At 41.0% G+C, this 71,478-nt stretch overlaps 4 protein-coding genes across 16 annotated transcripts in view; 1 reads left to right on the top strand and 3 right to left on the bottom strand.

The window, feature by feature from the left end:
- The window catches only part of letm1 (leucine zipper-EF-hand containing transmembrane protein 1), a 44,575-nt gene extending 37,803 nt beyond the window's left edge, over window positions 1–6,772 (bottom strand). For 3 of the 6 annotated variants that reach the window (XM_031280294.2, XM_031280295.2, XM_031280293.2), the window contains exon 1: window positions 6,398–6,771. In XM_031280294.2, coding sequence (XP_031136154.1) covers window positions 6,398–6,482 — 85 coding nt within the window. In that variant the 5' untranslated portion in view covers window positions 6,483–6,771. Of the gene's footprint in view, window positions 1–6,397 lie in introns of all 6 variants that reach the window. The other 3 variants (XM_031280292.2, XM_031280291.2, XM_031280297.2) reach the window with 2 other exon arrangements.
- A 2,474-nt stretch (window positions 6,773–9,246) lies between these two features.
- Window positions 9,247–31,056, top strand: nsd2 (nuclear receptor binding SET domain protein 2). Its single transcript, XM_031280422.2, has 22 exons — window positions 9,247–9,427; window positions 10,929–11,563; window positions 12,087–12,255; window positions 12,370–12,536; window positions 13,061–13,495; window positions 13,742–13,961; window positions 14,742–14,851; window positions 15,085–15,193; window positions 15,326–15,441; window positions 16,791–16,880; window positions 17,107–17,233; window positions 17,934–18,134; window positions 18,600–18,779; window positions 21,416–21,572; window positions 21,720–21,922; window positions 22,064–22,167; window positions 22,292–22,561; window positions 24,808–24,924; window positions 25,308–25,449; window positions 25,584–25,690; window positions 28,007–28,202; window positions 29,823–31,056. The coding sequence occupies exons 2-22, from the start codon at window positions 10,958–10,960 to the stop codon at window positions 30,143–30,145; spliced, it is 4,149 nt and encodes a 1,382-aa protein (XP_031136282.1). The 5' UTR covers window positions 9,247–9,427; window positions 10,929–10,957; the 3' UTR covers window positions 30,146–31,056.
- Window positions 31,057–38,009: 6,953 nt separating this feature from the next.
- On the bottom strand, window positions 38,010–54,457 carry jade1 (jade family PHD finger 1). Of its 6 annotated transcripts, none has more exons than XM_031280436.2 (12): window positions 54,272–54,457; window positions 51,713–51,795; window positions 51,201–51,335; window positions 50,563–50,630; window positions 49,555–49,712; window positions 49,003–49,187; window positions 46,935–47,146; window positions 44,646–44,813; window positions 43,788–43,904; window positions 42,590–43,192; window positions 41,150–41,267; window positions 38,010–39,920 (listed from the first exon to the last, which is right to left on the bottom strand). In XM_031280436.2, exons 2-12 carry the CDS (start codon window positions 51,759–51,761, stop codon window positions 38,866–38,868), a joined length of 2,868 nt encoding a protein of 955 aa, XP_031136296.1. In that variant the 5' UTR covers window positions 51,762–51,795; window positions 54,272–54,457; the 3' UTR covers window positions 38,010–38,865. The 6 variants fall into 6 exon arrangements, with proteins under 6 accessions (XP_031136296.1, XP_031136298.1, XP_031136297.1 ...); XM_031280438.2 differs by lacking the exon at window positions 54,272–54,457 and adding an exon at window positions 53,624–54,174; XM_031280437.2 differs by lacking the exon at window positions 54,272–54,457 and adding an exon at window positions 52,710–53,542.
- A 1,833-nt stretch (window positions 54,458–56,290) lies between these two features.
- Window positions 56,291–70,830, bottom strand: asmt2 (acetylserotonin O-methyltransferase 2). 3 transcript variants are annotated; one of them, XM_035994380.1, is made up of 10 exons: window positions 70,606–70,830; window positions 70,504–70,572; window positions 70,314–70,397; window positions 67,377–67,551; window positions 64,122–64,251; window positions 62,267–62,335; window positions 61,420–61,538; window positions 60,685–60,822; window positions 60,190–60,312; window positions 56,291–58,555 (listed from the first exon to the last, which is right to left on the bottom strand). In XM_035994380.1, exons 1-10 carry the CDS (start codon window positions 70,690–70,692, stop codon window positions 58,344–58,346), a joined length of 1,206 nt encoding a protein of 401 aa, XP_035850273.1. In that variant the 5' UTR covers window positions 70,693–70,830; the 3' UTR covers window positions 56,291–58,343. The 3 variants fall into 3 exon arrangements, with proteins under 3 accessions (XP_035850273.1, XP_031136311.1, XP_031136312.1); XM_031280451.2 differs by having other exon boundaries at window positions 70,314–70,403; window positions 70,505–70,830; XM_031280452.2 differs by having other exon boundaries at window positions 70,314–70,400; window positions 70,505–70,830.
- Between the last annotated feature and the right edge of the window lie 648 nt (window positions 70,831–71,478).

The following is a 71,478-nucleotide window of genomic DNA, read 5'->3' as shown; positions in this document are numbered from 1 at the left end:
AGTACTTTTACCTTTCAGACTTTAAGTAAGATTTGTTAATAATTTTAAATAAGGTTCTGAATGCAGGACTTTCATGTGTAGTTGAGGATTTGCACAGGGCAGTATTGGTACTTTTACATAAATAAAAAAAATCAAGGTAGCATGCAAATGTTAGACATAAAGTAGCCTACACATGATCAGCGCTGGCTGTGCCCTATGGGGAGAGCAGCTGGAGACAACTAGGAGAAGGGCTACCCTTGGCGTGGCTCACTGCTCGAAATTGCCACCGAGCGCTGCGCTCAAAGTTCAAATTATTTCCATTGTTACCTCGTTGACGCTGACCTTTCAAAGTGCAACCAAAGTAATAAGTAGCCAGAAGCGATGATGACGTATGCAATACCTGTATATGGTATTAAGTGTCTATGTGCACTATGCTCTGTGCCCCGAATGCAGGAAATGAAGTCTTTGACGCTCAAAATAACCCTGGGGGAGGACACCCAGACCTCCGCACTATGATATGCCCCCCCTCCCCCAAAGGCAGATTCTGGCCCATATGTATAGGCCAATATATTTATATACCCACTACAATACATTAGACTACACCACTGATTCCACTGATCTGTCTTGGAGGCCAGGATATTCATTCATACCCTCAGTGAGGCCCACAGTGGGGCTCCTAAACCACAGAGGTGCTATCAGTGTGGTGTGCATGCAGAGAGAAGGCGGAGTGGGGAGACCCTTCCAACCAATCACATCAGAGCACATGGGCTAACCACACCCATTCCTCTGGCTCTCACATGGCCGGCTGGAGTGAATCCAGCAAGGCCTGGCTGAACATGACAGGCAGTGGCCGGTAGCCAGGAGGATACAGAGTTTACTGGAACAGTGTCACCTTTGTGGCTGAGCGAGCAGCCGCCTACTGTAGCACAGAACGAAAACCCTGGAAATACACTAGATTACCTAACCCTATACCAATTGCCTGGGCTGTATAAGCAGTGCAACCTTAGACCTTTGTTTTGTTTTTTTGTTTGTTTTTTACAGTTTTGGTTTCACATTCACATCTTTTTCAGTCAAACATACAGTCATGTGAAAAAAAATTAGGACACCCATGCTAAAGTTGACTAAAAAGAGGAATTAAAAAAAAATCATCTTTTGGAAATTGATCTTAATGCCTTAATTAAAAAAAATGAGGAAAAATCCAATCTTTAAGGACACCAATTTTCTTTGTGAATGAATAATGTATCGTAAATAAATAAATGTTCTTCCTTAAAATACAGGGGGCATAAGTGAGTACACCCCTATGTTAAATTCCCATAGAGGCAGGCAGATTTTTATTTTTAAAGGCCAGTTATTTCATGGATCCAGGATACTATGCATCCTGATAAAGTTCCCTTGGCCTTTGGAATTAAAATAGCCCCACATCATCACATACCCTTCACCATACCTAGAGATTGGCATGGGGTACTTTCCATAAAATCATCTCTCAATGCAAATCAAACCAGCTATTAAGCTAACTGAAATAAAACCATACCAATCTCTAGGTATGGTGAACATTTATTTATTTACGATACATTATTCATTCACAAAGAAAATTGGTGTCCTTAAAGATTGGATTTTTCCTCATTTTTTTTTAATTAAGGCATTAAGATCAATTTCCTAAAGATGATTTTTTTATTCCTCTTTTTAGTCAACTTTAGCATGGTGTCCTAATTTGTTCACATGACTGTATGTCACATTAGGTACAGTAGATCATTTTGTAATTAAGGTTGCATAACCATTTGGAATCACAATACTTACGAAACATTCTTTACACATAGACACTAGGGCTGAACGATGTGAGGAAAATATCTAATTGCGATTATTTTGACTGATATTGCGATTGCGATATGATTCACGATATTGGAGGGAATGATCACTTTCATATCATTATTCTCATTTCGGTTGAAGAATATTCAAATTTAAAAATTGAAATCATTGTTGTACTGTGTGATTTTTGCAAGGATCTGTACTAACATGGTTCACTTCACTTTTTTTTTTATACAATTCAATTCTCCATTTCTCAGGCAATATGGTCATTTCTTCCTGTGTAGCCACAAAATTGCATAATAGAGACTCATGACTCCCGCTCAAAACCCCATTAAAGTAAAGTACAACTCAAAATGATTCCAGCAAGCACGTTTCTCTAATAACCACATTTATATGTCCCAACCCTCCTAACTTCTTCTTTCTCATTCTCTGCACAACTTGGATGTTGATGAATAAATACTTCCACAGAAACATCTGTATCTTTGTTGACTTCTTACGCATTACTGTTGCATTTGCAAAGTAATCTATAGTATTGATTTGCCATGTTGGTGTTGGGTAGGTCTTTTGATTATTACTATGGTTTTAGTCTTGATCCCCTTTGGATCTGGTCTTGCCTTGAACTAAACTAGATCTGGCTTTGGAAGGTCATGACTATGCCCTGCCTGCTTGATTTTTACCTGCAACAGCTGACTCCTGTGTGACCCGCAGCCTGCAGCACTCTGACTGATGCGTATGGACTGTACAGGACTGTTGGTAGGGCGACATAATCGGTTTATCAACCAGATAACTCCCATCACAGATGTTTCTTAACATTAGATCTAGAACACCAAACAATACGATTGTGTGCGCTAAATTAGGGCTGGGCATTGTATCTACTGTATATTGATATATGGGACTAGATATCGTCTTACATTTTAGATATCGTATTATGGCACAAGTGTTGTCAATGTCTTGTCTGGTTTTAAAGGCTACATTACAGTAAAGTGATGTAATTTTCTGACCTTACCAGACTTACTAGCGGTTTTATTATTTGCCTTTACCCACCTAGTCATTATGCCCACATTACTGATGATTATTCATCTAAAATCTCATTGTAAAAATATTTTGTGAAAGCAAGTCAACCCTACAATATTGTCCACAATATCGACATCAAGTATTTGGTGAAGAACATTGTGATATTTGATTTTCTCCATATCGGCCAGCCCTATGCTAAATACATGGCCATTGTAAGAATATTTAACTTGCTTTTTCTATTTGTATTTATTTATTTGTCAGGGACAAAGCAAAAAACATTGTAACAGGTTACAATACCATGATACAGATGCGTTGCATTTAGGATTTCTAGCCAAAGCTAGTATGCGACCCCTGTCCCTGGTTGGGCTTTTCTGCGTAAAAATAACATTTCATTATCAAAAATACTTTAATTAAAAGGACAAATCCGGCGCAAAATTAACCTAGGGGTTAATAACACACGTGTACTGAGTCGACCGTTCTCTGGGATATGTTTTCATGCTAATCCACTGTGACCAGTTTTAGCGCAAACCGCTAATTAGCTTTTAACGCTATGTGTCATGGCACAGGTTTTAAAAAGATAGTTTATAAAGACAGTACCGTTCATGTGTACATGCAGGCGCCATCTTGGGAAAACAGTCATGACCAGTCGAACGACGAACGCCATGCTTGAGCTATGTTACTGGTTAATGGTTACACGGCGTTCGGCGTTCGACTGGTCATGACTGTTTTCCCAAGATGGCACCCGCATGTATACATAAAACAGTACTGTCTTTATAAACTATCTTTTTAATAAACTGTCTGTACACTCACAAAGTTCTCAATCCCTCCGTTTACATGTTGAAGTGTGGTGCTATTTTGAGCCTTGTTAGTGGTATAGAAATAGAGATTTCTTTTTACTTTCGCGTGCCCCGACGACTAGCGTTATAAGCTAATTAGCGGTTTGCGCTAAAACTGGTCACATTGGATTAGCATGAAAACATATCCCAGAGAATAGTCGACTCGGTACATGTGTTATTAACCCCTAGGTTCATTTTGCACCGGATTTGTCCTTTAAATTGAGCACATTCTCATACATGTGACATCATATAACAATACAATATTTACATCATATTTTCTTTATATATTTCTTTAGCTCCACAGTGGCTGGCCACTTGAAAACAAACCATAGCTTGGAACCAACAGTGACATGGACTCAAAATAAGCGTGTTTACTGGACAGTATGTTGGTACGCTAACATCCAGACTGTGCTTGACTTTGATATGCCTGACTTTCTGAGTACGTGGCTTTAGTGGCTCTCAAATGTCAAGCACCCCCTTTCACAGTAGCCATATGACGTTTCTGGGTCGTTTCCCCGTGGACAACACTCAGTCACACTGATTGTTAGTGCGGAGACAACTGAAACTCACATTTTCAGGCTTCTCAGTGTGTGAACTGAGTTTGAATGAGAGTGGTCTCACCACATAAAATGAGTAAACGCTCTAAATAACTAAAGAAAATACCAGCTCCATATTGTTGCAATGCCTCCTCACAACCATTATTAGGACACTTATACCAGTGCATGAATATCCTCTCTTTATCGCAACTGAAACGTTATTGTTTCTCCAGTAGTTTATTGACGCTGTGTTAGATAATGTTATAAACTTTACTACTTCTGACCTTGCGACATTTGATTGATGACTGTTACAAATCCACTTTGCTAAGACTGCATACTGGTCAATGTTCAGGAGTCAGCGCAGGACCTAAAAGCCCATTGGTCAACGTAACTCTCGACTCAAGGCCTCAATGCATGCTGATCACTTACTCATAAGGGATAATGAATAACATCTCGACCAGAATAGTAGCAGTGTTTTTCCCCGCCATACTATGGGCACGTAACAGCACTCGTGTTGTCAACACAGACATGGAAACAGATTGGGGGAAAAAAAGGTCAGTGTGTCTCAGGTGGAGTTATAACAGGCATTGACCTTTCCTTGTGGAAGCGCCACAATTTGTCTGATAGTCTGGGCCTAAAGCCAATAGCACAGTCTGGCCAGTGCAGACAGACAAATTCCCTTTATGACCCTCTCATTTATTTATAAGCACCGCTTTAATGCACCAACTAAGAGACATAGAGACAAAAACTATATCCTTAAGTAGCATTGTCCTCTAATATGTTCAACTCACTGACAGCTGTGATACACCTATATATGTTGTATTTGACAACAAAAAAAACATGCAACAAGACATATGACCTTAATATCTATGCCCGGTTATCAAACACTGCTTATCAAAAACATGTGGTCATATTGACTTACATTGCAAAGATTAGAATACTCATTCGGATAATGAATAATTGTTTTAACGCCAGCTATTTGCTGGTTACAGCTTCACAAATTGAAAGTGCTGGCTCTGTATCATATCATAAAATGAATACTTTATGGGGGTGTTTTTTGGGCTGTTGGGCAGACAAAGCAAACATTTATGAAATATTTTGAGCTCTGTTAACTGAATAACACTACAAAAGGTGGAACAAAGTTGCCTTTGTAGTGTGACTTAGAGATTAATGTTGTTGTCCCTTACCCTGACATAAATAATTGCATATAACGGTATACGTGCAGTTTAGTATCCCAAATTCCCCATACAATGTCCTTAATTAATTATGAACCTGCTAAACCACCTGTGCTACCCTAACCCTATCACTAACCTGTCTCAAATAAGACCCTCATCATTTGGGACACTCAGTTTTTGGAATATAATTTGGGACACTAAACTGCACGTATACCGCATATAACATCATTCAAAAGGTGGGACATACATACATACATAACATTAACCAAAAGTAAAATGTTAGTAACCAGTCACAGTTTGGGAAAACACACACATCACAGTGCTCTGCATTTGCAACATTCAACATTCCTGTGGCTCAACAGTTCACTTCCTGGCCCAAACATAAACAGTAAACAGTAAACAGACCACCAAGATAAACTGTGATTCATGGTCGCAAAACAAGGCATTTGGGTTCAAAATGAGCACAATATATAGCCAAGACATAATATACTATATATTATATGTCGAATGAGGCTATATTATATAGCCTCATTCGTTTTTGATAGGGCTATTATCTTATGTGGATGCTGAATAAACAGACGAGGACCTGCCTGCCATACACAGCGAGCATCCTCACAGTCTGCAGTGAGAGAAAGGGGGCGCTCGCCAGTAACAGACGCCAGCTTGTCCTCAGATAACCTGAGTCCCAAATCATGTTTGGCTCCTTATTGAATTATCATCAGAAAAGGTGCGGAGTATCGAGCAGTGACACCAACACTAGCTAGCTAAACCTTACATGCAATACAACCTTTCTACAAAGTATTAACTGGTTCGTAGCTTATAATAATAAATGATAGACGGTTTTAAGTGCCATGCTTAGTTATCCTGTCACCTTGAGTCATCCACCATCTTCCTAAAAAACCCCAAACAGGGCCACCCCAGCAGCACCACCTGCCTCTGTGAATACATGACTCCCCTTGATGCTAAGTTAACTGTTAGCTTTGTTTCGTCCCCATAGACATAATAAACAGTGAGTTAACTAGGCAGTAACAAACGAACATAGAACCCTTACCTTTACCTTTCCTGAATTCGTTCTTTAACGACCTGGATGTTTTCACTAAAGGTGCCCGAGACCTCGTAAATAGGATTAACGCCATGCGGAAGCTTTCTGTTTAAATTAGCTAGCTAACGTTAACGGTTACCTTTAACAGTTAAGTAAGTTACAAGATAGGCAGCCGGTATGCTAGCCACTGTTTGTTCAAGATGTCAAAACGAAATGAACCGCTAACGTGGTACATAGAAACAGCAACAACAAAAAAGCCTTTTAACAAGCTACGACGCATGTATAATTGTACATCGGAAAATTTAGATCCATGTCATGCCCTTCCCTTCTACGTAGATGACAACTGACCGAACCAGGCTCCCAAGTGACGTCAAACTGGTGTTGTGTTTGTTTTTAAGCAGCTTGTGATATATGATGAGGAAAGACTTCCGGTATATTTATAAAATAAAAGCCCGTGTAGCCGAGTTATTACAGTTGGAGTCTGTAGGGCGTTGCGGGTGATTGTTTGAGGTCAAGACAACATGACCTTTCAATCTTTAAAAAGTTATTTCAATCCAGTTCATGAATTGATTAGTACAGTTGAAATTGTGTTGAGACCTAATGCAAAATCGATTCACGGTATTGACATATTTTTTGATGCTGGGAATTTTCAGAAGAATTAGTTGGGAAACTGTTAATGGATAACCTGACAGGAATGTCTTTTTTGCCTAATCCAGTGTGATTAAATACCTGACAAATTAAGGTGCTTTGTTGATGCAAAAAACAACAACACATAAACATCCAACATTGCTACAAAAACAAATATATATAATATTGACTAATAATGCAAAAATGATATAGCCTATTCAATACTTATTTTGATAATGGATGATGTCTGTCTGGGGCAATGCTTGAATAGACTTAAAAATGGTAAAGTATGAGCAAAATAAACTAAATCAATCATTGTGAACACAAGATGAGGTTTTTGTCTTGTTGCATTTCCGCACGCTGTCTTCAGTAGTGGTGTCAAAGATAGCATATTTGTATGCTCCCCAAACCAGCAGGATACTGGGAGTGAGGAAAGTGAAAGAGCTGCATTTGCCCCTTACTCATTACTGCCTGAGGAAGGTCCTGTAGCCCAACTTCACAAATAACTGTGGTTGCACAAGGCAGCTTCCAACTGTGAATGTGCAGTTGTGGGATATGAGCAAAAATCATTGCTTGAAACTTCCATGGATAAATAGAGGAAATAAAAGTAAAACATAGGTCACCAATGCCTGCCACACAATGACCAATAACTGCAATTTTTTTTTTTGCTGTTCTTCCTAATTGTGACTTCCAGTTTGGAAACAATTATTTGCAATTCCCAGCATACCAGCGTTGTGTTAAAGTCTGCTTCGCTTTTTTTTAACCTGAACCCAACCCGGCCTAACCCCAATAGTTGTCCTTAGGTTTGTTGAACCTCAACCTAAACGTAGCCCTAATCACAACCGTTATCTCTGCAAAGCCTAGCCATTAGCTTATCAAAACCCTCACCCAAACGCCATTACATCTAAAGAGAAACACTGTTCAACGTTGAAACAGACTTCAACACAAGACCAGTTCTTATGACTACATGTCAAGAATTACACCATGTATTCATTGAAGCGACAAACATATTGGTTTTCAAATTGTCTTGTGTAAATTACTATTTATCTTTAAATATAGAAAGTAATTATATGTCCCCACGCTCATTACTCATCAACTGTCCTTCAGTGCAGTAATATTGCATCAAGGATGTTGGCTAATAAATGTTGTTTTATTTTGAAAGGCAAACGTTTGCAGGAAGTGGGTTGTATTATTTCAGTAAGTATCACGCCCCATAGCATCCTCTGTTGGTACTGCAGCTTACATTTGCTGTACAGTATTTTATGTGTTGCAAGGAAGCATCTGGGCCTGTGCTCTGCCATAACCTTTACTCTGAGGCAAAGGTTCCAGTTTTTAGTTTCATATTTTTTCTGTGATCACCTGTGAGCAATTAGATTTGAAATCAACAATTAGAATTGCATATTTGTTTGCTTGTCAGGGAACAAGAGGAGTTTATTTTTGGCCATTATGTGTCTTATATGCATATACTCTAAAGATTATAGGCTATACATTGGCTTTACTTTGGATCAATGCTGATATGGAAATGTAGGCTAGTATTAGGCCTTTGATATAATTAGGGCCAGATCACCATAAATTCAGAGGACTGCAAGCGACACCCTACAGCATTATATACCAGACCACAATATTATCAATATTATATTATTTAGCTGTAAAACTTAGGATATGTTAACATAAGCCTAACACGAAACAGTTTGGACTGACTTCAGACAGACTTACAGACTGTTATGACTTCTTAATGTAGGCTACTGTAGCAGTTGTGTCATATTTTGTATCAATCCAACCCTCTCCCCTTCGAAAATCAGCCTACCTTAATAAAATACATCCATGCTACCAACCTTTTATTATTATTTTATTTTGACGTGGGCACACTGGCATCATGTTTTTTTTTTTTTTTTTTTTTTTTTACTTTTTATCTTTAACTGTAATGGTGATGTGGTTTAGGGGAAGCTGATTTTTCCGAAATACAAAATATGCATTTAAACGTTAAAGATATATCTTTAGTGACATAAGTTACAGTACATACAGTAGTCACAAAATATGCATTTAAACCGAAACGTTTAATGACATATGTTAGTCACAGCTCGTTTATATTATTTTTGTAAGAAACAAATAAACATATATACAGCGAATGTAAGCACTAACGATTGAAAAATAATTTAGAAAAGTCGTTAAATGATGTCAAAACAGACGGGAGACACCGGGGTCAGCTACTTCCTACGGTTGGGTTTTTTGAAAGGACCGGTTGGAGCCTCGCTCTGCTCCCGACCAATCGGAAGTGAGTATTTTTCGCGCTGGTTGGCCGAAGAGTTTGAGTTTCCCGCAAGCTTTTGATTCGACTTGAATGAAATCCTTCGCTTTACAGGATGAATGCGGACATTTTCCCCCTTTAACGACCGAGAGGAGATTCAACAGGTAAATACAAAGAAACGGTCTTTCATGTTATTGTCAACCCTGGGTCTATTAACCGGTATTAGTTTTTCGCAAGTACACTTTTTCGCCCCGACCATCCATTTTAACAAGAGGGGATCCGCTTACTAGCTGGCTGTGCTAACGTTAGTGCAATTTGACTTGGCTTCAATGGTACTCTGGTTAGCTTAAGCTAGCACGGTTAGCATTTTTGAAACGAGCTGTCATGGCGCCTACAAATTGAGAATATCGGTGAAACAATAGCGAAACAGTTTAAACACACTACCGCAATCATCCAGCCTTACGCTCGTTTATTTATTCACGTATTTGCTTTAATCGAGTAACGTTTGCGTAGTTTGTAGGATAACTGCATTTAGCTTCTGGGTGGCGGCTTTGACTATTTGCTGGAATGCGGCGTAATGGCTGACTGTAGCAATGACAGAGATGCGGTTGTAACGTTACGGTATATGGGGAAATGCTTGTCCATGGCCGGGATCCGTGAGATTCCCACATCGTGGCTTCCGCTTCAGATTATAGTCGGAGCCCTTTTCGTGCATGACATGATAGTGAAACCACTGTCTAAAGATGCTATTTTACGGTGGCCGTCAGAACACTTGACGTTATTGGTTCACTTTAAAATGACTAAGCGACTGTTAAAATCGCTTGCGTTATTGACGTTACTGTAACGTACTGTTAACTAGACAGTCATCTTGTTGTTACATTACAACTAGTGTTAAGATAATTGATGTTATCTTGTCATTTATACTACAACGTAACAGGTTTAGCTTTTAACTGAAGTAGCATACAGTTATTCGCACTCTAATAGCATATTACTCCGAGTTGTCAGCTGCTTCCATTTCCGCGGCTTTTCTACCCGGCGATGCGGTGGTTACGCTGCACAGCTAGCCACCCACTTATTGGGCATTCGCTGCATGCGAGAGAGCCTGCAGCCAGCCTCCTAACATTCTCCACACCGCTTTTCCACAGACTGCAGCTAGTAGCTAGCTTAGTCGGTTTTCAGGAGAGAGCCAACTTCAAATTGTAGCGGTAAGAGGTTTTCCACCAGCGCTGTGTTTTTCGTTCGTATGCATGGATGTAATCGAGAAAGGGTTTGACTTGACCCCGTTTACATTAGTTGTGATCAAAGTAAAGGTCTGGATATAATTGAGACATTAGTATTCTTTTACTATACAGAGGTATTGTTGCATTCGACATTTGGTCAATCTAGTCGCTCGACTTTTAATTTTAAAAACTACGCGGCTAGAACATTCCGTGACAGGTGCCGTTTTTTTCTGTCGCCTCCAAGCTCTCTGTTCATGCTCTGCTGGAGCAAGTGAGTGCCATTTTGTAAAATGTGTAACGTTATGCTCATAGGATTCCCATCCCAGAATGCCATTCTTACAAATTGCCAAAATGAAGAGCACGGAAAAAAATAATTGCATGATGTGTTAATGTTTTGTGATGGAACCTGTGGAATAAGAAGTTTCTGTCCTGTCCTGTCCTGTAGCTCAGTGAGCCTGGAGGGGGTTAGTTGGGATGGACAGCAAAGGTAGCTCCCTGCCTTCAATGCCTGAACCAGCCAACCCGATCAGCATGAAGCAGCCACCAGAGTCCCTCAGTGTACGGAAAGGTGGCGGGGACATGAGCAGTGACCCTGCTTTACTAATGGACAAAGCTGCTGCCCAGCTAGCCGCCACGCTGCAAGACGGTGCCCTTCAGAAGGTGGCTGGCCACAGTCATAACAACCACAGCCACGAGAGGCTCAAAGACCTCACCTCCCGTGTGCTGAATGGGGACCAAGACGCGCTGCCTAAGCTTTGTGCCCCAGAGCCACCCATGCTTAAGGGTGCTGAAGCCCCTGCTACCAATGGCACCCATCAGCACAACTGCACTCCTGATACTGAACATGAACTGAAGGTGATGATACCCCAGGTGGTCGAGCAGCCGCTGTTTGAGCCATGCTGTGCCAATGGGACGAGTTTGGCTACAGCCACCGAAGGTACTATATCTGGACCAGAGAAGAGAAAGGACTCTAAGAAAAGGAGGGGGGGACCTCACAATCCAAACCTCAGTTCCTCTGTCATCCCCGTGGAGCCACTGGACCACACAAATGCTGTAGCTGGAACGGGAGCAGCTGATGAGGTTTTGCTTTTATTCCTACTTTTTAAGGAGAAGAAGGATCAATAGTTTTGTCTGAGGCAAATATATAAACTGCAATATAAAAACTACAATATGTCTAGCTAATACTGGTTTAGAGACACAGTATTAGTACACACGTACGTTTGACCAAACAGTACCAGGCCTCCAATGGACAGTTGAGTACACAGTGAATATTGACTAACAGATAAAGTGTGTTTGATCTGGGGACATTCAACAATTTTCCCACATACCTTGGGGAAATTGTTGCTCGATATAAAGTAAATAAGATTTCCACATAGGCTTAAAAATGTGGGGAATTGATAGAAAATGTGCAAGTCTTTAAACCTAAATGCACAGCTGAGAGAGTTTGACCCAATGTATGTATAATTGTAGGCCAATATTTGCCAGTGTGGAATGCTGGTAGTGATGCATATGTGTCTGAAAGGAAGGAAAAGGTGTCAGAACTTTGATTTAGTTTTTATTTTAATCTATTGATTAACTAATTTAACTTCTTTCTCTTCTCCAGTCTGATCTCATCCCAGAGTTGACGCAGGAGGATGCAAAAGACTCCCCTCTGCTGATCCGGTTTTCTGTCGGTGATTTGGTTTGGACCAAGGTGTCAGGATACCCCTGGTGGCCTTGCATGGTGACCACAGACCCGGAATTCAACAATCACATTAAACCGAAACAGAAAGGTGAGATACGGTCTCACCACCTGCATCAATTTAAATTTGCTTTAAGTGATGGGTTTAAAAGTTAGTCTGTTTTGATACCATTATTTATTTGTATTTTATGTTTGTTTTTTTTAGCTGTCAACAGCAGGTCGGGCCTCCTTTACCATGTACAGTATTTTGGAGACGCCCCGGAGAGGGGCTACATCTTTGAGAAAAACATGGTGTCCTTCACTGGGGAGGATCAATACCAGGAGCTTAGCCAGGGCAACAAACCGCCAGCCTCCCGTGTCATCCACAAAAAGGTAAATCAGCTTCTTCTCCGATGTGACGGCCGTACGTATCGGCCTGTAGAGAATGTGGTTTTCTGTTGTTTGAAAAGACTTGGCTCAGAAGCCTTGCAACATTAAAACATTGCACTTCCTTAAAAATAATTATACAAAGTTCTCTCTCTCTCATATCATGACATTTTTAGTTGAAGTGCATTCCAAATGAAAAATCAGGCAATTCCCTAATCCTCAAGCCCATTATATAAGCAAACGTCAACGAGAAAGGAATCATGTTTACAACACACAAATCAGTGCAGGTCTTTTTTGCCATGGTTGTTATCAAGTCTTTTCCTACACAACTGTCACATGCTGCTAATCAAGTATGTACTCTTGGTTTTAGATATTGGCCAACGTGTAAAAACAAGTATTTTGTTTTTATAATGGCATTGTCTTGGTAGGGATGTGTTCTCTGGTTGAAAACAATGGTTAAACATTACTACTGCGCCGTGTCTTTTGTAACTTGTCGTATAACGTTGCAATTGTCTCCCTATGCCATGCAGACAGCTCCCTCTGTGCCCCTTAAACTCCAGGCTCAGTGGAACATGGGCATCATTCAGGCCAAGGAGGCCTTCAGCATGTCCCTGGATGAGCGCGTGGTGAACTTCACATTTCTGTATGACGATGACGGGCCTCATCTGAACCCCTGCATCCTGGAGAAGTTGAAGCCACAGCAGAAGAGCAACGAGATGGACCAGGAAACTGAGTCTAGACTCAGCTCAGATCTCCACTCCCCGCTGGTGGGCCCTACCAACGAGCCCACAGCCGCCCCTCAGTCCCAAGACAGCACTTCAACTGGGAAAAAGACCCAAGCATCCAAAACAAAACTCAACTGGCAAAGAAGGGGCAAAGGCCATCTAAATAATTTCCTCTCAAAAAAGCAATTGAGCAACACAGTTTCTTCAAAAGAAATGCTTCATCCGCTGCTGACCTCACAGGTTAGGATAGCTCACTAAAATGTATGATCAGGGGAAGGCTTGTGTTGTGCATCATTTGTAGTTCTTTTCATGCAGACACAGGATCGAAGTGAGATGTGGCTAGATGCTACTGTGCATACAGAAGGAACACACCAAGTCCATTCGAAGAATGGTCAAATAGTTCCCAGTGAATATCAAATGGTATCTTTAGCTTGAAATGCCCATTGCTACCTTTTAATACTTACTACTTTGGTTCTTTCTTCGTAGGATCCCACCACTTCTGCACCAGATCTACAAGCTGAATCAGTCGTAGCTCAGAAGAAAAAGAGGAGGCCCAGACAGGCACAGCCCTCCACGAAGACAGTGAGGAGAAGGAAAAAAACTGCAACGGACAACACTTCTGACGCTGGGAAGAAAAGGAAATCAAAGCTGGTTTCTTCGACAGACAATGTTGCTGAAGCAATCTCACTTCCAGTTTCGCTTCCAGGTTGGTTGAAAGTTGAAACCCAGGCTGGATGGTTAAATTTGGCCTCGGCTGGTATGCGTTTACCAGAGCTGTGGAATCTCCCGCTTTAAATTGCCACATGTGGCTAGTAAAATAGCAAAGTGGTTGGGTTATTGTGGAATGTATCATTTTTGTGAACGGTATATTTAAGAATGTCCCCTCCTGATTGTATAAAGAGGGTTCATTTTCGTTGTGGGACTGCTAAAACCAAGTAAGCAGTTTATCCTTGATAGACCTGGAACTTAGAAATGCAGAGAATTCATCCAACATGCTGTTTGATAGTGTTTTAATGTGTTCACATACACCAAAATCTCATTTGTACAGATCACATTGCCGTTGGGTGCAGATTACTATTTATAAAGCATAGCAAAAGTTTAAAATGATACTTGGTAGAAGTACTAAAACCAACAACTTATACTAATAATCCTAAATCTGTTAATCAATAAACATTGTTTGACATATGTAGCTTTCTTAATTGAGTTTTCTTTCTAAAGAGCCGTTTGTTGTTGTAGTTTACAAAGTGAAGAGCAGGCGAAAAAGATTAGTCTCATCCAAGTAAACAAATGTAGGAGAATGAGACATTTCTTCCTAAAGCTGTGTCTGGCAATTTCTTTTTTCCTTTTTATATTTTCTTTAGCCCACTTAGGTACTTGGCACGTTGTGGGAGAAAGCTTTTGAACGTCATCATCAAGCTAGTCTAAAAGCTGCCTGAAAATATTGTTTGCAGGGTGTTTGATCTTTTTTTTGTGTGTTTGTTTTTAGTCAAGAGGCAGCGAAAGAAGACCTCTGAACGGCCACCAACAGACGCTACGGCAGATAAGGTTCAGCAGCCTAAAAAGAGACGTAAAACAAGCAAAGATGCTGCGAAACAGGTGAGGTTTCCATCAGGTGCAGTGTTATTTCAGACCCAAACCTGCCCCTGTTCTTGCAAAGTAATTGCTGGTGTTGAGGAGGACCTCGCCGTGGAGACTTTGTCTTTCATTTGCTGAGTAAGCTACTCACAAAAACGATGTTTAAGATGATGCGTCACTACTAATATAAATGGTAAGCACTTTGCAATAAGATGTTGACTTTCTTGTGTTTTCACATCCACAAACCTTACCAGGCCTCGACTTCAGAAGGAACAGACAAAAAGCAGAGGAGGAGGAAGAAGGCTGACAAAGACGCAACGGAAACCAAGAAGAGACTAACCAAGTCGAAAGCTCTCCTCACTGGTAAACCATCCTGTTACTGTTCTGTATTGAAGAATAGCATCGCTTTCTTCTGTTTCTCTTCTAAATTCACATCTGAAACGTCTGTCATTTGTACTTTTGTCATATTTCAAACACCTTTTTTTCTTTTTACAGATGTCCAAGGCGCAGAGAAACCAAAGCGTAGGAGGAAAAGGAAGCAGGATGGAGAGAACCAGGCCACGCCCCCCAAGGCAAAGAAGAGGCGGACCTCCCCGTGTCCTGATCCCGAGGTATGTCTGACATTTACCAGTAAACCTAAGGAGCCACGAACAGGTTAAATCGTTATTTTGCAGTTTGATGTTGCTGCGATTATTTTCTTCTTGAACCTGCCAGTGCAAGTCAGGTGGTATTATTATTATTATTATTATTATTATTATTATTATTATTATTATTATTATTATTATTACTAGGCTGTCAATCGATTAAAATATTTAATCTTGATTAATCGCATGATTGTTCACAGTTAACTCGCAATTAATCACACATCTTCTACCTGTTCTAAATGTACTTTGAAAGGGATATTTCTCAAGTTTTTAATGCTCCTATCTGCATGTGAGCGGACAAATATTCTTGCTCTATGTATATGTTTATTATTATTACAACAATGCAAAACAATGACAATGACTGTCTGTCTAGAATATTCTCCAGAAAAACCTCAAAGGTACTGGACGCTCAAAATATTTGTTGAAGCATAATATGGCAAACTCATGCCCATCAAGCTACAACAGATGGGCACGTTGACCTGAATGGAACACTACTTGGTAATACTGACACGATGTAGTGTCCCACTTTACACTTAGAACGGTCACTGACATTGGTCAGCTAAATGTAACTATGTCATTGTGTTTAATAATAAAGGCTCACAAAACATCCCCTTCTACTAAGTGGGATAGCTTGTTGGAGGCTATGTGCGTGTAACGGTAGTTGCCTGGCAGTCATGTTCCGTGCACTAACAGCGGTCAGTGTTCTGACTTTATGTTCAATGTCCCACTGTCTGGCTATTTGCAGAAAGTGCTCGGCGCACGCGTCGGCAAAATGCCCCTCCTCTCTCTTCATAACAGTCGAAGCATGCGACCGAAGTTCCCACTGCAGGTCAAAATAATGTACTGTGACCCCGAGGTAACTGATTACTGAGAGAAATGTCCGGTGAGTGCAGCGCATGGATGCAACGCTGCGTCGCCTTCTGACTTCCTAAACTACGGATCAGCTCGGGGGACCACGTTACAGAATGCGCGTTTGTCAATAGCGTGTCAGAAAATGTCGTGGCGTTAAATGGACTTTGCGTTAACTTGTTATGATGGCGTTCATTTTGACAGCCCTAAACAGCCTATTATCGATGGTCGTGAGACATTTATTTTATTTTCAAATCAAAGTACAGGCCCATTTTCCCCTTATGAGCAGAACTCCCATTGGCAGTTTTGATTGTTAATTAGTTTCCTTTGTCACTCGGGTCTGTTGAAAAGTAATGGATTTTAGGTGATTGTTAATCGCTTTGCAGATGGTGTGAACGTATGGCTATAGATTTGTTATGAATCGCAATTATCTAATTTATCCGAAATTCACCACACGTCTGCTGCAGGGCTCTGGGAGTGAAGGACGCCCTGAATCTCCGAGTGACAGCTTAGACGGGACGAAGAAGGGTGAACGGAAGAAAGAGTTTGTCTGCCAGGTAGGTCTGCCTCTTACGTATTTTACTTTCCTTAATTTGAAAAAGCGGCATCATCTGTGTAATATAGACATGTTTTCTAAATTTCAAATGTTTTTGGTTTCTCACACGTCCCAATTAACGTCTCTAGTTCTCCTGATTACCATGTCATTCTCTGATCTGTTATTCTGATCACAAAACGTCTCAATCTTGTCATATATTTTGATCTGTGTATTTATTTTTCCTGCAGATGTGTGAGCAGGCTGGCGAGGACTTGGTGCCCTGTGAAGGCCAGTGTTGTGGGATGTTTCACCTCCACTGTCTGGGCCTGTCGCTCAAACCTGACGAGAAGCTTCTGTGTCAGGAGTGCAGCACAGGTTAGAAGTTGACACTATGTCCAGGGAACAGCGTTTGGTCACTTAGAAGTGACCTCTTGCTGCACTACTTTCAGTTGTTGACTGTAATATAAAAGTCTAAGCAAGTCCCTTTTTTTTAATCATGGCTAAAAATGACTTTTGTTAGGAAGTCATCTATTTTTTTTTCTTCGGTAATCTATGAATCTTCTTCGATATAATCATGCTATGTTATTTGGTTTTCTCTGACCAAATGTCAAAACCACGAGGGTTTTATTTAGCTATTCAGTTTACAATAATATAAATGTGATTTAAAAGCAGTTTTCTAGTTACGTTTCTTTTTTTTCTTTTTCTTTTTTTTATTGTAAAGGCTGTAACCAGTGACTATTTGGGAATTTATTTTTATATAAATTACTTTTGACTCATGCCTAATTGTTATTACTTTTTGAAACAGTAACATGACAGGAATGTATTGTATAACTCAGACAGACAGAGTAAGTTGGTAGTAGTTGTATCAGTAAGGTTTTTGCTATAACTATGGTTGGGTACTGAAACGGGCACCTTATTTCGGTGCCAATTAAATGCCTGCGCTGCTCTCTGGTGCTCCATGATAACAGAAGCAATGTTTGTTATTATTATTATTATTATTATTATTATTATTATTATTATTATTATTTGTCAATTTCTTCCCTCCTTTTGATTCTCTTCCTGTTGCTCCTCTCAGGAATTCACTCGTGTTTCAGCTGTAAGCAGTCAGACGGCGCGGTGCGTCGCTGCCACGTCCCGCACTGCGGCAAGTTTTACCACGAGGCGTGCATCCGCCTCAACCCCCTCACTGTGTTTGACAACAGGGGCTTCCGCTGTCCGCTCCACACCTGCCTGAGCTGCCACTACGGCTGCCGCACCAAGCAGAAGTCCACCAAAGGTGAGGCTCTGCAGCACTAGAGATTAGGGGTGCATCGGATCACAAAACTCACGGTTCGGGTCGGATCACGGTTTTGGGTTACGGATTCGATCAATTTTCAGATCAGCACAAAAAAGGGGGGGGAATTTATTTCACACTATTATTATGGTTAAACTCTGCAATTCATTTACTGTTGAAATTCTGTTACATTTAGAGGTGCTTTAGTCCTGAGATTTCAGTTAAATCCTATAAAGAATCAATGCAATACTTGGTAAAGTTTAAGAATACTTATTACTGATTTCAATATTCATACAGTTTGTGACAGATGGGACCAGTTTCCCTAAACAGAATAAGCCTAGTGTTGTAGACTTAAAGCAAAACCGTTCAACAGCACTTCTCTACAGCAGGCATTTGTGGTCACTTGTACTTGTCTGAGTGATGTAACTCTTATCTAATCTGGTGTCCCTCTCACTCTGCGTACTGCAGGTAGGTTGATGCGTTGCCTGCGCTGCCCTGTCGCCTACCACGTCGGTGACCTGTGTGTTGCCGCCGGCAGTGAGATGATCACCAACGCCGCCATTATCTGCACCAACCACTTCAACGCCAAGAAGGGCTACAGCCACCACAGTCACGTCAACGTCAGCTGGTGCTTCGTCTGCTCTAAAGGTTTGCTACTTCTCCTCTTGTCAGCATGGAGGCCCGTTACCAATAGCCGTATAGTGATCATTTATTTTGTCTATTTAGCCAGTCTGCATTTTAAAGGAACTTATTGGGACTTTAGCTTATTCACCGTATCCCCCAGAGTTAGACAAGTCCATACATACCCTTCTCATCTCCGTGCGTGTCGTAACTCTGTCTGACGCCTCAACTAGCCTACAGCTCCCAATAAGTGACAAAATAACGCCAACATGTTACTATTTACATGTTGTGATTTGTATAGTCAGTGTGTACAAATAACAAGGTCACATGAGACACAGACATCTCTCAGAAAGGGGAAGCACTGCTACTTCTGCTACTTGGGCGGAGTGATTAGCGCAACACCTGAAAAGCCCCGTTGTTACTATGTGTCAAACTCAAGGGCCGCGGGCCAAATCCGGCCCCTTGCAGGTTTTGATCCTTAATATCAATTAAGGTTGATAATAAATTTTGGCCTGCCTAGTTTTTTCGCTTTTTCAATGTTTTGCCACTTTTTCGTAAGGTTTTTGTCACTTTTACCGACGCATTTGGTGCTTTTTTTCAATGTTTTTGCCACTTTTGAAGTTGTTTTTTTGGCACGTTTTCTGAAGTTTTTTTTTCTCTCTGCTTTTTTCAACCTTTTTTGTTGCTTCTTTTCTTCGATGGCTAAGTTACTTTTTGGGGGCTTTATGTCGACCAAGCTGTAAGTGAAAAGACTATATGGGACATGCAATAATACAGTAAAAGATGTTTGAGTTCTATTAAATAAAGCATCTCAATAAACTTTACATGTCTGGCCCTCGATGTGATTCTTAGTTTCCAGCGTGGCCCTTAGAGAAATTGAGTTTGACACCCCTGGGAACTATATTCTCAGAAGGCAAAGCACTACTACTTCTGCTACTTGGGCGGAGTGATTTGCGCGCAGCACCTGAGAAGCCCCGTGGTGAGGAGCAGAGAGTAACAACGGTGCTTTTCAGGTGTTGCGCTAATCACTCCGCCCAAGTAGCAGAAGTAGCAGTGCCTCTCCTTCTGAGAATATAGTTCCCAGTATATATACGGTTAGAAGATGGCGGTGTCTCATGTGACCTTGTTATTTGTACACACTGTGACTATACAAATCACAACATGTAAACAGGAACATGTTGGCCTTATTTTGTCACTTATTGGGAGCAGTAGGCTAGTTGGAGTCGGTTACCTCCAGCATCTGTGCTAAGGTAGGCTAGCAGTGGGTGTCTCAGACAGTTACAACACGCACGGAGATGAGAAGGGTATGTATGGACTTATCTAACTCTGGGGGATACGGTGAATAAGCTGAAGTCCCAATAAGTCGGCGTGTTCCTTTAAGGATCACTTAAAGGATCTTTTGTGCTGTTAAAAAAACTAATTCCAGCGTTCCAGAGTAGTTTTCATCTTTGGCTGCGGCTTTTAAAATCTAGCCTTTTCTAGAAATGACAGCATTATGCCAGTAGTAGGGTAAACCACTTCTCCTGCACTTGTTTAAATCTTAGTATGCATTTCTTTTCTTCCTCTTTGTGCCTCTGCTTGTATGCATTTTTTGCGGCTGGGTTGATTTCCAAGTTTAGGGGAATTCCGATCACAACCAGACCTCTTCACTCGTTGACTTTGAACTAGAACCATTGTGAGAAAAATCAGTCATGTGTGTCCAAACCCTTCTTTATGAGGTTTCCCTCAGGCTATTGTTAAGCAGAGGTGATATCCCACACAGATCGTGACGCATGGGATCAGTTTAGTTTGTATATGTCTGCAAAAAAAAAAAATGGCTGAGTTAAACTGCATCGCCACTAATTTTTTCCTGAAAGTTTATTAAATAAAACAAAAAAATGTATTCATTTTTTTTATTATGTTAGTGGAGGGGGTCTTTATTTCAAACTGGCTGGAGACCCTGCTTTTAATATGATGTAATAGCTCTACAGAGAGTAGGGCAAATGTTCTAGAGCAAAGCAAAATAATTAGCATCTCCTTAATCTATAAAGGGTAATAAGGAAATCATTTTGGCACTGCCAACTGCACTGGAGCTGTACAGGGGCGGGTGTGGAGCTGTCAATCACTCATTCAGTACTGCTACTGAAAATCAGAGGAAATGCTGAACTGCAGGAGTCCTGAACATCCTTTTTTTTTTTTTTTTTGTTGCGCTCACAGCCAGTTTTACAGAGATGGCTGTAATTTCTATTCTATTTCTATGAGTTATTTTCTGACTTTGTGTAAGATGATACTGAAACCCAGAAAGCAAGCCAGCTGTAGAAATTTCAAGCTTGGAATGACAAATAAGTAAAATTTTTGGTGTCAAAATGAATACTAACTTTATGATTTAAGTTTTGTCATCAATGCAATATCCAGTAAAAATGCCTTTGAGCCACTGCACTAGCCTCCCCCACCCCTGTATCATCTTTGCTTCATCACCAAAATCCACAGAACAGCAGTGTCTGTAGGTACACTGAGTGGTTATGTGGCAGGTTTTTGGGCTGCTAGTCGGACACTCTCACTCGCATTGTATTGTGCTTGTTTTATCACCCTCTCACAGGTGACGACTGTAAATGGAAACTCTCTCTGCAGCTTTGATGCTGCTGACTTGTAACTAAACGTTTTAAATTGATCTTGTGTTGCAGGAGGCCAGCTGCTGTGCTGTGAGTCTTGTCCTGCAGCTTTTCACCCCGACTGCCTGAACATCGCTATGCCTGATGGGAGCTGGTTCTGCAACGACTGCCGGGCCGGAAAGAAACCCAAATACAGAGACATCATCTGGGTCAAACTGGGAACATACAGGTCAGAGAAACTGCTCCCTAATTCAGCACCGTTGCATTTTCTATCTTTTAAAATTCAACCCAAATGGCTGTTTCTTCTTGTTCTCTATTGTGACCTAGACTTTGAATAAATATCTTACACCTGCTACCGGCCTTTTTCCTTCTTCAGGTGGTGGCCTGCAGAGATCCACCACCCCAGAAACATCCCCACCAACATCCAGCACCTTCGCCACGAGATCGGAGAGTTCCCAGTCTTCTTCTTCGGCTCCAAGGACTACTTCTGGACTCACCAGGGTCGGGTGTTTCCATACATGGAGGGAGACCGGGGCAGCAAGTACCAGAGGACCGGCATTGGCAAAGTCTTCAAAACTGGTGACGATCTAAACTAGGAATACACTTTTTAGGCCATTTCCGTAATCGATGAATAAGTCATTAAATCTCATGAAAGTTGTTCCGAAGATGTTTCCGTAGTTGAGATGGAATGTAATGAGCATCTCCGTTTTGTTTCCTCAGCGCTGCTGGAGGCTGAAGTTCGATTCAAGGAGATCAAAATTAAACGAGAGGCCAAGGAAGCACAAGAGAACAGCCGCAAGCCACCCCCATACAAATTTATCAAGGTGTGAAATCTAAAAGTGTGCATCTTTGCTTTTGTCTCTTCGTTCAAATGCTTTTACAGTTTACTCTTTACATTGCTTTCAATCCTTCCAGAATAGATTTTTTTTATGTTCTCCTCCTTTTCAGGTCAACAAACCCTTCGGCAGGGTTCAGGTCTACACCGCGGACATTTCTGAGATCCCCAAGTGTAACTGCAAGCCGACGGACGAGAGGCCGTGCGGCTTTGAGTCCGAGTGTCTCAACCGCATGCTGCAGTACGAGTGCCACCCTCAGGTGTGTCCCAACGGGGAGCGCTGCTGTAACCAGGACTTCACCAAACGTCTCTACCCAGAGACCAAGATCATCAAGACCCCCGGCAAGGGCTGGGGCCTGATCTCTCTGCGGGACATCAAGAAGGTAAAATGGTCTTTTAGTGAGATCAGCCAATTAGGGCTGCCACCTCTTAGTCGATTAGTCGACTAATCGGTCGTTTTGGTCTTAGTCGACTAAGATTTCTTTAGTTGATGAGTCATTTTTTATGGTTATTCATGCTTAATTACTCATTTCCAAGAAATTTATGAGCACATTTCTGGTAAGCACAAGATTTAAAGTGGTGCATTTGCAGGATTAATTGTGGAGAAACTCAGTTTTACAGATGGTTCATTAACTACATTTATATTGTGCTTTTCTAGTCTTAACCACCTCTCAAAGAGCACAGCTCTGTCGATTACATCAACTAATCGATTAATCGACAAAATCATAAGTGTTAGTCGACTAAGAATTTCTTTAGTCGAGGACAGCCCTACAGCCAATGTCTCATGCAAACGTACATAATATCAGAAAAGATTCATCCCATTAAAAGTCGTACTGAAAAGCTGAGGACTTATAATCAGGGTAGATAAAAACATCTGTTATGTTTTTTTTTTTGAATGAGCACAGGCAGATTTTACAAAATCAGTAATAATTTCTGGTATTTTTTGTTTTTGTGCAAATCCATGTTTTAGTCACTTGGAATTGGATCAATCGGCCAGTCCGATTATTGGCTCATTGCCGGTACGTCAGCAAACATGTCAGCTGATTAATGACAAGGAATTGAACAACAGAAAAGCCAAAGCTATGTTTATGTTTTGAAACATTGTCACTATTCTATCATGTGTCTATTGGAGTTGATTTTAAAAAAACAAAATTTAAGGAAACCTTATTAAAAATGTTAGGGGTTCTGTAAAGAAAATTTAAAATCGTCCGATTTATATAGGGCTGCAACTAACGATTATTTTAATAATCGATTAATCTGTCGATTATTTTTTCGATGAATCGGATAACAAAACAAAAAAAACATTAATTTACATCAACTCAATACATACATACGTACATACATAGGCCTACTTGTTGTTTTAGTTAATAGTTGTGTAAAGGTAAGTAACCCAAAGAGTAGACACACACACACACACACACACACACACACACACACACACACACACACTTGAAGCTTATTCATTAAATTATTACCATCATTGTAGTAACTGCAAGTTAAGTTCATTTGTACACCACATTTAAACACAGCTTAAGATGACTAAGTGCTATAAAAGAACTTTAAAATGAAATTAAAACGTACAACACACACAAATATATTTGTCAACAATAACTGATAAGGGACAAAGCACAGAATATATACATGACAATAGATTGAAAAATTAATGGCCCAAAAAAGGTGAGTGAATAAAAACGTGTCTTTAGTCTTGCAAATTATACCACCCCTGCTAGGCTACTGTTATTAACGAGCTAACGCTAGCTTGTCAAGCTGGATAACGAGGTAAACGCCACACCAGCACCAGAAGAGGGACGTTACGTTCAGAACGGAACAAAAGTAGGATTCTGTAGTGACTTTACCCTGCTGTTGAACTCCCTTCCTCCTCATGAAGTTTACAACATGTTTACGTTTTAGGTGCTGAATCATCACCGTGGTGCGCCTGTGCCATGTCGTGTCGCTTGTGCTTATCTTGCAATTAACACGTTTTCGATTTATTTAGTGTGAAATGCTCCCACACGTTGGATGACTTAGGTCGTACTGATTTCTCTGCCTCCGCCATGTGTTTCAGAACGTTACGGGTCTCTCCGGTCTCTCCGTATTTCCTCTACCCCCGCTCTGCTCTTTTTTTCTTTTGCTCCGCACGGCACTCAACTCAATTGCTTTTATCTCCGCCACTGAGTGGCGTGTCGCGCGACACAACGAATCGATAATGAAATTCGTTGCCAACTTTTTTAATCGAATTTTATCGATTTTATCGATTCGTTGTTGCAGCCCTAGATTCATATTGTCATCCACATTGTTTTAAACTCTTGAATATCTGCCTCTAAACTCTTGTATGGGTCAGGCTATACCTCAAATGTACTTGAGATATTTCTGCTGTTTTAAAGAAGGTTAAATCTGCCTTTTTGGCAGCTCAGCGACAGGCGCCTGAGTTGCAGGAAAGTAAGGATCAGGCTTGTACACAGTGTCGTTTTCACTTTGACATGAAATGGTCTTTTTGTAAATCATACCTTTCAAGGGTGGTGGAGAGTTTTTTTTTAAAGGCACTGTAGCCAATAAACAGATGGTTGGGAGATCCTGTGGATCAGCTCGGGACTAGTATCAAGACATTGCTGGTCTGTTTCTCAAACAGGGCGAGTTTGTAAACGAGTACATTGGAGAGCTGATAGACGAGGAGGAGTGCAGGGCGAGGATCAAATACGCCCAGGAGAATAATATCACGGATTTCTACATGCTCACCATCGACAAGGTTAGTGGTCAACCGGAAGTTGGAAGTACTTTTTTGCTCAGCGGGGTGTCCGGGTGCTGTTTTCTCGGCAGCAGTACCACTTCCTCTGTGAGCAAGAGAAACACAATGGTATTGCATTGGGAATGTTGCACCATAGGTAACTGTAACATTACAGTAGTCAATACTACAAATCTTCCTCAGCTACAGCTGAATCCTTATACATAGATCTGTTAAAGCTAATGATATAAATAATATAATAAAGTGACAAAATGCTAATTAGGTATGTAGTGCTACATACTGTAAATTGTAATGTTGGTACAATAAACTGGGAATATAATGCACAACTGATAAAAGCTATAAGTTAATTTAGAGGCACATACTCAAAATTGTCTTGACTTTTTAAGGACCGGATCATTGACGCCGGTCCGAAAGGAAACTACTCTCGCTTCATGAACCACAGCTGTCAGCCCAACTGTGAGACGCAGAAGTGGACGGTGAACGGCGACACGCGGGTCGGCCTGTTCGCTGTCTGTGACGTCCCAGCAGGTGAGACGACTTTGAAACAAGACCTTTCAGAGCCTTATCTGCACATTCCTTTCACGACAACAAAATAAGTAGCTTGAGATGGACACCTAATCGTACAACCCAATATGTCTTCCTAAAATGTTTTTGTATTTCAGGGACTGAGCTGACATTTAATTACAACCTGGACTGCCTCGGGAATGAGAAGACCGTTTGTCGCTGCGGTGCTCCCAACTGCAGCGGTTTTCTTGGTGATCGGCCTAAGGTGAGCTTTCTAATCAGAGCTGTTGGTTTATTAAAGGAACACGCCGACTTATTGGGACTTCAGCTTATTCACCGTAACCCCCAGAGTTAGACAAGTCCATACATACCCTTCTCATCTCCGTGCGTGTAGTAACTCTGTCTGACGCCACCACCGCTAGCCTAGCTTAGCACAGATCCTGGAGGTAACCGGCTCCAACTAGCCTACTGCTCCCGATAAGTGACAAAATAAGGCCAACATGTTCCTGTTGACATGTTGTGATTTGTAGAGTCACAGCATATACAAATAACAAGGTCACATGAGACACAGCCATCTTCTAACTGTATACAAACAGAAGTAGCAGTGCCTCTCCTTCTGAGAATATAGTTCCCAGTTTGTATACAGTTAGAAGATGGCTGTGTCTCATGTGACCTTGTTATTTGTACACCCTGTGACTATACAAATCACTACATGTAAACAGGAACATGTTGGCCTTATTTTGTCACTTATTAGAGCAGTAGAAACATAGCAACAGTACTGTTTTTAGGACATTGACACAAATACGTGTTTTACACATTCTGGGTCCATTTAGTTTGTTTTGGGTCTGAGATCATGTCCAGGTGTTTCCAGCAGTTTGAAAGACTTGAGTCGAGTGTTCGAGGCATGTTCAGGTAAAGTAGGTACATTGAAAAAGTTAAATACAACCTCATTACAATATAACTGCCATGTATTGAATATTACATACAGTGACACAGTATTAGTTAGAGCTGGGCGATATGTAAAAAATCAAATATCTTGATTCTTTTTTGGACCAAATACCTCGATGTCGATATTGTAGGGTTGACTATAGGTGCTTTAACAAAATATTCACACAATGAGAGTTTTGATAAATAATCACCAATAATGTGGCTATAATGACTAAATGGGTAGATGTAAATAATTAAACAGCTCTAATAGTCTGGTGAGTTCAGAAAATGACATCACATTACTGTAATGCAGCCCTTAAAACCAGGAAAAGACTAAACTTATGTAAGATAACGATATCCAAAATCTAAGGCAATATCTAGCCTCCCATATCGATTATGCTAGAGCTGGACAATATATCAATATAATATATTGACATATTGTCCAGCTCTAGCCTTAGTGGATTCGGCAGCATTTTTCCTTTTTGGACATGTTTTGAGTGGATCCATTTTCTGTCTTGTAATATTTTATAGAATTTGTATGCATTGTTTGCCTTCTAAAATACCAATAAATAGACATATATATAAAAAAAATATATATATATATATATTAGGGCTGGGCGATATGACCTAAAAATAAAATCCCCGATTTTTAAAAAAAAAAATCCGATTTAAGATTTAAATCGATTTTTTTCTCCCCCTACTTAAAATCAATCTGCAGATGACAAAGAAATTGTTCAAAACAAGTTTTAACTTTATTTTGTTTTGATTCACACACGCACACACATGGGGCATGTATACCATTATGATTATTCATGCCAATTTTGTGGAAATATAAATTGGTTTGAGTGTTTTCCCTTTTTTTGGATGGGGGGTGCTATATATTCAACATCAAACAAACGGATGCGTGAGATAAAGCTTTTCACTATACAGGTAATTCACTTCTCGTTCCTCGCTAAAAGTTCAAATCATTTTAACGTTATTGGGAAACCTTGCCCCTATTTTCACCTGTTGCTGAGTAACGTACATTAACATCCCATGGTCTCTTGAATGTATACCTGTAGCAAGCTCCTTCGTAGTAACTAGCGGTAGAAACAAACGTCGAAGAGGAGCTCCGTGCTACAGAGCGGCGATTGCTAGTTGTTTAAGCCGCTACAGACCTCCATCACAGCTCGGTCGTATCAGCGGCATTTAGTAGATGTGGTGAGCCGCAAAAGAGTTCCTCAACACCGCCTCTGGTGCCCCGCATGGTGGTCCTTTAGGTCAGCGGTAGCTGGTGGTTCAGTTATCCGAGAATAGGTGACTCTCAGCCGGGGACAGAGCACCGCGAGCTGCCGGTCATTTCGGATATCGGAGATTACGGATAAGTAAGTAATGAAACTACTAGTTAAGAAAAGAATTAATGTTAGTCCCTGTCGCTGCCATGTTGTTTGTGTATCTCTATGGCAAACGCGCGGGGGGAGGGCTGAGCCCGTTCGGAGCTATGGGAGCCCAGAGGGGAGCGTCGGCGGATGTTAAGGAGAAAATCGATTTTCATTTTAACAAATCGACGTTAACTACACATTCGAGTTAATCGATAAAATCGATTTATCGCCCAGCCCTAATATATATATATATATATAATATTGGAAATCCCAACTTGGTGTCTCCTTTGCAGAACTCAAACGGTCAAACGGCCGAGCCAAAAGGGAAGAGGTTGAAGAGGAAGTATAAAAGGAGGAAAACCGAAGGAAAGAAGTCTGATGATGATTGTTTCCGCTGTGGGGACGGAGGGCAGCTGGTGCTCTGTGGCAAGAAGACCTGCACCAAAGCTTATCACCTCTCCTGCCTCAACCTCACCAAGAGACCTTTCGGTAAGAAACCCCCGAAATGCCACGCTGCAGCAGCTAACATGCTTCAGCCCAGTGTAGCATCACAGATATTCACCGCGTTCAACGGGAAGGAGCTTTTGTGCTCTTGCGTTATTTGTTCCTGTCTGCCTCCATACGTGTAAAGCGCCGTTGGATCCCTTGAAAGGCACTATGAAAATGCAAGTTATTGTAGATTTTTATCGATTATCAATAAGGAACAGAAAAAAAACTCCTGTTAACCCAACCCATCTGGCTGACATAAAACGCGCGCAAAGATTTTTAAATCGTTTTTAAATTTCGAATCCAAGTATTTAAATGTATTTCCTACATAATTTGTAGTTATTGTGATCATTATTGTGACTGAGTAAGCAAATGCATGCTTCAAAGGGCTAAAACATTCATACAAAACAATAGCCACTTTTGTTTGTAAAGACATAAAAATGTAAAATGTTGTACTATGATTGGTGCAACCTAGGGTTGGGTATGGGTTGGGTTTATTCCGATACCGGTGCTAAAGTGATACTTTTAAAACGGTGCCGGTACCTAAACGGTACAAGAAGAGCACAAAATGACAGTCGGCGACATTAAAGAACGGCTTGTTTATTGCTAATGCAATATGGTCAAAATTAAATGATTTATTAATAATGTAATAACTTTATAAAAATAACGTATTTCACCAGTAAATTGCTGTTAAACGACAAAAACAACCACTAGTCCGGAAAGTGTTTTATATAAATAAATAAATAATTTTATTTGACAATAGGAATATTACAGTTCAGAAAGTGTACATAGATAATACATGAACTCAAGGTATCTCCTCTCATTGCCCTTTTTTTCTGTCCCTTCTATATCTCACCAACATTTCAGTACTATTTGACAAGAACAAGGGATGTAAAGGTTATTTACCACATAAGGATTTGTCAGATGGGAAAAGGGTATTTTACAATAACTTTGAATGCACCACGAGGCTTACAAGTTTCAAGTGAACGCACCGTCTGTGTTTTTCCGACAACGGAAGCTGTAGACTGTTGGACGTCCTGCTGTTGGAGTCCTCTACACTGAAAAACAGTCACACTTTACACGTTTAACGTTAGCTGTCAAGCGTTTTAACCGTGTTTAATCCAGCTATTAGCTAACGCTAGGCTAACGTTACCTGCTGCCAAGTGTAGTGTTAACTAGCGTCACATGCAGCGATGCCTCTGTTGCCTGTAACGTCTGTTTCGGAGCATCAGGCATTTCAGTGGCACCGAAATCCGCATTGCTTTCCGGTCCGGTAGGTACCGGTCGTTTAGGCACAGGTACCGTATTAGCACCGGGTCTCGGTGCCCAGCCCTACTGCTGCTCACCAAGTTAATTTCTTTTTTGTAAAGTTTATTTATATTTAAAGAGACTCGTATTATACTCCTTTTTAAAGCGTCATATTTGTACTCTTGGGGTCTACTAGAATAGGTTTACATGCTACGAGGTTTGGGTATGTCTCTGTAGATATAAGAAGTATAACATTTTCATCACATTTTTCAGGAGTTCAATTTCTTAAGAGAGCTTTATTTCTGCAGTGTTTTAAGTTTATTTCACCCCGGTTAATTTAGACGTCTTCTAAACTTTGTGTCCGTGTCCCTGCAGGCCGCTGGGACTGCCCCTGGCATCACTGTGACGTCTGTGGCAAGAACTCGGAGGCTTTCTGTCAGCTCTGCCCCAACTCCTTTTGCAATGCTCACCAGGAGGGGGCGCTGCGTCCCTGGCCCCCCACAGGACAGCTGTGCTGCCAGGAGCACGACGAGCCGGAGGGAACAGACAACCGGGATCGGGACCTCAACCTGGAGACCAACGCGACGCCAGAGGCCGCCTCTGCTGCCATCGCTGGCGCCCGGCTCCCTAAAGGCTCCAGGAAGGCAGCAGCCGGGGCCAAAACAAAAGGCTCCAAGAGGAAAGCAGCAGAGGCCTGACAGTGACCTTTGACCTCTCAGAGCCATAAGACCAAACTACACTCTGACGCCTGCCCCCCTCCCCCCCTCCCCGTTCATGAACAAATATAAACCCCACGTAATAAAGTCTCCAAGACGGCAAAAATAAAGGCACTGTACATCTTCATCAGGGAAAGCCGCTGATCGCTCACATGCTTGGCAGCGGCCTCTAGCTCAGAGCTCAAATATTTTTCTATTTTTAAACATTTTCAGGTTTATTTTTTACTTGTCTGCACTGAGCCGAGCCATCTGTGGTAAAGCACAACGCAGAGCGAGCGCAGGTCAGAAAACTTCAGCTAGTGGATTTCTACTCTTATTCTTCCACCAACCAAACGTCACATTACAGTTTTAGTTTGGTCTTTTTCACGTTTAGTTTTTTTTTTAATTATTATTATTATTATTATTATTATTATTATTATTATTATTTCGGAATAACAAAATAAACCAGTTGGTTTCTGCAGAAAAGAAAGTGAACCAGCTGGAAGTAAACTTGAGCAGCAGTGTCACCGTCTGCTAACTTGAATCTCCGTGTCTCCCCCCCCCCTCTCCTGTCGCTCCACACGGAGGACCTGGAACAGCAGATTTTTATAGCTATATCATATCTATATATGTTTATATCAAAGACCAAAATTATGATTACTGGAATAGGTTAAGACATCAAACAGGTTGCCAAATGGATTGTTTTTATTTTTATATATAGTATATATATGCCAGATGTAATATGGAAACACCAAGACACTATGGATAGGCCTCAGATGACCTCTTTACTTCCGTTTTGTAGCCATAGGTTACATTTAACTGTAGACATTTGTTTGCTATTTTACAACCTGTTTTGTTTTAGCTCAGTTTTTGCTGTAGATTCATAATGATTTTTTTTTATTTTTTTTAGATAATTTTTTGGGCTTTTTCCATCTTTAATGGACAGGACAGCCAGGTGAGAAAGGGGAGGGAGAGATGGGGAGGGGGAGACATGCAGGAAATCGTCACGGGTCGGATTCTAACCCTGGACCTCTGCGTCGAGGCATAAGCCTCGAAGTATACCTGCTGTGCCCCTGCTCTACCCGCTGAGCCAACCCGGCCACTTCAAAATGATTTTTTTGGTTTGTTCTTGGTATCAGGATGCTGAACCTTTTTGTCTCCCTGCCTGTCCGGAGAACGAGGTGAGCGCTCTTAAACTGCCGTCTGACATGAAAACACTACTGGGAGGTTTTAAGTCTTTACTGCTCTCTGCTAAACCAGACGCATGAAGGAATCCTTATTCTTTTCTGGGAGGTTTTCTTAGTTTAGTTTGGAGTCCTAACCTTTTTAAGGTGCTTTTTTTTATTTTTCCTCTGATGTATCTGAAATCGAAGGTACAAAGACTGAAGTTTAAATAATACACATCCAGCTGATTCACATTTTGAAACCTTTTCGGTGTCAACCGGCCCTGGCTTTTTATCAGTGATAAACTCATTGAGTAGTTGTAGCTGAGGTTATAAAAAGGACAGACCTCAAATATTTTAATCCTCTGAAGGTTTTTAGTCTCAGAACTGCATCACGCTTGTCGTTTAATACTTCAAAACTGGCTAACGTGTTGGTCAGATTCTCCTTTTTTGTAATTGGCACGAGGCATCTCAAAGGAGGGTTAAGAAACTGGTAGTACGTTTTAGGACATGTCAGACTTCAACTTTAGTCACTGTGTGGTCTGTGAGCTCCAGCTCAACTTCTTCAACATCAGCTGTGCTTAACGTGTCACGCTACTGCTGCCTCGGTGTCCATATGGAGTTACTATAATTTACACATTTTCAAACTGATGAATACTATTTGCATATTCCGACGTCCAACTCGAAATTACAACTGAGGAACTCGAACGCAAATTAAAAGTTTGAGTCAATATTAAGAATTTGCATTGTAATGATACGGGTGTGCATTAGCTATACAATCGGCACATGTATATTTGAAAGTGATGAGCCTGAGGTCCGTTAGACTGGAGCTGGTAGTTTGTAAGGCTCGGCGCTACATTTATAGACTTGGCTTAGCTTAGTTTTACTGATTTTGAAATGTCCTAAAATGGCCACCACACTAGGTGCTTTGAAACCATTTCAGATGCCCGTTGGTTCCGGTGAAAAGATGCATGTTGGGTAAGCAAAAAGGAAGCAGGAGAAAAAACACAAGGGCTGGCCTTCTTTTCTTTGCGGTACCAGGTTAACGGTGATTATTGTCTCAAATTTCATATTTAAAGGTGCTGTAGGTAGGATTGGGAAGATCCAGGACTTAGCCAAAAAATGTGAACATCAACAACTTCTCAGTCCCTCCCCCCTTTCCGCTAAAGCCCAAAACGGTCTCCTAAGCCCCTCCCCCCACAAGGGAGAATGAATGCGTGTGCATGAGCAGTGATTGACACGCAGTTAGACACCCCCCCTGGCCCTGATTGGTGCATCTGAACAGGGAGCGGTGGGTTTTTGCAGATCTCACTCCAGGTTGTAGGTGGTGCCAGAGGAGCTGGATTTATTTTAAATGACCTGCTTCATGTAGTTCTACTGGAACATAGGGTCAGTTTCAGCAAATATGACAGAAAGTTAGTTTTACCTAACTAGGCTTACCTACTGCACCTTTAAGTCTGCATTAAGGGAACACAATATTTTGTCAGTCTCTGTTTTAGGCCAGTTAATGAGGTTTTTTATTTAAATTTTTTTTTTTTGCTGCAACTCTGAGGCTACAGACAAGTATTCCCATTTAACTTCATATCTGACATTGACAAAAAACAATTGCTTAAACAGTTTCATCTTAAATCTGAATTTTTTCCCCTCATCCGGCTATTTTATCTCAAAGCCGATATGTATGCTCATTTTTTAAACATCTCCAATGTCCCAGATTTGAGTTGTAGAGACCATTTTTAGAACTGCACCTTTATTTTATTTTTCGTTTTTGTTTTTTTCCCAGGGCGTGTAAATGGGACATGTCCAGAGGCGTAGCAAGTCTCGCACGAGTATTTTTGACTTTGTATGTATCCTAACCTTGACTTGTGTTGAGTGAATGTAGTCCAGCCAGTTATTTTTTTGTAAGCACTGTAATTCCCTGTAGAGCTGAGGTGTAATGTGTGCGTAGGGGTTTCATTCTGTAACTACTGTCATAGTAAACCAGAGACTAATATGTACATAATGTATAAGTGGTAATAGTGATGCATCTATTGTAAATATACAATTTCTGACATTGTATGTTTTTTGTTTTTGTTTTCTTGATGCAGTGCTGAAACACTTTTGTGCAGGATCTCACGTCTGTTGAATCGTGCAATAAAAAGTGACCAAACATGCATCTACTGTCTGCACTGCTGGACTTTTGTTATCATCAATCACTGATTTTTTTATTTATTTTTTTTCTTCTATTTATCTCTTGCTACAGCGTTAACGGTCATAGTATAGTTGGAAAAGTGGGGATGGTCTTATTTAGTATGAATTTAATTTAAAAGTTAAATAACACCACTAATGTAAAAAAGATATTTAAAGTTTTTTTTTGTTTTTTTTTATAAAAGCTAACGCTAAACTGAACTCTTGGCTTAAAAAGTTAAATAATGCCAAAGGATGTAGAATAGTGTACGGTTTGAATTTATTTTCTAGAAAGTATGTGTACATCTAAAAAAAGTCAGTCTAGTATGTTGGAAAAGGTGATAATGTCATAGCATACTATGTCCAAAAATAGTCATAGTATATTAAGCTATGACGGATGTCATAGTATGACGGAAAAAGAAGTTGTCTAAAATCGGGAACTCTGTGCGTGCCCCCACACATGCGCAATATGCGCGAGCGTATCTGTCCTCTGCATGTTCAGAGTATGGCGGGTGGATGGTGCCACGGATAATGTACCGAAGGAGACTGTCGTGTGACTCTAACGTGGATAGCCTACACTGTCGCCAGTGTACATCGTCGATAAGTACACCGCCGTATCTACGTGTCGTTGCCCCCACACACACTTTTTTGATATTCAAATCAATCAATATACTGTACAGTATGTTAAACCTATATACTACGCACAAAAAGTAAGGCAATTTGTGTTTGGTAGATTATTTCTCTGTTGTAACAATGATTCTTGCCAATAAATCTTATACCGTTAGCCTGATTATTTCTCTTTTAACCCTGGTGTCTTCCCGTAACCATGAAAACAACCACTTTTGTTGTCCTTATCTCAATGTTTTAGCTGAGTTTTTGTGGTCGCTTATTTCAAAATTGATATTGCTTTATCTGACATTTAGTCGGGTTTTTTTCGATGTTTTGTCACTTTTTCAATGTTTTGGGGCTTTTTTTTTTTTTTTATGTTTGGACGCTTTTTCCGAAGTTTTTAACGTTTTCACCTGGTGTTTTTTTTTTTTTTTTTTATTGTTTGTGTTGCTTTTCCCAACGTTTTGTCGTGTGTGTGTGTATATATATTTTATTATTATTATATATATATTGTTTTGTTTTTTTTACATTTTCGGCGCTTATTTCGACATCCCATATTTTCTAATATAAAAAAAACGTTGAAAACGGGTCAAATTTGACCCGAGGACAACATGAGGGTTAAATGGCCCCATTTGTAACAGGAGTATGTGGGTTGCGCCCATAAAATATTTTGCTAAATCGGCCCAAGAAGACCGTTTCCTCATCCTGTCAGCACTTAGGAACCGTAGGCAGTCTTCTACAGATTTGCAGTCAAGGTTTGCAGGACGATATGGCCGACGCCTCTCTGTCCAGTCAATTCGGAACAGACTGTACGCAATCGCTGGTCTCATAGGGCTGCCCTTCACTGTCAGGCCCGTTTGCTCCAGTGTCGGCAACATGTGCACTAGAACCTGAACATGGACTCACTGGAGCGGACCAAGGAGACCACAAGATGAAGGGGGATGTGACTGAGCTGAGGAGTGAGTGCATTCACTGATACCTTCATATCTAATCAAATATAAAAAAAACTTTTTCCCTGATAGACCAAAGGTGGGCTGCAAGATTGCATTTAGTTCACTAAGTCGCAGAAGTTTGAGTTGATAGTTCCTATACATGAGGATGGCAACAAGAATATAAGTATCCCCAAGTCATATATGCATTTAAGCAGATTAACTCACATAATTCTCTGCAAAAGGTTTACGTACTGATCCAAATGCTCTTAAACACACATACAGTGAAGAAGTGCATAATCTGATCTGACCTTCCTCTTGGTAGAGTTTATTTTTTATGTTCTTGAGTCTACAGAAAGATGAGGGTTTTTAAATTTGACTTTTAATGTAATTTATTCAACAGAAATTGCCTCAAACTACTAGGGCTGCAACTAATAATTGTTTTCAATATTGGTGAATATGTTGATTATGTTCTCGATTTATCGTTTGGTGTATAAAATACGTACAAAAACGTGTAAAATGCCCATTTTATTTTTCGAGATTATGTATTCATAAAGCTTTTTTCAAACTAATCACAAAACCCCAAGAAATTGAATTTACTATCATATGTGACAAATAAAGGATCCTCACACTTGAGGAGTTGTAACCATGGAATTGATTTGCCATTTTTGCTTGAAAAATTACTAAAACAATGAATTGATTATCAATTTGTTGCTGATTATTTTTTGTTGATTGACTAACCAATTAACTAATCGTTGCAGCTCAAATTATACAGTGTAAAAATGGCAGTGCTAATAATTCAATATTCTCATTTCATGTCTCCATCCATACATTTTAATATTAACATATATGGTTTATAATATACTTCTTATGTCTTGCTAAATGGCAGCAAGTTACATTTAAACTAAATCTGTCATAAACTGACTCCTAGTGAGAAACTGTTGAATGAATGTTGTACGAAATAGATAATATGTAGTCGCTGTCGGCAGTACTGTATGAACAGAACATTTTGTATTATTTAGGTGAATTATTGGTAAAACAAAATAAATCCAAAATATTGATTGAAAAAAGTGTTGGTTTGAAAAAAATCGATTTTAAAAATCGTCGCAAAAAGAAAATCACGATACATATGTTTATCGATTTGAAAGTTCTTGTTCAGCTGCTTTTGAAAACGTTGGTTTCTCTAATAAAAATTTAAGAAGGGATTTGCAGAAAAACATGTTTATATGTCAAGGTACTGGCAAATTAGTACAACTATCAAAAAATACATTCTCAGAGCTGAAAGTGAAGTGTCTTGTTTTGTCTGACCAACAGTCAAACACCCTAAAATATTCATTTTACAGTAATATAAAACAGAGAAAAGCAGCAAATTCTCACATTTGACAATCTGGAACTGGGAAGTTTTTGCTTGAAATATGACAAATGATTAATCGATCACCAAAATAGTTGTTGATTAACCCTCTGAGGTCAAAGCACGCGCCCTCGCGTCAAAAGATGCTTTTGCAATATGTATATTAATATCTCCAGATCAATACAGTGTAGAGACTTACTTTTTTTTTGTTTAGAATCAGAGAAGTCCGAGAAGTCGGCCGTTTCAACAAGGCCCTCTGACAATTGTAGCCTATCCAGAAGCTTTTTTAATCCATCATGGAATTACAGTATCTTTGTAACATTAATAAATAAGTATGAATCCAAAAATCCCATACGTATCTTCATTTTGCTTCGCGAGCTTTGAACCCATCGTCTTGCCGTAGATTGTCTAGCCCTTTAGCCGACAGCTAAATCTTTTAAAAAAGAGTTCTCAAGTGCCTTTCTAGCCCTTCCAGAAGCTTACTAATCCAGCCTGAAAGTTCGGAGACTTGGCGCACTTCGTACGAGTAATTTCAGAGTCATACATCCACGGTTTAACCGCTATTTATTCATCATTGTGTATGAAAATACAATATTCTACCGGTCCCGATGTAGGCTAGTTGCAGAGCCAAGATGGCGGCTGACTGACAGGTCTATTGACCAATCACATGCAGTTTTGGCGGAGGAAAAAGTGTCAATAGGATAAGCCTAGCAGGAGGGACTTTCTAGTCAGTGTTGGAAGACAAATAGAGAGAGGACAGGAGGCCCCCTGGCGGCCTGGAGGCTGAAATGAGTGTGATTTGGCCTTCTGATGTCTAAAAGCAGACAGGTAATGCATCAGAGGTGACACAACTAACAACTAACCTTTTTGGATAGAAGCGTATGGACTTTTCTGCGAAAAAACCTAAACAGTTTTATATTTTTGTTAGTTACAGAGTTTATTTGGGTTTCCCCTGATTGCCAACACTTGGGAGAACAATTTTCAAAAGTCAAAAGTCTTGGCCATCATTGTTCTCTGTGTGATTTCATTACATTTCCGTGAGATTTAATTTCCGTTTAGTCTTTTCTTTTGTCTTTATAACCATATAACAATATATGCATTCATGTGACATTCCTGCAGCATGCATATACTGATAGTTATTTTATCATCCTGTTTATGATGTATGTTGTGTGTGATGTCTTTAAGCTACTGGGACCTTGAATTTCCCCTTGGGGATCAATAAAGTATCTATCTATCTATCTATCTATCTATCTATCTATCTATCTATCTATCTATCTATAGGCCAGGTTCTCCTGAAAGAAATGATGTGTATAACTTGATTGTGCATCACAGGGTTGAGTTTTCTACAAGCATTATTACACTATATTATAATATATAATATATTAAGGAGACCAGGTGAACCAAAGACTGGAAAAAATGGCTTTGACTTATGACCAATTCATTATTCTCATTTTAGCTAAAAAAAAAACAATGTATTATTGTATCTATATTAAAACTCAAATAATGTTTGAGCACAAGGATGACTTTCCTCCTTAGAATACATTTGCTTCTTACTGGAAAGGTTGCTAGTTTGAATCCACAGTATCAATGAATTCAAAGCATGGACAAACCCTTAGTAAAAGATAATCATGAATCAAACACGGATCACAGACTTAAGTCCTCCAAAGTTTTTATTCCTCTTTAAGACAGACAAAAACAAGTTTCATTTTGCATAACAGTAGTACAGCAGCGGCCGAGTGTACAAAATGCTTTTTTTTAATTATTCAGTGTAAAAATAACTCTACTCATAACCTCACACCTGTGCCGTCCTCTCGTAGTGCAAATGCTTCAAATAAAAGTTAGGCACATGATGGATACGATACGATCGCAGTTCAATTACACTTAAGTACTGTGACAAGGAAACGTCATTCTCAACTCCTTTTTTGTGGTTTCCCAGCCCATAATGTTCAACAATTGCAGACTGAACAAATGATGACAGCTGGAGTTTAAATAGCAATAAAAGGGCAGTTTGCCTTCCTGTTTGGAGCTGTTAAGTCCGTTGAAGCTTGATAAAAAAAAAAAATAATAATAAAGAATGAAAGATCTAAGAGTCCTATTTTGCTGACAAGATGATTATCTGTGTCCGCTTGTTTGACTAAGTGCAACGGAGTTTAATACTATGTCAAAAACAAACTACAGCGCAAGCTTATGGTCCCAAGCAACGATCCCAACTTGTCCCTAGTTTGCTTGTTTTTATCTGTGCGAGCATTTAAGTGGCAACTTGACATCCTTCTACTTTTAAAAAGGAAAGAAACTAAAAACTAGTTCAAAATAAAGTCAAATATTTCCCAGATTTACATATGTTACAAATAAAAAATAAATATCAGCTCTGTTTTTCATCTAGGCATTTTTATGATTCATTCGAGAGAAAAAAAATAAAAAAAAATAAAAATAAAAAAAGGTACAAAGAGCGGCCGTCGTTCTTTTCCGACTAACACAGTGCAGCTTATTTTAAGTGTTGCTCTGCCATCAGGAGGCCAGCACGCCTCGGCGGATGATGTCAGAGCCGTAGCCCCGGCCGAGGGACGCGTCGCCCCGCAGTTGGTGGGAGTGGCATCGTTTCAAGCAGGGCTCCACCTCGCCGGCTCTGGAGTCGGAGGCGTAGCCGTCACTCTCCGTCCCCGTCCGGAGTCTGGTCCTGGGGTACGACGGCTCTGGGGGGTTGGTCAGCGGCCTCAGCAGCGGCTCGCCGTGCTCCACCTCTTGCGGAGCCTTCATGGCCGCCATCGGAGGCCTCTCGCTCCTCTTCGGGATCCTGAACTTCCCCCAGCTCCTCAGATGTCCGCCCACGTGTCTGCTGGTTGTGTGCGAGCCGTTGGTGTGAGCTTTCCTCAGCCACCCGTTGGCTTTGGCGGGAGCGGGGGCGGCCTCGCTGGCCCTGCTGAGTTTAGTGTTGGTCGGCGCGCCCAGAGAGACGGGGCACCGTTTGGTCATTCCTTCGTCCGTGAAGAAGTCGTCGTTGTCGGAGTTGCGGATGTCGACCAGCCGGATGGACACGGTTTTCTCCAGGTGTTTGGACCCGTACCTGTTCTTCGCCTGGCTGGGGAAGCTCTCGGTCACATCGCTCTTCCTCTTCCTCCTCCTCTCCTCTTGTTCCTGGTCGTTGTCTCGTTTCCGCCTGGCCAGAGCCTCAGGTTCAGGCCCTGGGGCCTCCCTCCTGGGGCCCCTGATGGTGATGGTTTCCTGAATGACTTCTGGCTTCTGAAACTTTGGGAAGGGACTCTCCGGGCTGATGTCAGGGTTGGGGGTTTTGGCGTTGCGTGTGTCCTCAGCGGGCTCAGACTCTCTGACTCGGGAGACTTTACTGTCCTTCGTCTCCACCGGTTTGCTTAGATTGTCCTTCTTGTGAGTGTGCGGGGAGTCCGAGAGGCCTTTTCTCTCGCCACTTCCCCTTTTTTCCTGCTTTAAAGACCCTTGTTTGGTTTTGAGTCCAGAGTGGCTCCAGGAGGGGCGAGCCTGGGAGCCCTGAGACGATAACCAGCCCAGAGAGAAGAGCTTCTCCAAATCCTTCGCTGACGGATCGCCTGCAACACACACAAGTCATGTACAAACTCAGCACAAAGTTAAGGCAATGTTTTCCTATCATCCTCTACTGACTTTCAGTGGACTCATACTGTGATCTTATGATCTCATAATTATATTGTTTTACAGTATAGTCCTTTTCCGTCCTTTAATTAAAATAACAAAAACTTGGGCGCCTGGATAGCTCAGTTGGTAGAGCGGGCGGTTTACTCCTAGACGCAGCGGGCCCGGGTTCGACTCCGACCTGCGTCCCTTTGCTGCTCAGATGTAGTGGAATAGAAGGAGAAAATACGAGTTCATTCTCAAGATTGTACTAAAGGTGGCCGGGTGGGATCAGTGGGTAGAGCAGGCGCACATGTACTTAGGTTTATGCCTCGACGCAGAGGTCCAGGGTTTGAGTCCGACCTGTGACGATTTCCTGCATGTCTTCCCCCTCTCACCTAGCTGTCCTGTCAATTAAAAAGCGGAAAAGCCACACAAAAAAAATATATATATATTGTACTAAAGTACAGTACTTGAGTAAGATGTCCCAATCACTATGTGCCAGCTAGGTTTGAGATGTCAACATTGCCTTTAATGTCGTTTTGTTAACTTAACCCTCAGGTTGTCTTCCCGTAGACCATGCAACTTTTAGTTCTTCTGGGTCCAAATTTAAAGTAAAACCTCCAGACACTTTTGTCTCTTTCACTGAAGTTCTTGAAGTTTTTGAAGCTTTCTCTGACATTTTTTTGTCACTTTTTCCAATGTCTTTGTCATTTTCGTTGTTTTTTTTTCTCTACATTTCTGTCACTTTTTTCAGTGTTCTTTAATCATTTTCTTTTCTTCAAATGCTATAAAATTAAATAAAAACACCCAAATTCAATGAAAGTAGTGAACTGATCAGTTATGTAACTTGTGAAGAGCGTTGTCCGGAACCATCCAAGTTATTTTTTTTGACGATTTGGTTGTAGGAAACCCAAATTTATGATATAGAAACTTTTTGAAAATGGGTCAAATTTGACCCCGAGGACAACAGGAGGGTTAAACATGAATCAAATACATTTTAAATGTCTATGGAATATAATTGGATATTGGGAGGTTCCAACTTAAAGTGAGATTCTTAAAACTGAACTACAAAAAAAAAAAAAAGCTCCCAAACCAGCTGACAGACACAGCGCCCTGATGGCTGCAGGGAGTTGATATGATTAGTGGAGCTTTAGTGACGTCATGTTGCCGGGCGGGGCCGACTCACCCGTGAGCAGCTCGTGGTCAACCAGTCGGACCTGGTGCTGGAAGATCTGCTCCTGGACTCTCCACAGCGAGCGCTTCATCTTCTCCCTGCGAGTCACCATGTAGGTCAGGTTACGCACCTGCGGAGCAAACACAGCTTCTTTAGACGGTCAGAAACTCAGATGAACAATCTCCAACACCGGAACAACAGCTCACACCGAGTCCAGCTTCTCAAATGTGCAGATATGCTGCTTTTCTCTGTTAATATCCATATAGAGTGACATCTTTAACAATATACACACATCAACCTTTAATTGTGGTTAAAAGTGGAACGGGCGTTTCTCACTACTTACTTCCAACATTTTGAAGACTTAATTATTAAAGTAAATCATCATGCAGCCCCATTTTAGATTATATCATCATCTTCTATTCCGTTTCTATTGCACATGTATTATATTGTGTATACTTCCATATATGTCTTTGCATATTGTATTTATGAATCATACTGTAACCTGTATTTTTTTAATGTACAGTATATACACCATACTTTTTCAATAGGGCTTTGCACTAATGGACTAACTATATTTGCAAAATTTCATTTATATAACATTGATTAAATCTGGCCCACAATTTCCACATTTCCAAACAATAGATAATTCATTTTCGAGCACGGCTGCAAAATCTGAGCATAAAAAGTGGCTTTTCATGTCACATTTAGCCATGCTGCAATCATACTTTAATTCACAACAACCCAGAATGTCCCTTTCTAAACCTAACAGAGAGGCTCCCTGATGGTGAACCACAGACAGTTTGAACAATAAGATTATTTTGTCTGGTTTTTAAATGTGACTGCTTCCTGTCTGCAGGTGAACGCTGCTATTCTCCAGTAATACCATCTCAACACTCAGATTTTGTATTGTTAAATAGTTCCAGAGTTCTGACGCCGAAAACACACCAAGCAGCGGCGAAGTGCGGCTCAACGCAGTCATTACTAATTTGTAATTCATTTGTCTGTGGCCGAGAGGAGTGTTCACGAAGAAATTCTTTGTGAACTTACTGTAGGTCAACGTGTCACGGCACTCTGTTACTGACTGGCTGCCGGTATTCTCTGGCCGCATGTCCCCGACTTTTATTTTGGCCGCAGCTCGCTGTGCTCAGAGCGGCCTGGCAGCTCTCCACCGGCCACATTTCGCCGCTGCTTGGTGTGATTTCTGCGTAAGGTATAATCTATACATCTTTTGCAATTCTTAATGCATTTTATGAATATGTTCCGCACTATTTCCTACCACTGTCCTGACTCTTGTAATGCTGTGACGTAAATAAATCTTATCTACAAAGAAGCAAACCGTTCCACCATGTTCAGAATTTATTTTTAATTTATTTAAACGGGGTTCTTTGGTCATTCTGTCCTTCTCGTCTCCCCGCCTCTTTTAACTGTGGAGCAGGGGAAGTAGAAACCTACCCTCTCCAGGTCCTGGCGCAGATGTGTGAAGAGCTGCAGGCGGCGCAGCAGCACCTCGTGCTCGCGGCGCGCCAGGCTGTCCTCCTCGTCCTTCTTGGGCGTGAGCAGCGGCTGGTTGAAGTTGGCTTTGCGCTTCAGTTTCCAGTACTGGTACAGGAAGTCCACCGCCTCGGGCGCCAGCTTCAGGTGGGCGGCCACCTCCTCCACCTCCACAAACTGGTAGAACTCTTCCTCCATCTCCTGCAGCTTCAGCTTGCGCAGGCTGACTCTCTTTTCCTGCTGGCGACAGGCGAGCGCCTCCAGGTCGCTGGCTGCGCTGTCGGCCAGCTGCGGAGCCACATAGGAAGAGGAAGAGGAGGAGGCGGCGTCTTCCTCCCCTCTAACCCTGCCTCTCCTCTTGCCCTTCTTGTCTCTGGCGCTCTCCCTCTCCTCCTCTCCTCCAGAGTCTCGCTCCCTGGACTCAGCGCCCTCCAGCCCCGAGTGTTTGGGGCAGTAGGACTTGAACTTGACCTCGTCGTCCTCGGTGAGAATGGTGTTCATTTCGAGGCTGGCGTGGAGGCCGCACGTCACGTGGAAGGCAGTCCGGCAGTTTTTCGCGGAGCACTGCAGCAGCAAACACGACACGGGTAAACATTCAAAACACACAGTCCCATATGAATTATAACAAACTCATTTCATATCGGCCAAAGTCTATAGCTGTGTCCCATATCCATACAACAGGCTAACTCTAAGCAGCAGGCACAAAGGGAATGGAGGAGCTTCTCTGGACGGTGGTGAAACAGCTCAGAAAATTAAAAAAACATCACAGTTTAACTGTTGTCTGACGGCACAGGTACTGTATAATTCCAGTTATGTTGCAAGTTGATATCTTGTACACTTACTGCAAAATGTGTATATACTGTATATATTAAATAAATGTTTGATACAAAACAACTTGTTTGATGCAAAACAACTTCAAGTAGACAAACGGATTTTGTGCTGACTGATCAGCTTCCTCCTCCAACCTGCTGAGATCATTACAATTTAATTCCCCATATTTGTTTGGTTGTGAAAAGCAGAGGAAACACATCACTCTCCACAACACTAAAGATATATCCAACTGCAGTCGGAGTTATTCTTACATGCTGAGTCCGGCGTTGCTATTCACGGCTCATTAAATGCCTCCGTGTTTGGGTGAAATGTGAGACGTGGACTCTACCTGTATACACGCTCCGGCCTTCTCTTTGCACAGGCAGCAGATCAGAGCCCATCTGTTGCTGGGAATGTGGGACACATTGGTGATCGGCTCCATCTTCTCTGGATTCCCGATGCTCACCTGCACAGCACATTTAACATATAACATATCACGTGCAATTCAAATGTCAGCGCAGGACAGGTGGTGCTGACTCATTTAACACAGAGTCTTAGATGTTTACATTTCCATGCATGAAGTCATATCCCATTTTTGACAACTTGAACCAAACAAGTTAATCGCCTCGAAAGCTGGGGGAAAAAAAAATTACATTTAATTTTATTTTATTTTTCAGGCGGAAAAGTCTTTGATTATTTCATGAATAACAGGAGACACAGCCTAATGTAAATGAACACCAGCTTATAGTTTTAAGTTGTATTTTGGACAGTAAAAATGATTTGTTTACAAGCAGAAGAAAGCTCTTTATATCAAAGAGTGAGAATATATTTTTTATAAAAATGTTAAAGATGATATAAGCACGTGATGCATGATTATTAGTTTTTTTATTCGCAGTGATGGATCGATCATCTTTTCCAACTGCAATGTAAGATGTTTACCAATTTGATGAATGAATTTGATGAGAATAATTCAGATCCAGGTCAATGTCAGTAATAACATTCATCATATACATACACAATATACATCAGGGATTAAAAACGGGAGCAAAAAGGCTGGAATTGTCCTTAAAAAAAAATGATTTCTATTGTTGGTATACAAAGTTAAATTAGTTCTATACTAATTTTCTAAAGATTCACACAGTACTGTAATACTGTGTCAAAAACAGGAAGCGTGAATGTAATTATTTGGTATTTTTTTTATCTCCACCTCTGGAATCCACAAGGCACAGCTGACGTGGACCCACTTGGTTCCGCTTCGGGTCGGCTTCATGGCTCCCCCCTTCTTGGGACACAACTGGCACTTTGGCAGGATGCCGAGGGCACAGATCCGGCACAGCCAGCTGCCCTTTGGGACTTTCTGGATGCCGTAACACGCCTGATGGGAAACGCAAACAGGTCAGACGGATTTGGGTGCAGGCAGCAAGCGGAAATCATTACAGCAGCAATATAGAAAGACGTAGAGAAAGCGTGTAGGTACATGTGTGTCACATGAAACCACAGCAACAGCTGATCTGACATTTAAGATGAGTCATTTTCATTTTGCTTTTTTACCACAGCGGAAAAAAACAGTCAAAAGATTGAGCCGACCTGACGTGTCACGTCTGACTGACGGGTTAACATCTGTGACTGAATGGGAAGCTTCCTGCTTCCAATGCAACCAATAAATTGACTCATTTGTAATTTGAAATTTGTTCCTCTGTTCCCCCCCCCCCATTAACACGCACTCCCAAGAAAGTAAATGTGGGAAACAGGAGAAGAAGCTCAGGCTGTCTGGGAGATGTCAGCCAAATCCTCTGTAGTTTGGCTACCTAAACCCTAAGGAGTTTATTTGCAAAACAACATCTAAGAGAAAACACACAGCAGTTTGTAAATCCTGCAATGTAACGCTGACTGAGACAGCTGGGACCACCTCCACATTTTTATCAGCACTTATAAAGGAAGACTAATGGCGCTTTTCCATTACATGGTACCTGCTCGACTCGCCTCGACTCTACTCGCCTTTTTTGGTTTTCCATTACGAAAAAAAGTCCCTGGTATCTGCTAACAGGTACTTTTTTTAGTACCACCTCCGTCGAGGTTCCAAGCAAGCTGAGCCGATACCAAAAGGTGACGTGAAAGCGACAGACGGGGGTGTCCTGAACAAACCCGTTATTTTTAAACAGTTTAGCCAGCTGTGTTTTTTTTGCTGCCTCTAGCTTAATTTGAAACAAAATGTGTCTTCTGGCTGTGGCTACAACAACACACCTTCAACGTTCTTTGTGTGTGTCGCTTTAGGTCACGGCAGATTACTGCGGCGCCGCTTGCTTTACAGTTCTGCGAAGGCTCCAGGCAGAGCTTTTGCCGTAGCCTACGTACACACACACATGCTGGCTCGACGCACAAGTATAAACATCAGGCCACTTACATAGGCTACGGCGAAAGCTCTGTGTGGAGCCTCCACAGAACTGTAAAACAAGCTCAAGTGGCCTGATGTTTATACTTGTGCGCTGGTGAGTGCGAGCCACACTGAGGCGGTACTAAAATCTGCAATGGAAAACGGACGCACAGTGTGTCGAGGCGAGGCGAGGCGAGTCGAGCAGGTACCATGTAATGGAAAAACGCCATAAAGAAAGGTAAGCTAAGTCTAGCGAAGGTACCTAGCTATCATTTTCAATCTGCCTCTGTACCAGAATTCTTCAGAAATTTAGCGAATATTAGCTATACATATTAGCTAGTGTTGTTGTATGCTTCAGGGATTTAGTTTCAGTTGTTTGACAGTTGTTTGGTCTGGTCTTGGTCTAGTCCTCAACCCCTCAAAGTCTTGGTCTAGTCTCGCTCTCGACCCCTCAAAGTCTTGGTCTAGTCTCAGTCTCAACCCCTCAAAGTCTTGGTCTAGTCTCGCTCTCGACCCCTCAAAAAGTCTTGGTCTAGTCTCAGTCTCAACCCCTCAAAGTCTTGGTCTAGTCTCAGTCTCGACCCCTCAAAGTCTTGGTCTAGTCTCGCTCTCGACCCCTCAAAGTCTTGGTCTAGTCTCGCTCTCGACCCCTCAAAGTCTTGGTCTAGTCTCGCTCTCGACCCCTCAAAGTCTTGGTCTAGTCTCGCTCTCGACCCCTCAAAGTCTTGGTCTAGTCTCGCTCTCGACCCCTCCAAGTCTTGGTCTAGTCTCGCTCTCGACCCCTCAGAGTCTTGGTCTAGTCTCAGTCTCCATACACTCTGGTCTTGGTGATGACTTGGTCTCGCTTAAGGTGGTCTTGACTACAACACTATTACACATGTAATGCTCATTACTCCCTTTAAGGCCGAGCCGATGCTATGGCTGTGCATATGTGACCGTTTAGTAAAAGTATTTTGTCTGTTTAATACTTTAAAGTGAACAATGGTATTCCATTCATAGTTTTTTTGGCTCACGTACAGCGAGTTAAATGAGCCTGTGTGTGTGTGTGTGTGTGTGTGTGTGTGTGTGTGTGTGTGTGTGTGTGTGTGTGTGTGTGTGTGTGTGTGTCTGTCGACCTCTGACCTGGTGAACACAGATGTTGCACTTGTCGCAGAACACCATCTCGTTGTTGTCCTCCCCGTCAGGCGAGCGGCAGACGTCACACACCACGTCCTCGTCGTACTCGATGCCCAGCCCCTCCTCCGTCTCCATGGCGTGCGTCATGTTTTCGTGACAGCAGCGCTCAAACTCCTCCATCACACGCTCCATGGTGATCTCGTCAAGCGGCGGCATGGCTGCAAAAGTCAGGGGTAAAAGGTTTACTGGGCTTGTTTGTCACGAGGTTCCTTTCGTTGTCATGAGAAGGCCCAACCTCCTCCAGAAAAGTCCAGTCTCATTATCTCAATATTTCATTCTCAAATAAAGTATCAAACGCTACTCGGGGACATGAGAAACCTGTTGAATTTAATTAAAAAGTCACGGTGATTTGCGCCTGGGTAGCAGAGGCTCAGACCTTGACGCAGGTGCCGCGGGTTTGGTTCCGACCTGCGGCCCTTTGCTGCATGTCATTCCCCCTCTCTCTCCCCTTTCATGTCTAAGCTGTCCTGTCACAAATAAAGGCATAAAATACCACAAAAAAAAAAAAAAATCACCTTAAACCATAGACAGAGCTCAACTGTAGACTCACTGCTGAGAGGGTGTTAGGACAGGGCTGACTGTAAACCAGGGACAAAAATGAAAGCAAATCTGATACTTTAGACTTTTCTTTCCCTAACAAAAAAGTTGGCTGTTCATATAGCTACACAGAAGAACACAGAAAGAAAACACAAAATCAGTTTGAGGAACACATTCAACCAAAGCATCTTCAGGTGTGTTGGAATAACACTAAAATTCTGAATCAAGGCATTTAACTAACACTTTTAACAAATATTGTGTATAGTGTCTTGACAGTAGGCCTGCACGATTAATCGTTATAAAAATCGCGATCTCGATTCACAATTTAATTTTTTAATGACTTAAAAAAAAAATGTAATATTTCTTCTGTGAGTTTTAAACATAGACTGTATAAAATAGGTTTTAAAGTGCTCCCAAGCGCTGCAATGCTCTCCCTTCTCTTCATTGAAGCCTCTATGTTTACAGGCTCGTGGTGATGCGCAATGTGCTATAGGTGCCAAAAAAAAAAATCTATGTTTGGTACTGCCAATTTGTTTTGTTTTGTCATGGTTCATGTGTGCGATAAACATTACACTTTGTGAGAAAAAAATCGTGGCAGAGAATCGTGATATCAATTCTAAGCAAAAAAATCGTGATTCATATTTTCCCCCGAATCGTGCAGGCCTACTTGACAGTACCGATGGGGAGAACTTGCTGCCGTGGTAATATAAAACAAGCTGGCTCACTTAAAGTGTATAGCAAGACTGCTCTTTAATGAACCACCACAAACATCCTAAATCCCTTTCATGTCTGAATCATACAATATAGTTCCAAAACATCAGATTACAGAGAAAGATTTAATCAAAAGGGGCAAAAAACAACATTTTCATTCATGGTCTAAAATTTGCCAACAGCGGTGAATTTTCGGCTGATTCAATACTTAGGTTTTTAAGGCAATGATTTTTTTGTTAAATAGATTTCGTGAATGACACCTACAACACAACTACCAGCCTTCTGCCAAATCATCATCCTCAGTCTAAAGTCCAGTCCAGACCAAAGATTCGCGACGAGGCCAGTTGAAACTTGCAACACACGCCCCACAGCCACAGCGCACCCCCACAGCCACAACGTTCTAAAACCTGCCAGTATAACCTGCTGTATCATCTCCATAGCAATGACTCAAGTACTTCCGTCCTAACTCCCGACTTTTAAGCTTTTTGTTGCTAAATATATTTTTGTTGCGTCTAAATATGAATGTGGATAACGTTAGTGATAGTGAGGTGCTTGCTATGGTTACATTTGCCAGCCCTAACGTCCCGTACGTTCTAAAACCAGCTGCCTTCGACTTGACCAACTGAGTCGCAGCGACACCATCAGCTGGTTTGAGCTGAGCTGAGACGGGCCGGTTCAGACCACTGCAACTGTCCGAAAACAGTTTTGTCTCGTCGCGAATCTTTGGTCTGACCTGGGCACAAACATCCGCAGTTTTGTGACTCACCCATCTCTGCAAACTCCTCGTTGGCGGTCTGCAGCCAGGCCACGTCCTCCTCGTTCAGGTCGTAGCGGCACATCCCCTCCGCCAGCGTCCGGATGTCCACGTAGCCCAGCGCCTCAGTGCCAGACGTCCGGATCAACTTCTTCGGCTTGACGAACATGACCTCCTTTCCTTTCTCGGCCAGCACCCTGCAGAGCACAGTCGAGGAATACGCGTCAGTTTACGGTCCTACATTTACTTATATCAAGGTGCAAATTTTTCACCTAAATAAGGTCCAGATGCCAGCTGAAATTTTCCTTTGGTGGATGAAACAATAAGGGGCCGACGGCAATACCAGCAGACTACACTAGCGCACCACTTACTGTGCTCCATGGCTACAACCCAATAAGCGCCTGGCTGCTACGGAAACCAGAACTTGCGCATGTAAAATTTGGAACCGATGATCGGATTTGAAATCAAATCCTCCAAACTATTCCAATAAAGAAAGAATTCCACTGGAATCGCAATTTTTGAACCGATTCCAAGAAGGAATCGGTTGTCGATGCCCAATCCTACCTGGCGACAGGCTGCGGGATGGACTGGGGGCTGACGGGAACCTGGACGCCCTTCTCCCACTCCTGCCTCCACGGGTCGGCCAGGATGTAGTAGTCCTCCGGGTTCAGCTGGTACGAGTCATGCACCTTCATGGCGGTAATCAGGTCGGTCCTGAAAACCTGCGACAGACGCATAAAAACAAAAGTCAGTACGCTTCACTGTAAGCACTGTTGCAACTAGGGCTGCACGATGAGAGGAAAATATGCGATAACGTTGTTGAATATCGAAATAAAGCTATTACTTGGGATAAATAAACAGATATTAAAGTGTACTCAGTCTTGCTGATTTCAGTATTCTGCTAAAATACAACAAACTGCTTGTTGAATTTAAAACAAACTAAAAGGAAATCATTTCTAAGATTCTTTTATTGGACAAATTAAACATTGAATATAAAAAGGCACCACACAGCATTAATGATTTCATCTGAAACAACATCTACATCAATACATACACATCAATCATCCTAAAGCTCAAATACACTATAAAAAGTTTTGAAAAACTACCACTACACATAGCCAGACATAACCCAGCCAATCAGGATCCTGCTTAGGCCTGAGTCAATGCTTTGTTTTGATTTGATTGGCTGTTGGTCAGAGGGTGTGTACAGTGGCCTGCAGAGACCAAGTCCACAGACGGTACAGTAGATAACAGCAGTACACTGTGCAACGAGGAAGACTGCACTAATGAATGTGACAAATAAAGACATTGTTTTACATATACTATTTTTGTATACATATACTATTGTATGTTTTAATATACAATATTTTTGCAGGAGTCAATTTGTTCCTTAAATCATTACGTTTGCAGTTTGTGTTTTTTCATGGATCAATACAAAATAAAATAAAAACAACAAAAATGAAGTAAAACATGACAGCAGAAGATAGTTCATGAACTATGGCCTATACACATGTTCATTACATTCTTATCATCCTATGACGCCGTTGGGATTAAGAGTTCAGCCAGACGTACCTCGGAGGGTTTCTGCCCGGTCCCCCTCCTGGGCTGTGACGAATGTTGGGACCAGCAGGTGGAATTACCTGGAGGAACACAACAGGGTGTTAAAGGTCTCATTTCTTTTTTCTCTGTTTCTGCTGCTGATTTAATGAACAACCACACATTCTGTACAACCCCCCCCCCCCCACAATTTTCATAGTCAAACTGGTGAAACTGACATTTTCAGTTGACAGTTTTCAATTTCATTTCTTTACTAATCAGTAATTTAACTTTGGGCTTACTTTGACAGCTGCAACAGCAGTCATTTTGGCATTTAAAACCACAAAGCCTTCATTCTCTTCACATGTTGAAACTCAAAATCCTAAAAGATCGTTTGGTTAAACAGTTTGCCTAACAAAACCCTGAATCAGACCTTGGCTAAAAGCAATTTTCAGTAAGAGCTTCGGGTTTGTTGTTATACCAGATGGCACGTCAGATGGATTGGATAACAAGTGAACCCAAACAATCACATGGAAGCATCTACACTTTGGTTTTCCGCAATTAACAACTTACCACGACATTTTACACAATGTGGTAGAACCCCACCCATCTGAGAGTTTGTGGAGGATGAAACAAGCTCTACAACATGTCACATTTGAGCCTGTCTGTCTGACCTGCCAGGATGTCTTTAAAGGTCCAAGTGTCCCTATTCTGTGCCCTGTCTCTCAGACTGTAGACCTTCTTTTTCTTTTCCTTAATCTTTGTCCATCTGCTGCCCTTCTTCCCTTTTCTCTGTTTTGATTTCCTTCCTGAACATGAAGTATACATTTACTGACACTGACAGTAACAAGATGAAAGATACATTTTCAGGAAAGGGACAACTACTCTGACAAAGAAACAGTGAAGCCACAATGAAAAGGCTATTTGGTAACGGCTAGAAAATGTACTTGGCCGACGAAAAAATGTGACATTTATAGATGATAATAAAAATGCAACAATACTGAAACACTATCTTCATTCATTATCTCAAAATTACATTTTGCGGTATTTAAGGATACAAGTTGGCGTTTCCTCTGCAGCTTTAGACGTTTTGAAATTGAGGAAAGTAGCAGAGTTGTGACTGACCTCGTTCAGATCTATATTTGGACTTGGTATGAATGAGTCAGCAGAGACAATATTTGCTTACTTCCATTGTCGGAGTCATCACTGCTGCTGGGGTGCCTGCTTCTCTTCATCGTCGTCTGTCTGCGGAGCTCCGGCGTGGGTACACTTAACACAAACCAGGCAGGAGGTTAAGTTACAGAAGGGGATTGATGACAAGCCACAAGATATACAGCTTTGATAAAGAAAACTATGAACATCTGGGAATAAGAGTCTTACTCAAAAACTGACATGATGCTATAGCACAATCTTAGCACCAGAGTCTAATTAATCGCTGGCATACTTAATGAGTAAGTTAACACAGAATCAAGTTTAGAGGGCATGGAATTAATGCAGAGTTACACCTATACACAGTCAGTTTCCACCATGTATAAAAGTGTACTCATGACACATTGAAGCACTCCCACTGCTGCTTTATGTGCTGATATAAAGCTGTAATCTCGTTGATTTTCATTTAAATAAATGTCACTAACTATTGAAGGAGGTAACACAATAGTGACTGATGAAAGTATTGCAATATTTATATATTTGAAGTTGCAGTATTACAAACTGTGTGTCCAGCGTGACATGTCCCGGGGAAAACAATCCTGTATTACAGGTTTTTCTACATTGCATATAGACACAAAATTGAACTATGTACACAATTCTGAAAACTTGAAGCTCATGTATCAACAAGACTCCAGACCATAAAAAATTACTGTGAAGACTGCTAAACTTTACACTCACACTTTTATATCCAGTTTAATTTCTAGCCTAACAATCAGGATACAATCCCTGCAGCCACTTGCCCATCTTCTGAAAGGTGGTTTTGAATTCAATCATTAAACTGCTAGGTAATCCATCATGTCTCTAAATATTTACAATAGCTCTACTAACATAACAATTCTTGGCTATAAGCGGGTCGATATCAGAGAAAAAACAGTAGCGTTGGTTTTATATAATAATTTCACTATTCCACCGTTTCCTTGTTGCTCTGACAGCACACCAACCCTGTAGCTAAAGATGTGTACAACATTACATACCACAGTCACTGTTCAGCGATGACAACAAGAAGTAACCACATGCAACACAGACAGGAAACAACGCCTTTTACGGTGCTACGAATTCAGCCTGCATGATGAAAAACATCAGCGGGGGCTCTAAAACTCCCGACAGGTGGAAATATCTCAGGGACTGCTGATAGCACGCACAAGGGGGGAAGGTGATAACCCCAATTTAGCTGGCTAGGCTAACAGCAGGCTAGCCACGCCCCTTCTTCCAGCAAACATGCAACAGAAAGTAACGTTAGCGGCTAACTTTAGCTAGCATGCTAAACCAGCTGGTGGTTACCCCGGCAACATGGTAACACGCGCAAGGCAATGTTGTGTTTTTACGATATGAACTTAATTGCTTTAAATCAGACCACATAGCGTTGCATTATTTAAACCACACTGCACATGCTAGGTGGCTAACGTTAGCCAGCGCTAATCTCCCCACAACCGTTATTATGCAACATGCGGGCCCACCCACACATTCCACATCGAGTGGAAATGTTGTTTATGATAACAGTTTTTTTCAAAATGCTCCGCTACGCCCGTTTGCTTAAAATAATAACTTTTGCAAAAAATGGAGACAGAGACTGGTTCATATTAGAAGGGTTTACGCTTAAATACGTGTTTTCTACTCTGCACATTAGCTACATTTAGCTGACGTTGGTGATTATGCTGCAATCATGTGCTCCTCGGATTTTCCCGTTACCCCGTTGGGAAGTCGTTTCCGAAAACCACAGAAATATATATTAGGGTTAATGCTAATTAACAACTTTTTTAACTAATCTATGTCACTCTACGTGGAGAGCAACTTACTGTTACAACCTAATATCATATTCCAAATTAACGTTAACCTCCATGTGAGCTAAAATGTATATGCACTATGTGAATTAAATAAAAAGTCTTACCATTAACCTCACATTTACTTTTGTCCGCCTTGTTACTGCGTAATGTGACGCCAACTCGGTAAGTCCTATGATGCAAAACTTTCGCCGACTTTTCGAGTTGTTGTTCCGAGTTGAGAGGGCATTTACGTGAATTTTCGCAGTCTGAAATACATTTGTCCGATTCTATCAACACCACTTGAATGCAGCATTAGCAACAGTGGCTAGCTTGTTAGCTGGGGGCTACACGTATGTAATGTAGTTGGCATTTAGCATTAGCCAGCGCTGCTTACATGCTGCGCCCGTATTATCAAACAGTCCCCAGCCACCTATCTGTCAAAGGTTAAGGGTCAATAATTGATTCAAACTACCTGAAATCAACGCGAACACATCCATGAACGCTGAAAACTAACTAATACGGCAGTGTTGTTGTGCTATCTGTGTTGCTAACCAGCAGCAGGGTGCACAGTGTTGCAGATTTACCAGCGATCCACTGGCTGAGGTTAACCTTTGGCGCCATTTTAAATGACGATGTCGCGTTTTCCTAGTGGACTGCTAGTGCGACCATACTAGAAATATTAACTCGTTCAAATAGCCCGTTAAGAACATTCTGTTAGATATGCACACGAATTAAACCAGTGTATATTTGAAAATAAATTGGACGGTACATACAGAGCACGTCAGGCCGATGAAAGCCGGTGTTTTGAGTTTGATGTGAAGCGCACAGCCGTGAGTTCCGCTTGACCCGCATTCCACATACACAAACACAGAGCGGCGGCCGGGGAGGAGGTTACCCAGCCGGACTGTAGCTGCGCCTGTGCGCCGCTGGAGGGCAGCAGAAGCCCCTAAACCGGCCCCAGTACCAATAATCCTGCAGCTCCTAATGCAGGAAAACATGTTTCATTATTATGTTTCCAATGTCAGTATTCCCATATTCAGCTTAATAGATGTCATATTTTATATGGAAAATTTTAACAACCACATATCTTCTTTAATGGATACAGTCATTATTATGGGAAAGAAACATCCATATTTGTAAGTGGAAAACAGAAAGCCTAATTCCATGGGGGTTATTAATGAAATAAAATACTTTGTCAAATCATTGAAATTCGTCAAAAAGCCATAAAACTACTGCAAAACGTCACCTCCTTTGTTATAACTTATAATTAATTGTAATTTGTATCACCCTGGTATGTGGCTTATTAAATATCGTTTTATATGTGTATACATTTTTCATAGTATGCATCATCAAATGTCCCCTGTAATTTAGTTCATTTTTATAAAGTTTAATTACTGTCACGTTTTTATATTAGATATGTTATGTGATGAGTACATTGTCCCATTCTTGTTTTGTAATATTAATGTTCTTGATTAAAATAAAATAAAAAATGTTTCCGTGTCACGTTGCCAGGTTAAGTGTCAACAAACGGATAATGTGAACATTGTTATTATAAGTGTGCATGAAGCAGCTGTCCCATTGACTCCTTTTATGGAAAGTACCATGCTGTAAATGGAAAGTACACCGTTTTATCTATTAAAGAAACAGAACACCAAAAACTAGAATTTAAAAGAAGGAAATAGCCTGTATTTATTTGTTAGTGTTGCTCCCCCACTAAAATCTGCACCCCGGTTTGTTTGTTTCAAGAAACTTTATTTATATTTAATTAGTTTTTCAATTAAATGTCATTTAATCCTCACACGTTACATGTTACATGTTACTTAAAGAAACTTATTTGTTTCCCCCTACCTTTACATGAATTGCTATTTTTTATGTCATTCATATGATTTTAACCTGTGCAAATAAACAAACATACAAAAATTATTGGCTGCAAGTTAAAGTCCCGTAGTGTGATAGTTATTCCATTATTGATTTGACTGCTTTACTACATGATTAAAAGCTACAATAAAGTTTTTTTTTTTTTTTTATCATTCAAAGGAAATTCCAGAAATGTTATATTAACCCTTTAACATCCCATTTTCAAGACAATTGAACCTTATCAAATATTCTATTGACAGGGTTGCAGACATACAGTACATTACATACATACAGCGATACTCATAAGCAAATCATCCCCTAAAAATCCCCTAAACATATGCTATAATGGAAATATATTTTGAAAAACTAATGTCTTACTGTATGCACACTTCCGGGTGTATTTACTTTTTCATTGTTAGCATTGAAATACATTAAAAAAAAAAGATGGAATATGTCATTGTTTGTGAGTTGTCCTTTAACAAACCAATGTTTAATTTTGGAGTAATTTCAGCAGCTACATGACATTAAAAAAAAAAAACTGCAACAATAGAAAGACAGCTGCATTGTCAAAATCCATCACCTGGTGGCTTTTTACACAACAATAACAAGATGTAGTGTATGTCTCGGATTTAATCTGCAGGATGCATGCTGCCCACACATGGAATGATCAGAGGACAGGAAACAAGCCTACAGAACCGTGTGCTGATTCAAAATGATTCTATCAAACAGTATGACATTTTGCATTGGCTCCTCATCTATGACACACAGGCAGATCACAAAAAAGGAAAATGTTTCCTGCACCTCTTACACTGTTTTGTAGTATGTATTCAATATGTGACATTTTCAGTACTTGTTTAGAGCTGAGATGATGTAAATTACTTTCTGTTGTAAACACGAGATGTTGAAATGCAACAAATACCAATAAAAAACACCAGTGGAGGAATAATGGAGGTAAACTGAGGTTTGTTCTGCAGAGTCTGGTTTACATGCAGTCTTAGAGGGAACCTGAACTCATCACAGTAAACAGGAAAGCCAGGAACACACAGTCCCACAGTAACACAATATCACAACATACACAAAAGTCTGTATTTTCTAAAGCGTCATATTTTTTTTTACTGCATTAGAAGTTATATCTAACTACACTACAGCAGACACTAGAGTTGAAATCACCAAAACGATCCAGGAGATGAAAAGACTGACATTTCTTCTAAGACTAAGAAATTATTTATGCTTTGCAAGATGGACAAAAAGGATAACATATTCTTTGGAATAATGAACATGGCAGTTGGTTTGCCTCCCCTCTTTTTTCTTTTTTAATGGATGTTTTTACCGTTCATGGACAATATACACAAAGTATGTAAAGATATGTACATGGTTCATGGCAACAGGGTTAATGTTGTTACTTTTGGTGTTTTTGACTTCAAAAATAAGTTTGAAAAAAATAATATACACAGACATTTTGCGAAGACTTCCTTCAAAAGTGTGCAAACAGACAACAACGCTGTTGCCCAAAACATCTGTTTGGAACTAATCACAATTTTTATCTTCACGGTGCTCTCCTACTGATGATATTACCTGATTATAGTGGGATTTTTGCGAGCATCTGTCCCAAACAAAGAGCTTTTCTTTAGTCTGTAGAATATGATTTGTAGCCCCCCAATATTTTGGCTGAATATTCATTAAAAAAAAAGCTATCCCAAATCTGTCAATAATTGGTTTATAATGTTTGTGTTCCATGATTTTAAAGAAATACTGTCACCAATGATAAAACTATCATCTGATATCATACCCGTCACTATTTTCCGTTTAAATCTGGTATGTGTGATAGGTTGTGAACAGCTGATATTCAAAAAGATATGACTGCAAATACTGAGCAGATTTTGGTATTTTTGAGCATGTCGATAAAAAAGAAACAAAGTAAAAACAACATGTTTGGCTTTAAAACACTGTTCAAATGGGGCCAGCCTAAAAAGCACAGCCTGTAAACGTTCCACAATTCTTTTAAAAAAAAAAATCAGCATCGGCCACATCAGTGCCATTATATAATAATGATCCAATAACAGATACTGTATTGGTTCCTTTGTAATAATATGACATGTTATTCAGTGATCTTTAGATGTGCTGGTTGGCTGATTTTGGACAGAGCCAGGCTAGCGGTTTCCACCTGTTTCCAGTCTTTATGCTAAGCAAAGCTAACTGACTGACTGCTGGCTGTAGCTTCATATTTAGCGTACAGACATGAGAGTAGTATCTCTCGTACAGACATGAGAGTAGTATCTCATAAAGAGTATACCTTTAACCTAAATTGATTCTCTCTTTTTTTTTCTTTTTTTACAAAGATACAGGAATATGTTACCTATAGAGGCAAGTATTCATCACAAAGATTTTCTAGCAGCAACTTCAATTGGGAGAATGTTTGTATTGCTACGATCTTTGAAAAAAAAAAAAAACAAGTTGAACTGTAATCACAACGTCTGAAAACATCACACAACATTAACTGGGGAGTAGGGCTGCACCATATGAGGAAAATATCTAATTGCGAATTGTGATATGATTCACGATATTGGAGGACATTATCATTTTTGTATCATTATTCTCATTTTCATTGAAAAATATTAAAATTCTAAATATTAAAATCGTTATAGTGGGATTTTCGCGAGCATCTGTCCCAAACCAAGATGTTTTCTTTAGTCTGTAGAATACGATTTCTGGGCCGGGAACGTCTCTGCAGCACCACAAAAATTAATTCAGAATGGTTTGACACATGGATATTGTAGTAGTCCATTTTCCGATTTCGATAAAATTGCGATTAATTGTGCAGCCCTACTGGGGATCCATGTGCACTGAGACTGGCAACAGTTGTTTGTTTTTTCAGAGCTTAATATGTTTTATGTCCACCTCCAAACCTTTTCAAGGCCTTGAAAGTTCCAGATCACCTTTTTTTTACTTTCCCCAGACTTTGAGGGACGCCTCTGGACTGCCCTGAGCTCATCTGATGGCCAGGATGGCGTCGTAGGACTTGCCGGTCCGGCACACCTGAACGTTGTGGAAGCCGGTCTTGTTGAGGATGCGGATGTACTCGGATGGCGGGCGCTCCCGGCCCTCGGCCTGCACCAGCATGTTGAGGGAGAAGATCTGAGCCATGACGGGCCCTCGTCTGTTCTCAAACAGCATGGCTTCCACCAGCAGGACGCCACCGCCTGCCAGAGGGACACACACACACACACACACACACACACACACACACACACACACACACACACATACCGAGTACTGGAATGAATGAATGAATGATATTTTATTATCGTGTCATGCATAAAAAGACAATATGCCCAGCCCACATAAGCCTACAAGACACCAGTAATTACAGCAAGGGACAAGATTATATTGTAATATATATTATATATATATTATATTGTCCGTATTTAATGCTGGTCTCTAGACTTTATCCCTGCACTATTGGACTTATTTGCACTACAACCATGACACACACTCTCATAGAGCACCTTACCATGCAGACTGAATCACAGGGTCAGTCCTGCCCTGTCACTGCAAGCCTCTCATGCTTATACATCCCTTAGTACATTCATGGGGATTTTTTATTTAGTATGTTTTCGTTTAGTGTCCATATTATTCATGTGGATTTGTTATTTTATCATCCTGTTTATGATGTATGTGTATGTTGTGTGTGATGTCTTTAAGCTACTGGGACCTTGAATTTCCTATCTATCTATCTATCTATCTATGCCAGAATAGCAACAAAAATTACATATATTAAACAAATAAACCTTCTTGTCGTTTTTCCCATGCTTTAGAGACAAAGGTCGCCAACCTATGTACATTAAAATTTAAACAGCCACTCCATTTTGTCGGAAGATGGGAGTATAAACACATGGCTAAATAAGGCTGGGCAATTTAACAATTGCAAAAACATTGAATGTGCATTTGTTATGTTGCCATGGAACCCTTGTTTTCGATGAGTAAAAAGCTTGATAGCCATGTTCATCATCTTCCTCCAGTGCACAATGACACATGAAGCTTAGCGTAAATTCAGCCAGGAAGACTCCCAACTAGGGATCTTGTGTTATTTACTCAGTCTTCTCCTGCTTCCTATTATCAGCTGATTAGGGGCGTTTACTCTTCTAGTAGTCTCGCATTGCCAGACCTTCCTCCACTGCGCTGCGGAGGAGGGTCTGGCTAGTCCACACAGCATTCCGGGATGGGAGAAAAACGTGCTCTGGTTTATTAAACCAATCAATCAAAATAAAAAATTAACACTTTTGATGTTTGTGTCGCTTATTTTACCACATATTTTGCTGGGTTTTTTCCAACTTTTTGTCGAATTTTTCCACATTTTCAGCGCTTTTATTCACTACCACCAGTATATACACCACTAACACTAACCTACTTTCTGTGTTATAAAAGCAGAAATCATGAATTATTTTGTTTAAAAGTTAAGATCAGAGGAATGTTTGTTGATGGATAATCAAAGACTGTCAAAGTTTAGTCAGAATAATGTTATGAAATTGAATAAAACACTCAAAATTCAATAAAAGTACTCAACTGCTCCTTCCTTTTACTTACGAAGAGCAGTTTATGGAACCATCTGTGTTATTTTTGGGCAATCAGGTTGAAAGAAACCCAAATGTTCTGATAAAGAAACTTTGAAAACGGGTTAAATTTGACCCGAGGGCGACAGGAGGGTTAAGACCCACTGTTTAGAATTTGTTCCCCCAATGATGAAACAAACTGCCTCGCAAGATAGGTGGAGAGCTCAACCCCCCCTCCCCCCCCCAATGTTGAACCCAAAGTTACACCCTTGACACCCACTCACCTGGTTTGCAGGTGTCATAGATCTTCCTCAGCAGTGTGAGGCACTTCTCTTCAGGCCAGTCGTGAATGATTCTGGCCAGAACGTACAGGTCAGCAGGAGGGATTTCACCGCTGAAGAAATCTCCTGCATGTACATGTACAACACAACCCATGTGACTGAGCGACCACTACTTTTTCAAATCCACACTCAGCTGCCATTTTATTAGGGAACACCTCGGTAAAACTAAAACAGCCCGGCAATAAATCCTTCACGAGGGTTATAATGTTCCGTTTTTGTTCTGGAGAGGTGTTGATTCAATGTTATGGTCATTTTGGAGGATGCAGTTTGTGCTGCTGTTGAATTGTATTGTTATAGAGAGAGGCGATTATGATATGCTCACTCTGCCCTCGTTCATATTAATAGGGTGTAAAGAATATTAGGAACACTTCTCACAAACTACAGCCTCCAAAATGACTCTACTTTGAATGAGGTATAATGAGACAGAATGAGGCTCACCACTCTGAAACACCACAGTGTTGTTCTCCTGAGAGAAATGTTTCTGAGCCGTCTCTACGATCTGCGGGAGGTCGAACACCGTGACGGAGGAGGACGGGTAAGCCTTGGCCATCTCACGGGCCAGAGCACCGGTGCATCCTGGGAGTTATTCGGACAGAATTAGGTCAACATGAATTCACTTTCTTTACTGTTAAATAACAGAGAGAAATACAATTCTAATTCATTCATCTGTGAACATTTGGGTAACACTTTACTTGAAGGTATCCACATAAGAGTGACATGACACATGCGTCATGACTATGTCATGAACACATGACACAGTCATGACGCATGAACCCTAACCCCAACCCTAACCCTAACCCCAACCCCAACCATAACCATAACTTGTCATGGCAAAAACCGAATGACACTCACTAAAAGAAGCGTTGTCATAAACGTTTATGACTTGTTTATGTTTATGACACGTTCATGACAGTGTCATGTCACTCTTATGTAGATGCCTTCAAGTAAAGTGTAACCAACATTTGTCATTCCTTTGCCTATTGATGTACTGATTGCATTTTATTTTAATTTAGTCAAAAACGTTCCTATTGAGAGGATTTATTTGATACATTTTTGCCATTTTCTCATTTCCATTTGGTCAAAAAGACATTGTTTGACAATCAATAATGCGAACACAAATGTTCAACCATAAATAAATATAGAAATATTCATAAAGGGAATTAAGCCTCTTACCTCCAAGGTCTACTATCTCCTGAAAGCAGGAGAGGTTGAACGCTGTCACAATGTCGTGTCCGTCTAGAACCCACGAGGAGTTCATCAGACCCATGAATTTCAGCTTCTCCTCCTCTGATCTGGGTGGAAAAGTTCACAGAATCATAAAACTCAAAAGATTCTCAGCGTCACAGAGAGCGATGAAGTTACACACTTAAAGGCCCTGACACACCGGGTTGGCAGTCGGACAGTCTGGCAAGGTCAGTGACTCCAGTCTGCTCGGTGTGTTCCGTGCCGTTGCCCGTCGGAGGAGCTGTCGGCCTTCATTTTGGCCGACATGACTTGCTGGGTCGGAGGGCGGGCAGTCGGACTCAATGACCAATCTGATTGGTGGCGTGCTAACCCGGAAATGGCGAGCAGGATGAAATATGACGAAAATCTTTTAAACTGACCTTTGTCGATCTGAAATGAAGACAGATTCAGCAACTGTACAGCCTATTTCTCCCTTAAAATGTTTTCAGAAACACGTTTCAGTGAACTATTGTCGTAAAATATGAGATCGTATTTCGAACAAGCCGCCATTACTATCGGCTGGAGAAGCCAGACCCACATGACGCGTTCGTCATTTCCGGTTTTAATTTTTTGGGCGACAATACAGATTAGCGCCGCCTGCTGTTATGGAGACATATTACGCCTCACGCACGCGCAGAACGTACGCTCATGTCAGCATCACTTTGTGCGTTCTGAGGCACTTTTTGGACCTTGGGAAGCCGCCTTATCAGTCTGACTGCCTTTTCTGCCGACAGTCGGCCGTCGGGTTGGTGTATCAGGGCCTTAAGGCATCTAAAGCAACAAAATCCACACCAACCTGTAAATAGCTTGGAAAATATCTTCTGGTGGAAGGCCGAAGGTCTTTTCATTCTGATTCTTCCCCTCCCTGCATGGTGGGAAAGAACACACTACTGTTTGTACTCGAGAAAAGATTATGATAATTGAAATGTTTGCTCTTAGTTTCCTGTAGAATGTGTTTTAGTTCTGCAAACATTCCTCAGAGGTGTCGCAGCTTTGGAGGCCATTAGCTAACCTAGATTACTGTATGTTTACACTGCGCTTTCTTCTTCTTCAGTCTGAAAAACTGGGCTTCTTCTGCTACCACTACAGTGTTTAATTGACGAACCGAATGGTCTATTTCACTGTCAATCAACATATGAATAGCCCTGGTCCTTATTAGAGATGGTTCAATACCACTTTTTGATTCCTGATACGGAGTATTGATCCGATACCAGTGTGTCATATATTTTATTATGTTTTAATAGCTGTGTACTACTATCCCTACATGGATGTGATATGATTCCTATCTTTGTTGTATGGCCTTGCTCAGGTTACACTTTTTGTCAAACATGAACAAACACAAACAATGAATGCCATAGAACTTTCTTTGAATATCCAGTTTGACAGTCAGTCATAACGGAAAAAGAAGTAGATTTTCTTCGGGGCAAAATGATGTGGTATTGGATCGGTGCATAAACTCCAGTACTTTACAATACCGATACCAGCATTTTAGGCAGTATCAGAGGCTTTTCCAATACTGGAAAGTCCTTATGAACAAAATGAACTATCACACTTGGTTGTAACCTCTTTTTGCATCTTGTTATCATGACCCTAGCAATGTTTGAGCATCACTTTTAACCGTGTCCCATTCTGACAGTGCAGATCCACCTGGCCGTGCGACATTTCTGTCGCGCCGCGCTCCACTTTATTCCTATGGGTGACATCAAGCGGCTTTAACGCGACTGCAAAGCATCCCGGGAAGGCGGCGCTGCATTTGAAAAAATGCTGCACGTCAAAAAAGCTGGCCCATGCCCATCTTTATGCAAATGAATCCGTCGAACGCGACGGGACTATCTAATAGAAGTAGACGAAAATCTTTCAAACTGACCTTTGTCGATCTAAAATGAAGACAGATTCAGCAACCGTATGGCCTATTTCTCGCTTAAAATGTTTTCAGAAACACGTTTCGGTGAGATCGTATTCCGAACGAGCTGCCGGTTAAGGGCGTGCAGCATTAACCATGGATGTATTACATCGCGACACCATGCTTCAGTCGTGTCGCAAAAGTGGATCTGTACTGTGAGAGCTGTTCAGAGTTCACTAAACACAGTGTGTAGTTGTGCATGTAGTTGCCTGTGTTATTAATTGGTTATGATGCTTTAGTGAACTATTCACACTCTCTGTGTTAACCCTTGACCCCTATAAACACAGACGGCTCAGTGACATGGTTTGATTTGAGTAAAGCCTGAGTAAAAGTTACTTTCAGATGGTTGTGAGCTCATAGTAAGCTGTTAGTTCCACCAAAAATCTCCCAGATGTCACAGGTTAGTTGTGTTACTGTTCTGTAATGAGCTGTCATATCTGACATCTTCACAATTCTAAAGAAATGCAATTTGTTGTATTTCTTTTGAGGCAGACCTACAAAATTATTAAATTGTACTTGTGTATATAATCTGTTATAAGCCTTGACAGCAACTATTCACATCAAATAAATCTTCATTTTCAAAAAGTCCTGGTTATTCTGAAAAAAGAAAAGGTACAACACATCCATTTTTAAGCTAATAGGAAACAAACAAAAAAAGAAAAATAAGCAGTTTTGGGCCTGGGACTGAAAGGGTTAACACAGCCTCTCTATTCAGTCTACTGACTGTGTCTCATTGGAACCCACTAACCTGACGGCATCCACCATGTTGTTCCACAGTGGGTAGATGGTCTGGGATTGGTAGATAATCATGTCGTGAAGAGACTTGCCGCTGCCTTTGGCCAGGTAAAGATTAGCCACGTCGGTGCTGCTGTACAAAGCTGTTTTAACAAAAAAAAAACACATTCACACTTTAAATCAAGGCATCATCAGTTCTCCACAGGGACGTTCACAGTATCAACAGCAGCCATGCACGTAGACGTACTCCGAGTGTTTTAGTGTCAGTTCGCTAGAGCGGAAACCATTGGTCAGATAAAGGATTAGTCATAGTCATTTTTCAATCCAAAATTCCAAACATTCTCTGGTTCCAGCTTCCAAAATATGATACATACATACATATGATAGTGAACTATATATCTTTGGGTTTTGGACTGTTCAGATAAAAGAACTAATTTTATGATGTCACATTGGACTTAGTAGTGTATAAGTAGTGGCTTATTTCGTTCACAATTTCCTGATGATATTTAGAGAAAATGATAGATAGTTGCAGCCCTTATAGGAGCAGTGTGTAGGATTTAGGGGGATCTATTGACAGAAATAGAACATAATATTCATAATTAGTGCATTATCACCTGAAAACTAAGAATTGTTAGCTTAGAATGAGCCCTGGCTCCATATGTATGGAGCGGATCCTCTTCCAAGGAGCCCGCCATGTTGCACCGCCATGCTTCTCCAGTAGCCCAGAATGGACAAACCAAACACCGGCTCTAGATTGGGCCTTTTGTGTTTTTACGTTACCTGAAGGCCACCGTAGGTTCTAATACATGCTTGGAAAGGAAAGCGGTGAGGGAATAGGTGTTCAGTTGGTTGCAATCTGCAACCTAATCACTAGATGCCACTAAATCCTACACACTTCCTCTTTTACCTCTAGGGGGTGCTAGGGCAGATAGTTTTTTTTTTTTTTCGGGGGGGATTTTAGTGAAATAATTCTTTAAAGTGATGTTTAACAGAAATACCCCCACTCACATTACTGCTGGGTTGTCTTAACAACAGAGCGTGATGGCACACAGGAACAAAATACATCGGACTTTGGCAATACCTGTTTGGGTCTTTTTTGGGGGCTTCGTTGACAATAAGAAATATATATATAATATCACCAGGGGCCTGTTTCACAAAAGCAGAATATATAAATCCAGGATAACTGATAAAGCGAGGCTTGACCTAGTCTAATCTGAGCATCCTGGCTTGGTGCGTTTCACGAAGGCCAAGCCAGGCTGAGGAGGAGCGACTAGGTCGAGCCAGGATGAAGTAATTCAGATAGATGCGCGTCCACGGCTTTCCTCAAAAGACCGCGAGGTCGATCACAGATTTACTGATGCCAAAATGGAGAATACGCATTGTACATACTTTATACAGAGTGAGCAGCAGCTTCTTGTGGAAGTATGATGATATGAAACACATTTTTTGTATAAAAAGAAAAGAAACACGGCCGCTGTAACAGTGAGAGAAAGCGTAGCAGACGATCACGGACCGACTGAATGCGTAAGTAGCCTAAATATATACATTAACTGACCACTGCTCTGAACTGAAACCGTCATAATCATTCCATTCAAGGATTAGGTTACTAATCATTTGCACAAATTAACAGTTGTACTCTTTGCCTTAAAAGTACAGTGTCGGCGGATTCCTCTTCATACAGCATCACAGCATTACTATTTAAGACACCACAAAAGTAAGAAGAAGATAATGTTACTCAGGAAATTTACCATGAAGATCAATTTTCTACAACGCTAGAGTATGATGCGTAAATATCTCTTTCACTCTGTTCCTCCCTCTCTCTCATGGGCTAAAATATAAATTTCCTAAGTCATATTAACTTCCACTGTTCGCTTTTAATGCAAAGTGTACAACTGTTTGCTTTTGCAAATGACAAGGGACTCATTGAATGGTTTCAGTTAAGAGCAGTAGTTCATAAATGTATATTTTTAGACTATCTATCATTCAGTCGGTGCGTTATTATCTGCCACGCTTTTTCTCGCGTTTTTTTTAATTTTTTATAGAGGACGAGTTTCTTCTCTACATATTATATGCCTTGCTCCCTTGTGGACATAGAAAATAAAGACACTGAAGAAATTGGACTCTAAAATCTAGAAACTATAAAGATAATTAAGTGATAAATCCCATGCACACTGTAAACATGAATGGAACAGAGTATATTCATCAGTTATTTCCCCCCCCAGCAAAACATAAGGTCAAAAACCATTGGGGTGTCCTCTCCCCTGTTGTTACATGAATGTACAGTAGCCTACATCACTAGATAGTTACTGGTCCAGTGAACTAAGACTATAATTTGGGAGGATTGTACAATTAGGATATGTTCTTTAAATCGTACAATCCTCCCAAATTATAGTCCTAGTTTACTGGATTACACAATTTGTGTGCTAAGAATGCCAAATACAATGCACATGGAAGTGGAACAAACATGATCCTTATTGTTAAAGAATTAAAAAAAAATGTATCAACTAAAATAATTCAAGGTGCATTAGTCAACTATAGAAATGTACAGCATTGTATGTATTGCCCTTAGTAACAGACTTCATTTAAAACACATTTGAAATGTTATCAGCCTTTTCTATCTCAACAACTGTCATAATATATTCATCAAACTTCTAACAACAATATGAACAGCAGTCTTCATACAGCAATATAACAGTAACAATGACTGTCACATGAATAATTATTAAAAACAATTATGGTCACAACTTTAAATAATAACAGTACTTAAATGAACAGCAATATGCACCTGTTGTATTTTAATCCAGGCTGATAACAATAGGGTAAAACCACTGCTGGGTGATCAGAAAAGGCTCCAGGATTAAATAAATCCTGGCTGTTAGCCTGGTCAGGAGCAGGCTAGCTGCACAGAATAAATCTCCATGGTGATTTATGTGCCTCCACTTTCGTGAAACCGAGTCAAGGCTTAAATCATCCAGGATAACTGATAAATCCCGGCTTAATCCCTTATCTTGGTTTTGTGAAACAGGCCCCAGGTTAATCTCTGCCTTGTTTGGTGTGTTCAAGGTAGCTCCGACATCTGGGTTTCTCACAGTTGACCACAAAGAAGAATTGCATTCATTAATGTGCACAATGCATTCACAGGTATCCCCATGGTTGGCTCGGGTGTCCACATACTTTTGGCCATATGTAGTGTGTATTGACACACTGATACAGAGCTAATGTAGCAGTCAATTCTATCACATTATCACCTCATGCTCTTCCTCCTCACCTGTCCCGTCGGTGGTCTCCACCTCCAGGATCTCGATGCCCACCAGTGCGTCCAGCAGCCGCTCCATCCCGTCCACGCTGGTGCTAAGCTCCCGGGCTATATGCTGGGCACTCAGAGGCTCCTGGGACCTCAGCAGGAGGTCAAACACTCCCAGCTCACAGGCTGAAAATATCACCTGGAGGCAAGGGCTTAGGTTTAGTTTCAACTGGCACATAACCAGAGGGTCTGTGGGTCTGGGGGTCCTCCCCGATAAAGTGTTGAGCGTCAAACACTTCATTTCCTGCATTCTGGTGAATTTTTATGCAACGATGTATGGTGAAAATGTCTTTATTTAACAACATTTTTTGTCACATACAGCAAACATCTCCTCACTATCTGCGAGCTGCCTGTCCTCTGAACACACTGTAAAAAAAAAATGCCTTCTCTGTAGACAGCCCAGGCTCCACAAACAGCAACAAAAACAAACTGCGCCAAATGCAATTGTATGATATATACTGGACCTGGACCCTACGATGAAAAGAAGGGTGTCTAAAATCTACAAAACAGCACTGGTCATTAGCCCCCCCCCCCAGTGGGATACTGCCAGACTGGCATGGGAAGAGGACTTGGGTGTTACACTGTCTGACGAGACATGGCAATGTAGTTTAAAACGCATACACACTACCTCTTTATGCATAAGACATGGCCTTATTCAATTTAAAATTGTGCATCATTTGCATTATTCACCTGAGAAACTAGCCAAAATATATCCTGGCACCAGTCCTGTGTGCCCGAGGTGTGGCCACAGTCCAGCTAAATTAGGTCACATGTTCTGGTCTTGTGATTCACTTATCAACTTCTGGGTTAGGGTCTTTGAAGCGGTCTCCTTCATTTGTGACAGAACAGTGAATCCCGATCCAACAGTTGCTATTTTTGGGGTATTCCCATCAGAAGAACAGGCAAACGCTGTAGCATTTATTACACTTCTTGCCCGGAGACAAATTCTTTTACACTGGAAGTCTGTGAGACCTCCCTCGTTTAGACACTGGGTCAAAGAGGTACTATCCCATTATTGTGATCCCATTAGAGAAGTTGAGATATAATCGTAATAATTTACGGGACAGATATGCTAAAACCTGGGCCCCTTTTATAGAATTTGTTGAAAGTGTATCACTCACATGATGTAATTTTCCTTTGCACATCAATGTACTGTCAACTGGTCTATTGATGTATGGTATAAGGGTATATGTGGTATAATGCTGCATAATATTCCCATTCTGAGCAGTGTAAAGTGATGTACAGGAACTGTGTGTAATTATATTTTGTGTACCTACCTCTATTTTTTTTTTTTTTTTTTTGAGCCTTGGTGGATGGGTTGGGACGGTGTTTGTAATACATTGTATCTTTGTCGTTTCTTGTTTTGTAAATTGAAAATCTATAAATAAAGTACTCAAAAAAAAAACATAAAAAGTGTTCCAGCGTTCCAGCCAATAACCGACAAGAAGGATTTGGGGGTGGGGGTTGGGGGGTTAGTGCGCGGAAGCACGGAAGGGAGGGAGAGGGGACGGGATGCGGAGGAGGGATGGGCAAGCTAGTCTCGTTTTGTTTGAAAATACTTTGAACGTCAACAAGAAGTGACATCACCCAACATCGCTTAGAGCACCTTTAAAGCCAGAAGCTCCAAAGTTTAAATCTACATAAAAGACATGAAATCACAACTTTATTTTTCATGCCCTGTTGTGTTCTTTGACCCCACCAATGTAGCACAAGGTAGACACAGTTCTTGTTTTCCGTATGTGTTTTGAGCCCCCTGAACGGTTATTTTACCTTTTTTTGGGGAGGTGGGTCGTCTTTCATATATTTTGAGGGAGATCAAATCTACCTCTTCTAAATATTGGAGGGGACGTATCCCCTGCTTCCCCCCCCCGAAATCTACGCCTGTGCCTGGAGGGACAAACACCTCTGTATAACATCTCGGCACTGGTCGATAGATTTCCAGCCATGTTAGCATCGTAGCTTTAAGGCAAAGTCCGTCAGTCTACCACTATAAACTGCATTATCTAATTATTATTAATTCTACCGACTTTGGTGATGCTCTGACTTTGCCATCTAGCGCCACCATCAGGTCAAAAGTTGAATTTGTCCAATATGTTTGGATTATGATATAAAAGGAATGCCTAATAACCTCTAAAATTAACAAAAATATTGTACATATTGTAAAAAGTGAGATTTCCATGTCTGATTTTTTTTTTATTATGAAGTAGGTTAAGGGCTAGTATTCAGAAACTGTGTCTTTAAACGAACCGTCGGGACACCGTACTGTTGTGATGTCACAACTATACTATATATATATATATATATTTTTTTTTTAATAATAATAATAATAATAATAATAATAATAATATTATATATATATATATATATATATATATACACACTGTAGGCAGGGTTCAAAATTAGTACCAGCCAAATGCTGGTAAAATATGCAAGTGGCTGGTAGATTTGCTTCACTCACCAGCCAAAAAAACAATGGTAATCTATTGAGTGGCTGGTCAAATATGAACATTCACTAGCTATTTGGCTGGTGGACGAAGAAGTTAATTTTGAACCCTGACTGTAGGTAGAAAGTGGCGCCACAGTGCCGTTACAGTCATACTGCAATAACGGTGCAGAGATGCGGAAGACCCAGATCCGCTGACCAATCAGAGCAGATCCACTGACCAATCAGAGCAGAGCTGGGCTTTTTCGGGAGGGGGGCTAAAAAAGACAGGACGTTTAAACAGAGCATACAGGTATATTCAGACAGTATAAAAAAAATGGTGTGTTTTTTGAACATTAAAGCATGAAAACATGTTCTAGAAGAAACCCAAAATGCAGGTATGAGCCTGAATATGAGCACAATATGGGACCTTTAAATGTTTATTAAATAAGCCAAAAAAATCAAATAAACTGAGTTACCTTTGAGACCCTGAAGCCGTTGAAATACTCCAGAAGTTTGAACGGGTAGTCCAGCTCACTCTGGGACAGATGCTCTGCCATTGTAGCCTACTGCACACAAATCCAAACAGAGACGTTGATAACTGAAGGAATCCATGTAAGTTTGGTTATGAATGTGGACAAACCGCGCTGTCTTTTGGATCATCACTCACCCGATGTTGTTGCCTGGAAAGACGCCAAGATGATCCGATCCTGTGGGGAAGACGGATGATTTTTTTCCGCGCTAGTTTTGTTGTTTGTTTGTTTGTTTTTTAGCCCAAAAAGGCCAAGATGTCGCGTGCCTCGGTGCTGCGTTCAGGAGCTGCTGTCGGGGATGCACTGAAAATGGTCGACGGATCATCAGCGGGTAAAACGCATCCCTGTCTGAGGGATCTTAATGTGGACCTAGTCGGCTTCTCGCTGCTGTGATGGCCGATGAGAAACAACAGCGACTAGTTTCACCCTCACACACACAGACACACACAGACACACAGACACACACACACACACACACACACACACACACACACACACACACACACACACACACACACACACACACACACACACAGTGCATGTCACTATCTTTGTGGGGACCCGTCATTGACATAATGCATTCCCTAGCCCCTTACCCTAACCTTAACTATCACAACTAAATGCCTAACCTTAACCCTTACCCTCACCCTAACCATAACCTAATTCTAACCCTAATCCTAAAACCAAGTCTTAACCCTCAAACAGCTCTTTAAACTTGTCGGGTCCAGCATTTTGGCCCCACAAACCTGTCCGGACCCCACAAGTATACTGTATTCCCTGTTTTTGGACCCCACGAATATAGTTAAACAAGAACACACACACAAATCTGAGTGTGTGGCGGTGCAGTTCCGGGACCACCCGCGGCACTAGTGGGGGCGCTGTTGAGCTGTGTTGTTGATGCCAGAGTGGTTTCATATTTTTACTCTGTGGTGACGCTGCACTCTTCACTCATATACATGTCATGACTCTTCATCACATCTCCACATGAGTGCACATTAATGCAGTCCTGGGATGTCTTTGATGTTGGAAGAAGTTTCCAGATCATTTACTGAAAGTAAAAGTCGCAATTAAAAAAATTACTATTATAAGTAAAAGTCCTGCATTCAAAACC

This window comes from Sander lucioperca, chromosome 18 (assembly GCF_008315115.2).
Source record: "Sander lucioperca isolate FBNREF2018 chromosome 18, SLUC_FBN_1.2, whole genome shotgun sequence".
Taxonomy (NCBI): domain Eukaryota; kingdom Metazoa; phylum Chordata; class Actinopteri; order Perciformes; family Percidae; genus Sander; species Sander lucioperca.
Note: the sequence above shows the minus strand (reverse complement) of the source record. Positions and strands in the feature narration are given on the sequence as shown.

Coding starts and splice junctions, on each gene's coding strand:
- nsd2 (XM_031280422.2), top strand. CDS start 10,958: ATGGACAGCAAAGGTAGCTCCCTGCCTTCAATGCCTGAACCAGCCAAC. Junction 18,135..18,599: donor CAAGCAGAAGTCCACCAAAG/GTGAGGCTCTGC, acceptor TGCGTACTGCAG/GTAGGTTGATGCGTTGCCTG. Junction 25,450..25,583: donor TGTCTGTGACGTCCCAGCAG/GTGAGACGACTT, acceptor TTTGTATTTCAG/GGACTGAGCTGACATTTAAT.
- jade1 (XM_031280436.2), bottom strand. CDS start 51,761: ATGAAGAGAAGCAGGCACCCCAGCAGCAGTGATGACTCCGACAATGGA. Junction 51,336..51,712: donor TGATGACTCCGACAATGGAA/GTAAGCAAATAT, acceptor CTTCATGTTCAG/GAAGGAAATCAAAACAGAGA. Junction 47,147..49,002: donor CGAGGAGTTTGCAGAGATGG/GTGAGTCACAAA, acceptor TGACTTTTGCAG/CCATGCCGCCGCTTGACGAG.
- asmt2 (XM_035994380.1), bottom strand. CDS start 70,692: ATGATCCGTCGACCATTTTCAGTGCATCCCCGACAGCAGCTCCTGAAC. Junction 70,398..70,503: donor TTCCAGGCAACAACATCGGG/TGAGTGATGATC, acceptor GTGCAGTAGGCT/ACAATGGCAGAGCATCTGTC. Junction 58,556..60,189: donor CTATGACACCTGCAAACCAG/GTGAGTGGGTGT, acceptor TCCCTCTGGCAG/GCGGTGGCGTCCTGCTGGTG.